We start from the raw sequence: 72089 nt of genomic DNA, 5'->3' as shown, positions 1-72089 counted from the left end.
TTGCTCCTTCCTCTTCATTGATCAACCAGGGAAGATCACCTGTCTCTTCCAACAATCTGCCTTTGCCATTCTCTTTTCCCTTGCAGTTTCCTCTGTGTTGGCAAAGACTGTCATTCTGGTTCTAGCCTCCATGGCCACCAAGCCAGGGAACAAGACAAGGAAACTCTTAGGAAAACCACTGTCCGACTCCATTATCATAGCCTGTCCCCTGGCCCAAGCCCTTCTTTGTGCCACTTGGCTGGGAACCTCTCCCCCATTTCTTAAATTGGACTTCCACTCCTTGTTTGGAGAGACCATCTTGGAATGTAAGCAAGGCTCAGCTGTAATGTTTTATGCTGTCCTCTCCTACCTAGGACTTTTGGCCCTTGTCAGTTTCACAGTGGCATTTCTAGTTCATTACTTTTAGCATCTTGGTCTTTTGCAGTGTTTGGATCTCCTTCCTCCCTACCTACCTGAGCACCAAATGGAAGTCCATGGTGGCTATGGAGATCTCTATTTTGGCCTCTGGAGCTGCTCTCTTGGTTTGTATCTTTTCCCCCAAATGCTACAATATTCTGCTGAGGCCTGATCTGAATTGTAGAGAAAATATAGTAAGAAATAAGAATTTGTAAGTAATGCTAGGATTAGCCTCATTTATATTTGTCTTTGTGGCATGTTTAGAATGTGATAGGATTTCTAATAAACGATGACCTGAAGGAGGGATTTGTCCATAAAAGAATTCTTTATCAAGTTCTGCAACTGCTTACAATATTCCTGTGGTCAATCTTTTGTTTTTCATATTTTCAAAGTGTCCTTAGTCAGGTTCAATGCCATGTATGGAAGAAAAACTTGTTATTAAAGCTGTGTTTATTATTTCACATATTTCTAAGTTTATATGGCAATGGAAAAAAACCAAGAATTAGATACAAATTACTACAAAATGTGAAGGAAAGAAGGAGATTTGGTTTACCAGACCTGAAATTGAATTTTGTGGCATGTTGTCTGGCCTGGTTAAAAGAGTGGGTGAACCTCCAGATTAAGAGGCTACTTGTATTAGAGGGCGACGAATTAAGGTTTGGATGGCAGAGTTATTTATGGTGTAATAAAGTTAAAGTTAATGTTGATTTTAACTAGAGGTGCCATACTAAGAGTTTGGAATAAATATAAAACAAGTTTCTAGATGAAGTTGCCTCTTCGGATGTCCCCCCCCAAGAAGCTTTTTTTAAAGAAAAGAAATGGCGGCAAAACCAGACTGATGGACTAACCTATCATATTTCAACTCTGGTGGACCTATAGGAAAGTTGAGGGAAGAACTTGAATTAGAAGGTTATGTTTACTTTTGCTTTACATATCAACAACTGAAAGAATTATTTAAACCACATAAAAAGAGTTGCAGGTTTGATTTTGCTAAAAATGAATTGGAAATATTACTGCGTGGTAGTGATGAATATATTATTACTAAGATTTATAAAAATGTTATTGAAATTGAATTTGTTAAGTGAACATGTAAAACATTGTATGATTCAGTGGGCAAGGAATTTTGGATATAATTGATGCTTCAGTAATATGTAGATGAAAGGTTTAAAATTTACACTACACTATAATTTAAAAGAATTTTTAATAAGATGTTATATTGCTGGCATTTAACACTGGATAACTTATCCAGAATGTATAAGGGTATTTCAAATGAATGTTGGAAGTGTAAAAGCTAAGAACAAACCTTTATTGTATGGTTACATGTATTGTATGTATCCAACATGTGTACTATGAGATTGGTTGAGCTTCCTTTCATGTAACCCCGCAACAGAATACAACTCACCATGAAAGTCATAAAATCCCTAAGCCTAAGAAAATTGTGCTAACAAACACACAATCCTGTTGCATCATGTGATCTTATTGCACATTGCACCAGCCATGCAAATCAATCATACTATGTTGTTTTAGAGTTATTTTCCAGTCACTAGTCTGACAGTGTGATGACCCAGATTGAAATACACAAGCAACAGAGTCACAAAAACAGGTGAAGTCTCTATAATTCCTTCAACTTGGCTTTAAAGCTCCAAATATCATTTACTGGAGACAAAAAAACTCCCCCACAAACAGTTGCAAAAAGGAAGAACATCCGTTCATACTCAAAATACATATAAATTATAAATAGAAAAAAACAACACAAACCTAACTGAAGCAATTACTGAGACAAGGCTGGATAAGAGCTTGAAGAGCTCTTAAGATAAGATAAGATATCCACAGATATCAAAATACACACACTGGGAAGGATGCCAAACTCAGATAAGAACGGACAGACTAGAAATATTTTCACGCTTTGTTTCCAGCACTGGCCCTTGTACAGTCCATCCTTTTAAACAGTCTTCACAGCTCCAGCCCATGAAAGGGATCAAGGCTATTAGAAATTGATAGTCACTTAACAATTAGGTTGGAAATATATAAACCAGGATAGACATTTAATACTGTCTCTTTAAGGGAATGCAGTAATTGTAATTGGGTGTGGTTCCTCAAACGGCCATAAGATGCAGCCAGAAATCAGGTTTCCTAGCTGTTCTGTTGTTGCTGTGAGTTGCTTGTTGCTAGATGTTCTGATGTACACTGTTTTTGATTCCTGCATTTTTCCTATTGACTGTTGCTGATCGTTGTTCTTCTTGGATTGCTGTGTGTCTATTTAGTGAATTGTTTATGATACTGGACATTGTTCTTTGGATTATCCCTGGACTGAAAACTGACTGCTTTAACCGTGTATGACGTGGACTGTTTGTTGGACTTTGCTTAACTGTTTACTGGAAGTAAAAACCTACATTTTACTATTCAGTGTATCTGTGTGCTGGTCCTGTGTTATGCAACATTACTCTCACTACGTCTCCCTGTGTGCACTCATTCTCCTAACAGGGAATTACCTCAACACTGGTTATGGACCCAGGCCATACCAAGCTCAGAAAACTGAGAGTTAGTGTGAATACACAGTACCGGTTGTTTTGCTGACATAATTGGTCCTAAAAAACCTAGTTTAGGAGGTGCCTGCTATATTTTGATTATTATGGATCATTACTCATGGTACGGTTTCTGCTATTTAATGAAAAATAAAACAGAAACATTCCAAAAAAATTTTAATTGGCTAAGGTTTGCAGAAAGAAAAATGAAACATAGGGTAATGACTTTAGTTACTGATAACGGGACTGAGTTTATTAATAATAGATTCCAAACGATGTTAAAATTGGCTGGTGTTGAGCATAAACGTTCCGCACCTTACAGACCAACAACATAACTTGTTTATAGAACGAAGGGGGCAAACATTACAAGCTATGGCTTGCACTAGGTTATCTGATTCAGGTTTGCCTGAAACACTGTGGGGTGAGGCCATAATGTGTAGCAACCATGTTTTAAACAATGTGGTGAACATAACAATTGGTGAATTACCATTCACTTGTTGGCATGGCAGAAAGCCAAAATTTAAGTTATCTATCCACATTTGGAGCTCCAGCATGGGTGCATATTACCTCACAAGTAAGACTGAAAGGGCAATATAGAGCTAGGAAATTATTTTTCATAGGTTACGAGGCCAACCATAGATCGTTTAGATTTTGGGATCAAGGCACATCTAATATTCAGTGCAGCACTAGTGCTAAATTTCTTGAGAAATTTGGGTGGCATAAACTGGAACAGGATTCCAACAATGATGTTAGTCCCTAATGATGAAATAGTTAAACCATCAATAGCCATTAAAGAAGTAAAAGAACAGGAGAGTCCACCAGTAAGCCCTGTATTACCGAGACATTCAACCCAAGTAACATGACCACCTGATAGATATCAGGCTCGTGTTGTATGCCAAGTGAATACAGTTCCCAGTAACTATAATGAACTGAAGCTGTATCCTGCTAAGGATCAGGCTGCTTGGCAGGAAGCAATGGATAAAGAACTGAAATACTTACAAAGGTTGGAGGTATACAAAAATGTCAGGTTACCACCAGGTAAACATACTATAGGGTGTAAGTGGATTTATAAACTTAAGACAAGTGTGGATGGGATTGTTACCCATAAAGCCAGGTTAGTAGCACAAGGGTTCAATCAGACAGCAAACGACTACGATGAGGTGTTTGCGCCTAGTCTGAAGGCTACTACATTATGAGCAGCATTAGTGTGGGCAGCTAAGGAGAAATACATTATAAATCATTTAGATGTAGGGATGGCATATCTGCATGCACTGTTGCAACACACTATATATTTAAAGAAACCTTTAGGTCTCAAAAATGACAATGCAACTGATTGCTGGAGATTGAAAAAGAGCCTTTATGGCTTAAAGCAATCAGGATATGAGTGGAATCAGTGTATAGTTAAGGAATTAACTATGATAGGTTTTGTAGCTGGCATGGCTGATCCATGTTTGTTCAAAAGGGAAAGTGATGGTATAATTTCATTGTTGCTATTGTTCACTGATGACATAGCATTAATCACCAAAACTGAGCAAGAAGCTACTGAGAATATTTCACTGTTAAAAAAGAAATTTAAAATAAAACAGTTAGGAGAAATTAAACAATATCTTGATTTAAAAATAGATAAAACTAGGGGAGGATACAAAATCTCACAGGCAGATAAAATTAACCAATTACTAAATAATTTTAAAATGGAACTTTGTAAACCAGCTAAAACACCGATGAGCCAGGAGTTTAGCAATAGTGATGTAGAAAGTCCTGTTTTTGATAAAGATATTTATCAGTCCTTGATTGGTAGCTTATCTTATCTCAGTAATTGGTCAAGGCCAGATATAGCATTCAGTATTAACCAATTAGCTAGGTTTAATGCTGAGGCAACTGAAAGGCACTGGCAAGCTGCTAAGCATGTGTTAAGATATCTGAAACAAATGGTACATTATGCATTATATTTGGAGCCTAAGCATGAACTAAGTTTAACTGCATATGCTGAGACAAGTTTCGCTACAGACGTAAATACAAGTAAATTTACATCGGGTACTGTAGTATTATTAGGAAAGGTGTTGATTGGATGGAGGTCTATTTGACAGAAACATTTAAGTTTATCAACAATGGAGGCTGAATTATCATGTTTGTCTCTATTATGTACAGATTTAGTTTGTTATTAGCAACTATTGATTGACATGGGAATTGATGTAACAGATTCTATTGTTTTTTATGAAGACAACCAATCAGCAATACAGATGGCTTCCAATCTTACTGTAAAGACAAGATCAAAACGCACAGATTTAAGATATTTAAATGTGAGACAATGTGTGCAAAGTAATGATTAAACTGGAGTACTGCATGTCAGAGAATAACATTGCAAATCATTTTACAAAAGCCCAAGGCTCTGTAAAGCATAAGGCTTGCTGTGAGGATTATGGACTTAAACTGTAAGGTTTTATATATTGTCCTACCCAAAGGGGAGAATGTTAGGAATTGATAGTCACCTAACAGTTGGGTTGGAAATATATAAACCAGGATAGACATTTAATACTGTCTCTTTAAGGGAATGCAGTAATTTTAATTGGGTGTGGTTCCTCAAATGGCCATAAGATGGAGCCAGAAACCTGGTTTCCTCGCTGTTCCATTGTTGCGGTGAGTTGCTTGTTGCTAGATGTTCTGATGTTCACTGTTTTTGATTCCTGCATTTTTCCTATTGACTGTTGCTGATTGTCATTCTTCTTATATTGCTGTGAGTCTATCTACTGAACTGTTTATGATACTGGACTTTGTTATTTGGATTATCCCTGGACTGAAAACTGCTTTAACCGTGTATGACTTGGACTGTTTGTTGGACTTTGCTTAACCGTTTACTGGAAGTAAAATCTACATTTTACTATTCAGTGTATCTGTGTGCTGGTCGTGTGTTATTCAACATTACTCTCACTACATCTCCCTGTGTGCACTCATTCTCCTAACGGGGAATTACCTTAACAAAGGCCCTTTCCTTCCCCATAGACCACGTCATTCATGTTTCTCCCTTATCCTCTCCTCCCTCCATGCCCTCGGATGAAGAGGGGATGGTCCTGGTTCTTCCTCTGACTGCCCAGCTGGCCTGTGCCCTTCCCCAGTTTCCTCCACAACTTCCAGAGCCACACTTCCACTCCCTGTCGGCTGTTCCTCCTCTCCCTCAAAGTCGGAGTCCAACAGGGGCATGACAGTAACCCTATGGAAAAAACTTTTCTTCAGTTTGTCTGTGCAGCTGCCTCTGCTTCTACACCTTTCTTCCCAATGGTAGGAGAAGAAAGAAGTGCTGACCAGGGTGCGAGTCATGTGAGTTGACATGTGATAAAGCAAAGAAATTTTGGAGTAAGATTCATATTAAAATACAGAAAATTCTTAAAACAAAAATAAAAATGGAACCAGAAACTTTTCTTTGGGGTTTAATGGAAGAGGACTTTGAGAGAAAACTTGGAACTTGGATCTTATATATACAGCAGCAAGACTGTTATACACACAAAAATAGAAGGACATTTTGATTCCCACTATGGATGAATGGCTACAGAAGTTGATGAAGTTGGCAGAAATGGCTCAATCAACTATTTTGGTTAAAGGAAAGAATAGAAGTACTTTTGTTTCCACATGGAGACTACTTGTGAGCTTGAAGTGGAAAAAATTGAAACTGTAATTTTGGGTTTTATCAATGAGATTGATATGTTTTTATAGAAATGGTTAATTTATATTATTATGGGAAAACAAAAAGTTGTGGTTTGACATTAATGCTTTATTTTATTGCAACAGAGGGAGATGGAAGATAATGTTTCTTCTTTTCTTTTCCCCAATTTCTCTCCCCCTTCCTCCCTACTGTGTTTTCTATTATTTTTGTATTTTGTATTTCATCTTATGACCTAATAAAAAAATGTTAAACTGGAAAAAAAACATTTGTTTATTATTTCAAGGAGGAAATTTTCTTATTTTGTTCCTTATTTTATTTAGTTTATTTTAAAGGTAGTGTTTTAAAGGATTGGGTCCAATATCAGTGTTTATTTGCAGCCCTGATTGTTAGGAATCTGTCCACCAATTAGTTGGTTTGGCAATATATAAGCCAACAATGTATGTTTTAGCATTAAGACAAAGTCCTGTGCTGATTTGTACTATATTCCGATTGGTTGGTTGTGTTGCAAATTTCCATAAGAGGGAGCTAAAGATCATAGCTTACTCTCTCTGACATTCTGTATCTCTGACATTCTGCCTCTCTGACATTCTGTATCTCTGACATTCTGTTGCTATCTAAGGTTCTCTGTTGTGCTTATATTTTGATATCTTTGTTTACTGTAAATGACAAAGGCAACCGGTAAGAAGCCTTTGTAATTGGATATTCTTTGGACTGTTAAATGTATATGACCTGGACTATTTATTGGACTGTGCTATTTCTTAAAGTAAACTTTAACTCAATTAAGGGTATCTGTGTGTGGCTGGATAATTATTCATAACTATTCTCATAAACATTTCCATGTGCATATCCTTGTTTCTCAAGGGTTATTCTGTACATATCATAACACTGATCATCTTCCTGAAGGGCTGTCAAGGCCTATAAGAGAGCCAATACTTTTGGAAACCAAGGTTGTGGTAGGTGATGACAAGGCTCAGCCCGATATAAGGGACAAATGCTCCATTCATCTCAAGTCTCCAAGACATCTAAGTTCAGCCCACCTTGAATTCTGCTGACTCTTATTTACTGCCAAATTTTCTTTCACTGCTAGTAGACCAGATTTTTCTGGAGATCATTGGCATACAATAACCCTATATTCATTTGGGTCACCTGATTTCCAGCATTTGACAGTTGATGACTTTAAAGACTACCAAGAGGCCACGTTGAGCTGGAATGGATGCACTGCCCTCATTCTGCTTCTTCCTAAGTTCATCTAAACGTGGAAACAATACCATTTCACCCCACACCTAATCCTGAAATCTCACTGAAAGGAAGATTCATCCAGCGTCCACCAAAATAGTCCAGTATGATGTGGTCCAGCCATTGTTCCTTGAGTAGGAGTCAAACTGAGTCCTCCTTCAGAGGTAGGGGAACAATCCTATCTCTCAAGGATGATTCATGCTGGCTTCATCTCAACTATATTTATTTATTTTATTTATTTATTTTGTCAAGCATGTATTAGATAACAGGTATAAGTATAAACATGAGTAAAAATACATGGCTAGGAATAAAAAGGGGACATTAGGACGGGGACAGTAGGCATATTGGTGCACTTATGCACACCCCCTTTCAGACCACTTAGGAAAGAAGTGAGGTCAACAGTAGACAGTCTAAAGTTTTTGAGGTTTGGGGAAGAAACCATAAAGTCTGGTAGAGTATTCCAGGCATTGACCACTCTTGCTGAAGTCGTATTTCCTGCAATCAAGTTTGATGCAATTTACCTTGAGAAGGGAGGGAGCGGGAGGAAGGAAGGAAGGAAGGAAAGAAGGAAGGAAGGAAGGAGGGAAGGAAGGAAGGAAGGAAAAGAATACCCATTCCCAAGAGGCCTGTAAGGGATGTGCAAGAGCACACCATTGTCCCTACCGTCCCTGTCCCACCGTCCCCATTCATCCGCACCTATTTCCTGCATTCCCACTCATGCCTACTCCCATACCCATTATCCTGTAAGTGATTGATAAACCAAATCAATAAAATAAAATAAATAAATGTTTGATAATTGGTTTAGCAAATGTTTTGTATACTCTAGTTAGTAGTGCAATATTACCAGAGAAAAAGCTACGATTATTTATTTTTTATTTATCTATTTTGATTTAATCACTTACAAAACAATAGGTATAAGTATATTTATTCCACCAGATAAAGACTGAATGCACCAATTATCACATTAAACAAGAGGAAAAACTTCTACGCACAAATTCCACCTGTGCTTTCTACAATTTTGTAAACAACAAACTAAAAGACTGAAGGTCCATCCCACCCCTGAAAGGACCTAATGGTAAAGACTACAATGATGACACTATTAAAGCCAACATCTTTAACACATTCTTTGGCTCAGAATTTGTAAAAAGCAATGGATCATGCCCAGTATTTCCTAGTCGAACCACAAACAACTACAATGATCTAATACATATCGATTTTACAGAAGAAAATGTTAAAAAAGCACTACGCAATCTAAAACCATCTCTATCTATTGGACCAGACGGAATATGTGCCTAATTCTTAAAAAATCTATCCACTGCCATAGCAGAACCTCTAAGCATAATCTTTGAAAAATCTTTCAGGACCAGCTCCTTGCCTAACCTATGGTTCCAAGCCACAGTCATCCCCATCTTCAAAAAGGGAGACCCCAGCCTAGCTGAAAATTACAGACCAATCTCCTAATGCTGCGTCACCTGTAAAGTCATGGAATCAATTATTAACCAATCCATCATCCTCCACTTTGAGACAAACAACCTACTCTCTAATAAACAAATTGGTTTCAGAAAAAAAACTGTCCTGTAATCTGCAACTCTTACACTGCAAAAACATATGGACTACACAACTCGATCAGGGCAAAACAATAGACGCAATCTACATAGACTTCTGTAAAGCCTTTGATTCAGTGGTACACGACAAACTACTCCTAAAACTAAAATCTTACTGTATCTCTGGACAACTGCATAACTGGATAGAAGCATTCCTGTCAAACAGACAACAAATGGTCAAAATCGGAAGCGTCCTATCAAATCCAGTACCTGTCAATAGTGGTGTCCCCCAAGGCAGTGTTCTAGGACCAACTCTCTTCATACTCTACATAAACGACCTCTGTGATCATATTAAGAGCAACTGCGTTCTCTTCGCTGATGATATCAAGCTATTCAATACCACAGAGAATACTGCTACCCTTCAAAAAGACCTTGACTATGTATCAGAATGGTCAAACAAATGGCAACTACAAATCTCAACAAATAAATGTTCTGTCCCACATATTGGCAAAAAAAATCAGAAAATAAAATACAAGCTGAATAGTCAAGACCTTGTTGATGATCCAAGCTCTGTAAAGGACCTTGGAGTTCTCATCTCTAATGATGTAAGTGCTAGAGCCTGTTAGGGATAACATTGTTTTACCCTAACTGTTTTGGGTAAAGATAATAAAATGATGAATCATGGTTTGTCAGATAAATTGTATGTGACTTTAAGCTAAAGGAATGTAATTAAGGGTGCAGCTGTAAAAGTACTATATAAGCAGCAAGGCACTCTCTGGCTCTCACTGGCTGGCTTATTGAAGACTGCGTTCTTGCTGGATCGGGGAGGAGAAGAAGTGTTGGATTACTTTGAAGATATTTCTCAACGGAGAGAAGATAAGTTTTGGACAGATTTATTATATGTGTACTGACACTGGCTATTCGACACGGACTTTGCAATTAGAGTATCCTCGACAAGACTTGACTGAAAATGATATATGACTAATGGACCGTTTATTTGACTATGCTATAATTCTTAAATGGAATAAACAATTATAATTTTTGATAGCACAAGCGTATCTGTATTTTTACTGCGTGTTAACTAGAAAACTTATCTCACACATTTACCTGTCTTCCTATCTGACTTCGCTGCACATTCTGTTTAGTTTGTTTTCCTTAACACCCGTTGGGAATCCAGGCTTAACACTGGTTATGGGCCCAGAGAGACTGCAAAGTCAGTTTAACTAGGATAAAAACAGGTTTATGTAAAAAGTGAGATTTTGTGTTGTTACACGTTACAGTAAACAGACAGCTGTGTTTTATCAATTATAGTTTTATATCCATATAGTGAAATATGGCACAAGACAGTCTACAAAGTTTGTCCCTTATGTCCAAGCAGGATGGCACAAACTATGTTTCATGGTCTATGAAATGTAGTCTACTTCTACGAAGAGAAGGTCTGTGGAACATAATTGAAAACCCACCAAACGTAGAAGAATGGGATCCTGAAGATGAGGAAGATAGTCAAAAGATAGAAGAATTTAAACACAAAAATGAACAAGCACTTTGCATCATAGGTCTAACTTTAACTGATCAACAACTTGTTCATATATGCGGAGAGCAAACTGCTGTTGGGTGTTGGCAAAAACTGAAGAGGATTTATGTCAGAGATAACGTTGGTGCTCACATAAATCTAACACGGAAGCTTTTTCGCACGTATCTCCAAAAGAATGGTGATATGCTGAGTCATTTGAACACTATGAAAAGCATTTTTCAAGAACTTCATGAGAAGGAGTTAATTTTCTCTGAGCTACACCAGGTCTACATAATTCTATCTTCATTAGACAAAAGTTTTGATGACTACGTAACTTCCCTTGAAATATTGCCTAAAGAAAGCCTAACTTTAACGGATATCACTGGCAGATTGATTGAAGAGGCCAGAAGAAGGCTTGAAAGAGATCAGTTAAGGAGGGAGCAACCTCAAAAGGAAAATAATGAATCTCCTACTGCATACGCAATTAAAAAGTGTTTTAATTGTGGAGGGAGAGGACATTTTGCAAGATTTTGTAAGAAACTAAAGCGCCAAAATGCAAGCCAGAATGCTGGAAGCCAACAAAGAAGAAATAAGAATTATGAGTTAGCAATGTATAGTAATGGAGTTGTAAAAAATAATTTATGGGTGGTTGACAGTGGAGCGTCCCACTGTATTACAAATGATAACAAAAAATTTGTAAAAATGTCCATTAGTTCACAACATATCTCACTAGCAAACTGATGGAAATTGAAGGCAAAAGGTGAAGGTATAGCTCATTGTTCTTATATAAATGAGAACGTAAAAATGTTATATGTACCTCAACTTAAATTTAATTTGCTTTCTGTTAGAATGTTGGTTAGATTAGGATACATAGTTACCTTTAAGGGAGATGCTTGTTTAATTGAAAAAGAAGGTAAGAAAATTACTGCATCTTTAAGAGGTGACTTATATGTGCTAAATGATAATGGTTTAGAAGTGGCTAACACGGTTTATGAAAATAAGAAACCTCATAATGAATGTATTCACTTGTTACACCGAAGGTTAGGTCATTTAAATTTTAAAATGATTAAGAGAACTGTTCAACTATCTAAAGGAATAAGTTTGAAACCTTGTAATAAGTATTTGCAATGTTCAGCTTGTAATCAAAACAAAAGCAAAGTTATACCGGCAAATAGAGTTGATGGATTTACTACAAAAGAGCCTTTAGAGGTAGTATTTGCCGATATAATAGGTCCTAAAAAGCCAAGTGTAGGTGGTGCTAGATACATTTTAAGCATAATGGACCACTATTCTAGGTATGGTTTCTGTTTTCTAATGAAGAGAAAAACTGAAACGTATACAAATTTCTTTAATTGGTTAAAATTTGCAGAGAGGAAAACTAAAAAGAAATTAGTAACTCTTATAACAGATAATGGTACGGAATTTACAAATAATAAATTCCAGAGTAGACATAGAATGGCAGGTATCCAACATAAAAAGTCTGCACCATATAGGCCTCAACATAATGCATTTATAGAGAGAAGAGGCCAAACACTGCAATCAATGGGAAGAACTATGTTATCTGATTCTGGATTACCTGACAATTTGTGGGGAGAAGCTATAATGTGTGGGAATCACATATTAAACAATGTTGTTAATTCAACAACAGGTGAATTACCATTCACTCTGTGGCATGATAGGAAACCTGATTTGAGTTATATTCACACATTTGGTGCACCAGCATGGTTGCATATCCCTACACAACTCAGGCACAAAGGACAACATAGAGCTAAAAGATTAGTTTTTGTTGGATATCAAGCAAACCATAGATCTTATAGATTCTGGGAACCAGGTACATCTAGAGTATACTGCAGTGCTAGTGCACAATTCCTAGAACATATAGGATGGAATAAAATAGAACAGGATTCAGATAATGATGTTATTATAGAACCCTACAAGAGGCAGAAAGAAAAGACTAGTTATAAGAAAAGTCCAATTAAAGAAGAAGTCCACGAAGAGCAAATAGAACCAGATCAAGAGGAAATAATTAATCAAGAAGAGATAGATAGTCAAGAACAAGAAATAAAGGAAAGTCCACCTGTAAGTCCTGTTATACCTAGACGCACAACGCGTACAACTAAACCACCTGAAAGATATCAGGCAAGTTTTGTTTGCCAAGTAAATAAAGTTCCTACTAGCATAGATGAACTTAAGATGTATCCTGCTAAGGATCAGGTGAATTGGCAAAAAGCAATGGAAAAAGAGTTAAATTCATTAAGGGAAATGAAGGTTTATGAAGAAACCAAATTACCTCCAGGAGAAAAATCCATTGGGTGCAAATGGATATTTAAAGTAAAGACTGGAAATAATGGGAAAGTATCTTATAAGGCTAGGTTAGTAGCACAATGATTTAACCAAAATGTATTTGATTATGATGAGGTATTTGCACCAAATCTTAAGGCTACAACTTTAAGAGCAGCTTTAGTGTGGGCAGCTAAGAATAATTATATTGTTAACCATTTAGACGTAGAAACTGCATATCTGCATGCACCATTGCAGCATACAATATATTTGAAAAAACCACTTGGTATAAATGATAATAAAGTAAGTAGCAATGATTGTTGGAAACTCAAGAAGAGTTTATATGGATTGAAACAATCTGGCTATGAATGGAACCAATATATTGTGAAAGAATTAAACAATATAGGGTTTAAATCTGGTTTAGCAGATCCATGTATGTTTAAAAGAGAAAATAATGGAACGGTGTCATTATTGTTATTATTTACAGATGATATTGCTTTGATAACTAAGACCAATAATAAAGCTACTGAGATTATTTCATTATTAGCCAAAAGGATAAAATTAAAGCATTTAGGTGAAATTAAAAAGTATCTAGGATTGACAATTAACAAAACCACAAAAGGATTTAAGATATCTCAAGAGGATAAAATTTGCCAATTAATTAAATTGTATAAAATGGAACTTTGTAAGCCTGCAAAGACTCCAATGAGTCAGGAAATTTGCAAAATTGATGCTCAAAGTCCCAAATTTGATAAGACCATATATCAATCTTTGATTGGTAGCTTATCATATATAAGCAATTGGTCAAGGCCAGATATAGCTTATAGTATTAATCAGCTGGCACGATATAATAATGATCCACGTCAATGTCATTGGCAAGCATTAAAGAGAATTTTAAGATATCTTAAAGGAACAATGCACCATGCATTGTATCTAGAGCCAAAAGGTGATTTGAATCTTAGTGCCTATGCAGATGCAAGTTTTGCAACTGACATAAACACTAGAAAATCAACATCTGGGATGGCTATATTATTTGGTAAGACTCTAATAGGGTGGAGGTCAATCAGACAACAGCATATTAGCTTGTCAACGATGGAAGCAGAATTTTCATGTCTGTCATTACTATGCACTGACTTAATTCTGTACAAACAGTTATTATTAGACATGGGTATAACTGTTAAAGATTCTATTATTGTGTACGAGGACAACCAGGCAGCTATACAATTAGCTACTAATATTGCTGTAAAGACTAGATCAAAGCATACTGATTTAAGATACTTAAATGTTAGAGAATCTGTTAAAAATGGTCTAATTAAACTTGAGTACTGCATGACGGAAGAAAATATTGCAGACCAGTTTACAAAAGCACAAGGTGTTGTAAAATTTAAAGAGAGTTGTGACAATTATGATTTGAAAGTGTAAATGGATATATTATTGTAATATTTATTATTATTACCCAAAAGGGGAGAATGTTAGGGATAACATTGTTTTACCCTAACTGTTTTGGGTAAAGATAATAAAATGATGAATCATGGTTTGTCAGATACATTGTATGTGACTTTAAGTTAAAGGAATGTAATTAAGGGTGCAGCTGTAAAAGTACTATATAAGCAGCAAGGCACTCTCTGGCTCTCACTGGCTGGCTTATTGAAGACTGCGTTCTTGCTGGATCGGGGAGGAGAAGAAGTGTTGGATTACTTTGAAGATATTTCTCAACGGAGAGAAGATAAGTTTTGGACAGATTTATTATATGTGTACTGACACTGGCTATTCGACACGGACTTTGCAATTAGAGTATCCTCGACAAGACTTGACTGAAAATGATATATGACTAATGGACCGTTTATTTGACTATGCTATAATTCTTAAATGGAATAAACAATTATAATTTTTGATAGCACAAGCGTATCTGTATTTTTACTGCGTGTTAACTAGAAAACTTATCTCACACATTTACCTGTCTTCCTATCTGACTTCGCTGCACATTCTGTTTAGTTTGTTTTCCTTAACACCCGTTGGGGAATCCAGGCTTAACAGAGCCCACTGTAACTACATAGCCAAAAAGGCGTTAAGAGTTGTTAACCTAATCTTACGTAGCTTTTTCTCTGATAATATTACACTAATAACTAGGGCATACAAAACATTTGCTAGACCAATACTCGAATACAGCTCATCAGTCTGGAACCCACATTAAGTATCTGATATTGGCACAGTTGAGAAAGTCCAGAAATATTTCATAAGAAGAGTTCTCCACTCCTCTACTCGTTGTAGATATTTTATGCCACCAGACTCAAAATTCCAGACCTAGAAAATCTCGAACTACGTCACCTTCGGTCCGATCTAAGTATAGTTTATAAAATCATACATTGCAATGTCCTACCTGTCAATGAATACTTCAGCTTCAACCATTAGAACACAAGAGCAAACAATAGATACAAACTCAAGGTTAATAGCACCAAACTTAATTGCACGAAATACAACTTCAACAACAGAGTGGTCAATGTCTGGAATACTCTACGTGACTCTGTGGTTTCTTCCCCAAACCCCAAAAATTTAACCTTAGACTGTCTACTATTGACCTCACCCCTTTCCTAAGAGGCCTGTAGGGGGCGTGCATAAGTGCACCAACGTGCCTACCATCCCTTTCCTATTGTTTATTTTTATTTTTCTTATAAGTAATTATCTCATGTATTCAAAACTATGTTTTTACTGATACCTATTATCTTGTAAGCAATTGACAAAAATAAACAAATAAACAAAAATAAACAAATAAATAAATAAATAAAATTGTCTCCTCTCCTCTCCTTTCTCTGTTCTATTCTATTCTATTCTATTCTATTCTATTCTATTCTATTCTATTCTATTCTATCAATTGTCCTGTCGGGAAATTTCTCCTTAGTTGTAGTTGGATCACTCCTTGATAAGGTTCAATCCATTCCTTCTCCTCCTGCCTTGAGGTGCTTTAGAGAAGAGGTTGACAGACTTTTCTCTGTGACAGCCCGTCAAATATTGGTTCATGGAGGTCAAATTCACAACTTCAGCATGACTCCATCTGCTCTGGACATGACAAGAAACACAAGAATGTTTTTTTTTCCAATTGGGTGTATGAGAAGCTATTGCTAAAAGGACAGAAACTTGCTTTTCCTTGCAATCATCAGAAGTACAGTAATTGTTAGTATATCCCCTGTAGATTTCTAGATACAAAAACTTCCAAGCTATAAAAACATGTCTGAGTTCTCCAGATGGGGGTAAAAGATGAGACCTTAGCCTGTCTTGCAAAAAGCTCACTTCTGGGTTTGAAGAGACTCACCTGTCTTTGTTTCCTTTATAATCACAGCCCAAACACAGGTAAGAGGAAGCCTCTTTGCTGTAAATTTGTTCTGTGGCCATCCAGGTGGTATAGGTGGTGTCTGATCTGCTAAAGCTCCAGTGAAATTTCAAGTTCAACCTTCAAATCAGTTTCTACCTAAACTTTTATTTCTGTCCTAGGAGGGAAGTTTACAAGAATGACCAGGTAGGAATGATGGTATGGTTGATGCTGATGCTCTTCTGGTTCCTGGCTCCAACTACAGCAAAGAGGCTACAAACCATGTGTGTGTTCAGGGATTATATCCCATTAGAGGAATGCTACTATAGGCCTGGTGATCATATTATTGGTGGGAATTTGCCTTTGGCAGCTAGTTTAAATTCTACTGTCCCACAGTTTAATACACCAAATCTTCTTTTTGATAATGAGTAAGTTTCAGCTGGACCTCTTTCAAAAATACTTCCTCTAGTATTCTGCACTGTCTTAGTGTAATATACATCTTCTCCTTTTCTCAGTAAAATAGCAAGCTCCTAAAATAAGCCGCAATTCTGAACTTCTGAAAGCTAGGTTCTTCAAAAGGAATTCTTTACTGAAAGGAGTAATCCAGATACTAGCCAAAGCAGAGTCTAAGATACCCCCAGGCATACAGGAACAGATAAATGAATGTGGATTTAGTCAACCAAAGAAACAACATGTTAATCCCCCTCCCCCTTTTCTGGGAACGTATCTTAGAAAAGTTTTTCAGGAAGTTCCTCTCAGAGCTGGAATTTTTCTGTTCACTTCTCCTCTTGCTATCTCTCCAAGAGGTGACAAGGTTCCAGGCATCTGGCTGCAGTCATATATCGTGTGCAAGTTATACAGATTCAATACAAGGCTTAAGATATTCAGGTTACATCAAAAGGGTTACTTGTACCAACTCTCCCCACCCTTCTTCTTCCATTATAGAATGGCAGCATTCAGGTTTAGCTGAGAAAGATCCTTAAAAAAAAACCCAAATCCAATTTGGATGTTGCTGCACCAAACCAAACACTGAAGCAAACTCTACAAGCAAGCAACCTTAACTGTAATATTCCCTGTATTTTTCACACTATAGACTCATCCCCAGTAACTACCAGCAGATCCTTGCATTGAGGTTTGCTGTCTCCCAGGTCAATAAGGATTTTCTTCTACTCCCCAACATCACCCTTGGCTTCCACATCTATGGCCATTGCCAGAGGGAGATATTTATTTCCTTAAACAGCCTCTCCATGCTCTCCTCACGAGGCCAAGTGGTTCCAGGTTACAAATGTGGCTGGAAGGGCACTCTGTTCTCCATCATTGGCGGCCTCAATCCCAAATCCTCAAGGCAGATGGATTCCATCTTCAGCATCTTTAAGGTCTCACAGGTAAGAGAGCTCTCTTGGATGCAGTATGGAGTAGACAGAGATCAGAAGGTTACTCAAGTTTTTTTGGGGGGAGGCATATCATGAGCATGTGACTCTTAGTTAATTCTTTATTAAAAAGTGCCCATCATTTTAGTGCCATTTATTCTCTGAATCTGATAGTTAGTTTTTTTTCTCTTGTCTTCCAACATACCTCAACCAATAAAAATGTGTAACTGGTGATCCCTAAAGTGAACATCAACTTTTACTTTGTTTATGAAAAATTAATTTCATTTTCTCCAGCTTGGTGTTGGCTTTGAGTTCTCTCAGGGAGAGATAAGAGTTTATCCTTCCTTCTTCCGGATTAATCCTAAAGAATCTTCTCAATATGTGGGTTTAGTCCAGCTGCTCCTACATTTCCGGTGGAACTGGGTTGGGCTTATGGCCCCTGAAGATGAGAGGGGAGAACATTTCATCTCAACTCTGACCCCAATGCTCCAGGAGAAGGAGATCTGCCTGGCCTTCTCTGAAAGGTTGAAATCACATGATTTTCCGATTATAGCGAAACAGTTAGTTCGAGATTTTGAGATTTGGTCAAAAACTGAAGTGATTCTTCTTTTTGGAGACTATGATTGTAGTTTAAGTGTACAGACAATTTTGTTTCTCCATTTAAAATCAAGCAAGACAACATTTCAGAATGTTTGGATCTTAACCTCCCATTGGAAACCTAGTGTGGAGGAATCTGAACACGCATTGTTATATGTAAAGTCTTTCCATGGAGTATTGCATTTCAGAGACCACACTGGGGATGTCTCAGAATTCAATCATTTTGTTCTGTCTTTAGACCCTTTGAACCCCCAAGGAGATGTCTTTCTCCCTCTATGGTGGGGATTCGTTTTTGGCTGCAAGATCCATAAATCAGGAGAGATCCCTCCAAAGGGGGAAAAACAATGTACAGGAAAGGAGAATGTGCACAATCTGCCCAATTACATTTTTGAAACAAGAATGACAGGTGAAAGTTACAATATCTACAATGCCATTTATGCTGTGGCACATGCATTAGATGCAATGTTTGGATCCAGAGCCTGTCCAACAGTGATGAGGTTTGCAAAGAGGACCCCAAATATCCAATCATGGCAGGTAATTTCTGTGGTTTCTCAGAGAGGAAGATTCCCATATGCATTTCTTCAGTTACTGATTCAATACCCGCATGTTATCATATCAATGCATATTAAAAGCAATTATTAGAAAAATATGAGTTAAGATTAATGTTTTGTTGGAAGAGGTTAGAGAGAGGGGAAAAGAGAAGTGGTTGGAGAGTAAGAATGGAATCTGTATTGTTAAGCAAATTAAATACCCAGAAAACACATTTATTAAGCACTATGAATGATAATTAATAGAAAATTAATAAAAGTTATTACACAAAAAAGAAAAAAGAAGAAAGACCTTCATAAAGTCCTGAAAGGCTTCAATGTTTACCTGGGTTTCAGGAGGTAACCATGACAGGGAGTAGAGGTCAACTGAGACCACAACAACAATCTGTCTATGTTTGAGAAAGAAGCTTCAAGAAGTCAGAAGAAATCCTAGTTGGCATATTTGCAGAACAACCTCCATTTCCCTCAGCATGTAACCTGAATCCAACTTGTAGAAAGACACTCAATTCATTTTAATCCTGGTTTATGTTTCTATAGTTTAACATCCTACTTGACCCTTCCCCCCCATTTGTTCAGCTTTATGCTTATTGCACTGCTCAGCTTGTGTGAATGCAGCCACCTGAGCACATAAAGAAGGACTCAAAATAGTCTTAATGGGTTGTTGGTCTCAAACCCATCAGACTTTTCTGCATTACTGGATAAACATTTAACTTCTCTGAACAGTGAAGAGACAAATCAGGGCAAGCACTTCCTTTTCCCTGACTCCATTTCATCAAACATGGTTCCTGCATTTTGCTCTGTTCGATTCTCAGATAGAAAAAAATCAAGGGAATTGTACTCTGTTGCCATACAAATCATTTAATTGTTGCTACAGTGAATTTATCAGTTAGAAGACCTTGGGATAATGTAAATATTTAAAACTACATGTAATCAAATATCGCAGGAGGAAAAGCACATGATTAATTTTGGAATGTGGCACTGAAATTTTTCATATGTTCTTATTCTAGTAAAGCTTTATTTGAAGAAACCATGATACAAAGGACCAATGATAAAGATTTTTTTTTGTAGTTTCAGAGCAAATACTTGGTGTTACTCCAGATTTCTCAATTCTCCACCAAGAGAATCCTCTAGCTCATCAGACATAAATTCATCTTCTCAAAATTGTCACCATGTTCTGATAGAAGCCATAACCGTAGCTCTAACCAAATACTCCTATTTCTAAAGATCACGTTTATTTCAGATTCTTCCCTATTTGGGCAATGTGCAGTTCAACAACAGTGCTGGAGATGAAGTCTCCTTCTCAGAAGATGGACTGAGATCTGCTCGTTATGACCTTCTCAATTGGCTTTTCCTACCCAATCAATCTTTTCTCCCCATGAAAATTGGGCAAGTGAATCCTGAGGCTCCCCCAGGCCAGGATTTCACCATTAAGTCTGATGGAATTGTCTGGGCCACAAAGGTGAGCTGCAAGGAAATGTTGTAAATTCTGGGAAAGATTCATTCTCTTCCTGAAATGCAGAACATCCTTCTAACTCAATTGAGTCAGAAATCATGGCAGTCATTTCGTGACAAATCTGCTTTTCATGTAACACATCTGAGGTCTGATTTTTGTGTCATTCCACAAAGGGAACAATTTCTGTTTGAAACGCAGAATGCAATTACAGCAAAAAAACAATGATTTCCATGTACCATTTCTGCTCAGTTGCATCCTCATAGTTCTTTCTTTTAGAAATGCTGTGGTTCAGTCACAAGCCTTCCTTTGCAGGATGAAACCCCAGTTCAAATCTCCAGCATCTGTTGGTCAATTGGGAGTTTCACTGGCCTGCATCCCCTAGTAGCTGTTCCTGGTTTTTGATAGACAATGGTGAACAATTTGTTTAGAAGAGATTCTGAGCATAGAAATAGGAATGTGGGAACCAATTAAATAATTCATTGGTATTTCTCTTTCAGACCATCCCCTTTGCCAGGTGTGGCAGGAAGAGGTGCCAGGCAGGAGAAAGGAGAAGAGTTCCTGAGGGCAAGCAAGTTTGCTGCTACCAGTGTGACGCTTGTCCAGAAGGAACCTTTTCTAATCAGACAGGTAGACCAGACTTTAAACCTTAACCCTCCAGAATCAAAGGAAGACATTCATTAAATCAATCCATTTTTGTTCTTGTTGTCATTTGTGATGAGATTGATGTCCATTCATAGTGCCGTACCACTGAGGACACTTTTCCTAATCCTCAGCAATTGCTATTAGGATAGATTGAGGGCAGAATTTGTGAATCCCCAACATGCATTTCCACTCTAACATCCAATTGGGAAAACCAACTTCCAATGTTTTCCTGAGGTAGTGTGGTGTGTGATCCAAAGGTTTAATTTTTATCATTTAGTGCATGCTTCTTCCATCAGCTCTATCAACCTTTGAGGAAATAGACCTGCCAGAGAAAAAAGACATCCATCTACCTATACCGCTTTGATAGAGGAGGATCAAAAAAGTCTGAATGAACAAATTTGAAGTACAAAGCAGAGAGGTTAAGGCAGGGATATTATACACAGAATTAAAATAGCATCATTCCTGGATAACAGATCTGTCATTCTTCTGTTGGTTCCAATATAAAGTGAGAGATAAAAGAGGCAGTAATCTCAACCTGAAAGCCTCATTACCCATGGAAGTGCACATTGAATGGATAGCTGGAATTGAACAAATCCTCATAACTGGTTAATCAGTATCATCATAAATGAAGTATATACTCTTTGAGATGCCCCATAAATTGGGTTCTTTATTTAATTCCTTTGTAGGTAAGTCAACAGCAGAAAGGAAATATGCATATCAAAAGACAAAGAATTTTGATTTCAGATGCAGTTCATTGTGAACCCTGCCCAGAAGACCAATATCCCAACAAGGACAAGGACCAATGCATTGCCAAGAAGATCCACTTCCTTGCTTACCAAGACACCCTGGGATACACATTAGTTTTTCTTTCTCTTTTTCTATCTGGGATCACTTCTGCAGTCCTGCTGATTTTCTATAAACATCATGACACACCGATTGTCAAAGCCAACAACCGAGGTCTCAGCTACATCCTCCTAGTCTCCCTTCTGCTCTGCTTCCTCTGCTCCTTCCTCTTCATTGGTCAACCAGGGAAGCTCACCTGTCTCTTCCAACAATCTGCCTTTGCTATTCTCTTTTCTCTTGCAGTTTCCTCTGTGTTGGCAAAGACTGTCATGGTGGTTCTGGCCTTCATGGCCATCAAGCCAGGGAACAAGACAAGGAAATTCTTAGGAAAACCACTGTCCAACTCCATTATCATAGCCTGTCCCCTGGTCCAAGCCCTTCTTTGTGCCACTTGGCTGGGAACCTCTCCCCCATTTCTTAACTTGGACTTCCATTCCTTGTTTGGAGAGATCATCTTGGAATGTAAGCAAGGCTCAACTGTAATGTTTTATGGTGTCCTCTCTTACCTAGGACTTTTGGCTCTTGTCAGTTTCACAGTGGCATTTCTAGCTAGGAAATTGCCGGATAGTTTTAATGAGGCCAAGTTAATTACTTTTAGCATGCTGGTCTTTTGCAGTGTTTGGATCACCTTCCTCCCTACCTACCTGAGCACCAAAGGGAAATCTATGGTAGCCGTGGAGATCTTCTCCATTTTTGCTTCTGGGGCTGGTCTCTTGGTTTGTATCTTTCTTCCCAAATGCTATGTTATAATACTGAGGCCCCATCTTAATTGTAAAGAAAATATAGTAAGAAACAAGAATTTGTAATTAATGCTAGGATTAGCCTCATTTGTATTTATCTTTGTGGCATATTTAAAATGTGATAATATTTCTAATAAATGATGACGTGAAGGAGGAATTTGTCCATAAAAGAATTCCTTATCAAGTTCTGCAACTGCTTACAATATTCCTGTGATCTGTCTTTTGTTTTTCATGTTTTCAAAGTGTCCTTAACGGGGTCCAATGCCCTGTATGTATGGAAAACTTGTTATTAAATATGTGTTTCTTATTTCAGATATTTCTAATTTTATATGGCAAAGGAAAAAAACAAGAATTACATACAAACTAGGACAAGATGCTAAGGAAAAGGAGGGTGGGTGGGTTTACCAGACCTGAAATTGTATTTTGAGCCATATTGTCTGGACTGGTTAAAAGAGTGGGTGAACCTCCAGAATAAGAGACTACCTGAATTTACTTTAACCTTAATTAAACTTTAAACTTAGACTTTAACTAAATATTAACTGAATTAAAACTGAATTAAACTTTAACCTTAGACTGTCTACTATTGACCTCACCCCTTTCCTAAGAGATCTGTAGGGGGCGTGCATAAGCGCACCAACGTGCCTACCGTCCCTGTCCTATTGTTTCTTTTATTTTTCTTATATGTACCCATTTCATGTATTCATAACTATGTATATACTTATACTTATTATCTTGTAAGCAATTGACAAATCAAATAAAATCAAATAAATAAATAAATTAGAGGGCCACAAATTAAGGTTTGGATGGAACAGTTATTTAATTTATGAATATTCTTAAGGTTGATTTTAATAATCACTTTGTTAGAAGTGCAATACTAAGAGTTTGGAATAAAAAATTAAATAAGGTTCTATACAAAGTTGCCTCTTTGGATGTCCCCACCCACTCAAGAAGCTTTAAAAAAAATTAGTAGTGAAGCCAGACAGATGGATGTACGGTAACAAATTATCTTTCAACTCTGGTGAAGTTACATTAAAGTTGAGGGAAGAATTCGAATTAGGCAGTTATGCTTGGTATTGCTTTACAGATCAACACCTGAAAGAACGATTTAAATTGGATGAAAAAGAGTTGTGGGTTTGGTTTTGATAAAAATGAATTGGAAATCTTACTGCATGGTAGTGATGATGGGTTTTCTGCTAAAATAAAGCAAGATCATACACACATGTGAAAGTAAATCAGGAACCCTGTAACTGTGGAGTCTGTCTGGCAAGAACAAATAATTCTTATCCACAGGAAATATGCATGTGTAAATCTTGTAACAATCCTGGCTAATTAGAAAGCTGATAAAAGTAACATGAGTTAGACAACTGGCAGACCTCAGCTAATAGTTAGGAATAGAGATAGCCTGCAGGAAATCAAATGTGTATTAGATAACTCCTAGGCCATTCATTAGCTAAGACTTGGGAATAGGGACAGCTAGAGACCAATGGAACAAATTGTAGGATTATTACTAAAATGTTTATTAGATGATATTTCTTATTATCTCGCTTTATGCCACCTTCTCCTTTAGTGAAAATGTATAAAAGTTACTCTATCCTTTGTTCTTGGCTCTTGGCATTTTGACCAGGAGCCCTTTTCCTTGAATAAAAAGCAATCCAATAAAAATCAATCAGAAAACCTGCACCTTGTTTCTGGCGTCCATCATTGGCTTCAGCACCAGGCTCAGACCCAAATTGGGGAGAACCGGGTCAATATTGCTAAGATTTATAAAATGTTATTGAAATTGAATTTGGAAAGTGAACATGTAAAACATTGTGTGATTCAGTGAACAAGGAATTTCTGATATAATGTGATGCTTGAACAATGGAAAAATATGTGGTTGAAAGGTTTTATATTTACACTAAACTATAATTTAAAAGAAAATTTTTATAAAATAATGTATCGCTGGTATTTAACACCGGATAAATTATCTAGAGTGTATAAGGGTATTTCAAATGAATTTTGGAAGTGTCAAAGAAAGAAGGAACTTTTTACCATTTATGGTGGACATGTGATAAAGCAAAGAAATTTTGTAGTAAGATATTATAATACAGAAAATTCTTTTTTTTTTTTTTGAAAAATTTTATTAATTTTTAAAGACATACAAAACATAAATACACAGGAACACAAAACATAAAAGCATAAAAAATCTCTTTTCTGAAAGTTGCTTAGTCCCGGGTTAAAACTCTTGGTACAGACACAAATTCAAATTCATATTCATTTTACATACCATTCCATATCTTATTAGCATTTTCAATTTTCTATATAACTTCTCCTCTCTTTTAAATTTTCTCAATTTTATTTTATTTATCTCCTCTCGATTCAAATCATAATATTTATTATTCTTTGTCTGTTCTATTTCCAGCTATCCATTTATCTTTCTTCTTTAAAGAAAACTTCTCCTGTACACTAATTGGAGTATGGTGCCTTTGTCTCTTTCCCCTATATTTATAATACTTAATATAGAATACATAGCTTACATTGGGATCCTGTCTGGTACGTTCTAAAATTATACAGTATTATCAAAACCAATACAAATCTATTCATTAATATTGATATTCATTTATATCTTAAACATTTAGCACATTACTTTTCAGTTAAATCACATACTTTTATGGGAGTACCTATTTTCCATAGTTATTCCCCCCCAACATCACATATTATAGATCATTATTTCATTACGATGTTCCCCCTCTCCTACTTCAAATCTCTCATTTCACAAAAAGTTTCACTAGGATAACATAGTCTAATCATTAATATTAACAATCATTTATATCTTAAACATTTTACCCATTTCAGTTAAATATCATGCCTTTGTGGGAATACTTATGCTTTCCAAAATTATTTTCCCCCACATCACATATCTTAAATCATTGTTTCATTGAAGTACTCCCCGTTTCTTAACAAAAAAATCACTAAATTATACTAAATATTTTATCACATTTTAAATTGCATATTATTTCCAATTTTCTATGGTTATTTCTAAGTACAAATGTAGAAATACAATCTTATGTACCTTTCTAGAATCCCTTTTTCAATAAAATTTATCCATTATCTCTAAAAAAAACTTTTGCTTCTTTGCATCTTGCTCCCCCCCCACCATTAAGGCTTCTCATCCCTTCCTTTCTCCCTTGCTTCTTCTTCTCCTTGTCCTCTTTACCCCCTTGTCGCTCCACCCCTCTTTTATTCTGCTTTCCTGCTTTCTGTTGTTTCCTAACATAATATCCCATTTTCACCTTATTCTTCTCTTTTTTGGATTGTTTTTCCAGGTCTTAAAGTCTTCTTCTCCTTCTTCTCTTTCTTTTTTCCTTCCCCGACCAAAGTCACTTGTTCATCAAAGATGGCTTCTTCTTTGTCCCAGTCATCCTGTTGCTCATTCAGCTTTACATAAGTACAAACCGCCATTTCTAAAAATTGAAAAAGAGTGCCAAGGACATCTTTCCCTTCTTGCTTTTCTTTTTCATATTTTTGGTATACAAGTTTCAGTCCATCCACAGGTGATGCCATTGTATAGAGAAAAAGTTTTTCCAAACAACCACCCAAGTGCTTTTAATCAGAAATAATTCTCAGAAGTTCCAAAATCACCAAACAATCAAAACAAGCTGTTTCTTTTAAATACTTTCTCCTTCTTCACTTTCTCTTTCTGGGGTTAAAGTTAGTCACAAAGTTCCCTTTAAAATATATCTTTTAGAAGTCTTATTGATGTTTAGTAACTCTTTAGAATTCTTGGCAATCTTCTCCTTATTTTCAAATTTTGCTCCAATTTTTTTTTCCTCTCCCTTCCCACTCACAGCCAAAAAGATTTTTTTCCCTTTAAATGTTCAGAAATCCTTATCCCTTCAGCATTCAATTACCTCCAATGCAGATTTTCGGATTTCTCTTATGATTCCATCCACTGTCACGTTAGGAAGGAGAGTGAAACAAAAAAAGAAAAAGAAAACTTTCCCTTTTAGGATGTTCGCCGCTTGTAACTCTCTCTGGAAACAATGTATCCTTAGCAGCCTTCAAGATTCCAGGGCACTTTCTCTTGCCTTGTCCCGGTCGAAAGCCACTTTCATAATTCTTCCAACTTTCTCCCTCCTGCACCAGCTTGTCCGGCTGCAGGTTTCTTCGTGGCGGCCATTGCTGACTGCCGCTCCTCCGCCTTGGGAAAAGTGGGTTCTGCCGGCTGGGGAGGGGGTCTGCAACACCCCCAAGCCCCTGTCCGGATCCCCCTGTCTTCAGCTGCCTCTACGGGGCAGCTATATCCCCCAGATCCAAACGGATCAGGGGAACCTTGGCGGCGAACGCAGCAGGGATTGCGCAGTATCGCGAATCCCTGCCGTTGCCGAAACCTTGCAAACCCTATAATACAGAATTTTTTTTAAAAAAAAAAATGAAAATGAAACCAGAAACTTTTCTTTTGGGTTTGGAAACTTGGAGAAAAAAATTGGAACTTTTATCTTATATATGTTGACACACAAAAATGGAAGGACACATTGATTCCCATTATATGAATGGCTATAGAAGCTGAAATGGCTGAATATAGTTGGCAGAAATGGCTAAATTGACCATTTTGGTTAAAGCAGAGAATATAAGTACTTGGTTTGCACATGGAGACCGCTTGTGAACTTTGTGCTTAAAGTTGAAAAAAATGAAAAGTTGATTTTGGGTTTTACCGATTAGGCTGACGTTTTTCTAGAAATGGCTAGTTTATATTATTATAAGAAAACAAATAGTTGTAGATTAATGTTAATGCTTTTTTTTACTGCAACAGAGGGAGTTGGAAGTCATTGTTTCTTCTTTTCTTTTCCCCAATTTCTTCTCACTTTCCTCTCACCCTTCCCCCCTTCTACTGTGTCTTCCTATTTACTTTTGTGTTTTATCTTATAACCTAGTAAAAAATGTTAAACTGAAAAAAAAAGGTGTGTTTATTATTTCAAGGAGGGAATTTTCTTATTTTGTTCCTTATTCTATTTAGTTTATTTTTAAGGTATTGTTTTAAAGGATTGGGTTCGATATCAGTGTTTCTATACATATACAATGTGTTTGTGTATGTATAGAAACTTGAGGCTTTATAAAATTTCTTTTTTTTTAAATAGCCATATTTAAATCCTCCCACCCATCAAGATCTAGAGTGCTGCCTCATCAATGTGAGGCTCAGAGTTTCCTTCAGAGGAATGAATGGGAACGCATAGGAGGTGCACACATAGGAGGTGGAGAGAGCATGGAAGACAATGGTGTCTTGCAGGAGCTGCAAACCAATGGACCCCACTGGGGCTCTGCAGCCCATGCTGTGCAGGTGGGTCCAAGCCCTGGAACTGGCAGGTCGTCCCTCCAAGCAGCAGGCAGAGATAGAGGCATGGGAGTGAGGCAGGTGATCAGGCCTGCTGAATGCACGAGGTGGCCGCCCACTCACCTGCCCACTCTGTCCCACCATCTGCTTTTTCTTGCCCATGGCCATCTCAGCTGGGACAGGGCAAGTGGCTGTGTGGCCCCCTTGCAGGCCAAATTTCATGCCACCCTCCATGCATCTGCTTCGACTTGTTACTGTTGCTGCCACCACAGGGCTCAGCCAGTGCTGTCCAAACCTCTTCCTCCAGCTCCATCAGACACGTGGGATGAGCCTCCCACCCACTGCCCCAACTGCAATGGCCCCACTTTATGGGAAAGGCAGGGAGACCCATCCCCAGGAGGCAGCCAGGACTCCCGTCCCTACTCTGCCTCGCCTGAGCCCAGCCCCAGAGCTGACCCACATGCCCTACACCAGCGTATCTCAGAACCCCACAGCCAGGCCACCCCCACCTCACCTCCTGCCTCATCTTCAAGCAGGGGCACCAACAGTAGCAGCCCCTCCAGTAGGAGTCCTGCTGTCCCCCAACCCTCCCCCCAACCCAGGATGCCCAGCCTGGGCAAGGAGAGTGACCCAGCAGCAGCAGCCAGGAGGACTTTTTTGTTTTATCTTATAACCTAGTAAAAAATGTTAAACTGAAAAAAAAGGTGTGTTTATTATTTCAAGGAGGGAATTTTCTTATTTGGTTCCTTATTTATTTAGTTTATTTTTAAGGTATTGTTTTAAAGGATTGGGTTCAATATCAGTGTTTCTATACATATACAATGTGTTTGTGTATGTATAGAAACTTGAGGCTTTATAAAATTTCTTTTTTTTTTAAATAGCCATGTTTAAATCCTCCCACCCATCAAGATCTGCAGTGCTGCCTCATCAATGTGAGGCTCAGAGTTTCCCTCAGAGGAATGAATGGGAACGCATAGGAGGTTCACACATAGGAGGTGGAGAGAGCATGGAAGACAATGGTGTCTTGCAGGAGCTGCAACCCAATGGACCCCACTGGGGCTCTGCAGCCCATGCTGTGCAGGTGGGTCCAAGCACTGGAACTGGCAGGTCGTCCCTCCAAGCAGCAGGCAGAGATAGAGGCATGGGAGTGAGGCAGGTGATCAGGCCTGCTGAATGCACGAGGTGGCCGCCCACTCACCTGCCCACTCTGTCCCACCATCTGCTTTTTCTTGCCCATGGCCATCTCAGCTGGGACAGGGCTAGTGGCTGTGTGGCCCCCTTGCAGGCCAAATTTCATGCCACCCTCCATGCATCTGCTTCGACTTGTTACTGTTGCTGCCACCACAGGGCTCAGCCAGTGCTGTCCAAACCTCTTCCTCCAGCTCCATCAGACACGTGGGATGAGCCTCCCACCCACTGCCCCAACCGCAATGGCCCCATTTTATGTGAAAGGCAGGGAGACCCATCCCCAGGAGGCAGCCAGGACTCCCGTCCCTACTCTGCCTCGCCTGAGCCCAGCCCCAGAGCTGACCCACATGCCCTACACCAGCGTATCTCAGAACCCCACAGCCAGGCCACTCCCACCTCACCTCCTGCCTCATCTTCAAGCAGGGGCACCAACAGTAGCAGCCCCTCCAGTAGGAGTCCTGCTGTCCCCCAACCCTCACCCCAACCCAGGATGGCCAGACTGGGCACGGAGAGTGACCCAGCAGCAGCAGCCAGGAGGAGGAGGAGGGGGCAAGTGGGCCCAGGCCCTCGGGGAAGTGGGGTTGGGATGTGGAGTCCATTGACACCCTGTGTGGCCTGAGAAGGTCAATGAGGCTCCTCCGGTGGATCAGCTGGTCCCACCCCACAACATGAGGGACCACATCCAACCTGGCCATGCTCACCCAGACACCCAGGCTCCCCCTGGCTCCCCTGTGGGCAACAACAATCTGGCCCTCAATGAAATGGAGTTTGTCAGCCCCGCTTTAGCTCATGTTGAGTCAGATTCATCCCTCATGTTCCTTCAGCAGAGCTCAAGAGGATTGCATCCCATCCAAGGCCTCAGTAGCTTTCCTATTCCAGGAAGTGGCTGAGGCCTAAGAAGGACCATGCAGCAGAGCCTGGGGTATAATCCCCAGTTCCCTTTGGAACCCCATCAGTCACTAAGAGTGGACTGGCCTCCCTGCATTGAGGGGCAGCATAAAAGTCACCAGGCCATGATCTGGTCAGGACAAAAGGGAACATGGTAGCTCCTCTTCAGATCATGTTGGAAGTGGTCTGTTTTGAGTTGAGCCAAGAAGGATGGAGGCCATGTTGAAATGCCTCTAAGGCCTTTCCCAGGGATGGCAAATGGACGTTGCTCAAGAACATAAGTCTGGAGAACCCCAGAGTCCACTGTGAAATGCCCTCCAGAAGCTCAGACACGGAGGTTGCCATGCAGCAAGAAAGTTTGTTCATTTGATTGTTTATTTATTTATTTATTTATTGGTCAAACATGTAGAAGATAACAAGTATAAGTGTGAACATAACCAAGAACAAAGGAAATAAATACAGATAAATGGGGACAGTAAGACAGGAACAGTAGATATGCTACTGCGTTTATGCATGCCCTCTTTAAGGACCTCTTAGGAATACTGATGCAGTACAATAGAAATGATCCCAACTGGTCCTGTGAATGAATCTTCAAGAAAAGAATTTCAGACCCGGCAATTTGGGGAGCAGCACCACAAAAGTCCAAAAGAAACACCCAGATGACAATTCCTACCCTCCAGCTGCAGCAACAGAAATTTGCAAGTCCTACAAAAAAAATTACAGTTAATATCCTGAGATTCTTCCTCAAATTCCATTTCTGCCTTGTGCTACCATTCCAAAATAGCACTCATGTTATCTGACCAAACTAGGGCATAAGCCAAAATCAATCTTGCGTGCAGGGGTCATTTCCATGCAGGTCAACTACACAACTTCCACCATGACTCCATCTGCTCTGTGAATTAGAAGAAGACACACAAACATGTTTTCCATTCTGTTGCATGAAGAGACGCTGTTGCCAAGGGGATAGGACAGTGGCTTTTCTCTGCAATTATCAGAACAATAGGCATTCTTCATGTATTCCCTGTGGATTTCTAGACACAAAGATCTTCCAGGATAAAACTTATTTTAAAAAATACACCTGAGTTCACCAGCTGGCGGACAGAATGTGACACCTTAGTCTGTCTTGAAAAGAGCTCCCTCCTGGGTTTGAAGAGACTCATATGCCTTTGTTTCCTCTATGGTCATGGCCCAAACACAGGTAAAGAGGAAGCATGGTTGCTATAAATTTGTCCTGGGGACATCCAGGTGGCACAGGTGGTGTCTGATCTGCTAAAGTAACAGTGAGATTTCAGGAGCAACCTTCAAATCAGTTTATGCATAAACCTTGGCTTTTGTTCTAGGAGGGAAGATGATAAGAATGACCAGGCTGGAGTCATGCTACTGTTAATGTTGTTGCTCTTCTGGATCCTGGCTCCAACTACAGCAAAGAGGCTCCAAACCATTTGTGTGTTCAGGGATTATGTCCACTTAAGCAAAGGCAACTATAGGCATGGTGATCTCATTATTGGTGGGAATTTTCCCCTGGGAACCATTGTAAAGTCTCCTGTCCTAGACTTTAATACATTGATTTGTCATCTACATAATACGTAAGTTTCAGCTGGAGTGGAAACATGCAGATATTTGTTTTTTGTTTCAAAATCAGGGAATTTTTTCAGAAATACTTCTTTTAGTATTTGCACTGTCCCGGTGTAGTACACATTTTGTGCTTTTCTCAATAAATTAGCAAGCTGTTAAAATGGGCTGGAATTCTCAAAATCTTCATCAGGAAGATGATGCTCCCGAACATCACCCTTGTCTTCCACATCTATGGCCATTTCCAGAGGGAGATATATATTTTCTTAAACAGCTTCTCCATACTCACCTCACGAGGCCAAGTGGTTCCAGGTTACAAATGTGATTTTCAGGACACTCTGCTCTCCATCATTGGTGGTCTTAGTGCCAAGTCCTCAAGGCAGATGGCCTCTATCTTCAGCATCTTTAAGGTCCCACAGGTAAGAGAACTTTCTTGGATACAGTATGGAGTGGACAAAGATCAAAAGCACACAGAAAAGCCAAAGTATGAACCTAAAAGCAGTTTTTTGTTGGGGTGGGGGATTTAATGAGCTTGTGATTCTTATTTTATTCTTTATTAAAGGGTAACCATCATTTTAGTGCCATTTATTCTCTATATTGGGTTGTTTGTTTCTTCTCTTTTCTTCCGATGTACCACAACCAATAAAAATGGCAAAAAAGGAAAGAAGATTAATCCTGATTAAGCCTGACTGCGAGGGCCATCAACCACACAGTGGTAACAACTAAAGTCAACAGAAAGCTTTTACTTTGTCTTTGAAAAAAGAAATTCTTTTTCTACAGCTCACTGTTGGCTTTGAGTTTTCTCCGGGAGAGAGAAGAGTTTATCCTTCCTTCTTCCAGATTAATCCCAAGGAATATACTCAGTATGTGGGTTTAGTCCAGCTGCTCCTGTATTTCCAGTGGAACTGGGTTGGGCTTTTGGCCCCTGAACATGACACGGGAGAACGTTTCATTTCAACTCTGACTCCAATGCTCAAGGAGAAGGAAATCCGCCTGGCCTTCACTCTAATGCTGGAATTGGATAATTTTGAAATCACTCAGAACAAGTTTATTTTCAATGTCCTTACCTGGCCTAAGGCAGAATTGTTTATCATGTTTGCAGACTCAACTGTTATTAGCACTGTAATATGGGTGGTACATTTTTTTTTGAAAAATTCAAAACATTATCCTTTAGAAAAGTTTGTATCTTCACTTCCCATTGGAAACTTGGTGTGGAGGAATCTGAATACACATTGCCATATATAAAACTTTTAATATGGGATCTTGCATTTTACGGACCACTCCGGGGATGTCTCAAAATTCAGCCACTTCCTCCTGTCTTTAGACCCCTTGAACTCTCAAGGAGACGTCTTTCTCCTTCCATGGTGGGAATATGTCTTTGGCTGCAAGATCCATAAATCAGGAAAGATCCCTCCAAAGGGAGAAAAACAATGTACAGGAAAGGAGAATGTGCAGAATCTGCCCAATTACATTTTTGAAAGGAGCATGAAAGGAGAAAGTTACAATATCTACAATGCTGTTTATGCTCTGGCACATGCTTTGCATGCAATGTATGGATCCAGAGTTCGACCGAGCATCATGAGGCTTGGAAAGAGGACCTCAAATGTCCAGTCATGGCAGGTAATTTCTGAGGCTTTTGACTCAGTCCACAGATGCTTAGAACGGAAATTCCCCATATGAATTTTTTCAGTTCCTGATTAAATGCCTGCTAAATCCCATACCAATTCATCTTAGACCCCATCTGAGATTCTTCCTTAAACATGGCCCAGTAGATCAAACATTGTCCCTGCATTCTGCAGCCTTTCGCAACAAGCTAGAGAAAATCAGCGGAATTTTCAATGGCTCTGGTAGAAATTATTTATTTATTTCAAACATTCATTTATCAGTTAACAAGATCTTGGGGCAAAGGAACTATTGGAAAGTATTACAAGTATTACAAGAGGAAAAGCCTAAAATTAAATTTAGATTGTGGAATTCAAATTCTTGTATTTTGATCAAATTGGAGTTGGAAAGCATGTCCAGCGATAAAGGGGAAACATTTAGTTTCAGAGTTAAATACACCTGATTCCTCAGTTCACCACTAGGAGATGAAACTATCTTCTCAAATATAAAGCCATCTTCTCAAGATGGCCATTATGTGATGGTAGAAGCTATGACATCTCATTTGTGGCTCTAGCCCAAATACTCCAATATCTGAAGGTCTCTTTTATTTCAGATTCTCTCCTATTTGAGGAACATGCAGTTCAATAACAGTGCTGGAGATGAAGTCACCTTCTCAGAAGATGGACAGGGATCTGCTTGTTATGATCTTCTCAACTGGGTTCTCTTCCCCAATCAATCTTTTGTCCCCATGAAGGTTGGGCAAGTAAATCCTGAGGCTCCTCCAGGCCAGGATTTCACCATTAAATCTGATGGAATCGTCTGGGCTACAAAGGTGGGCTTCAAAGAAATGTTACAAGTACAAAGAAAGATGCATTCTCTTACTGAGATGCAGAACAACTTTCTAACTTTAGCAATAATCAAGCCGGAAATTATGGCAGTCATTTAATGAAAAATCTGCTTTGCACATTTGAGGTCTGATTTGTGTCATTCCACAAAGAGTTAGGCTTGGGAACATTGTCTCCTTGAAATACAGGATGCAATTACAGGAAGCAACAGTGATTTCCATGGACCATTTCCACTCAGTTGTAATCTCACAGTTGTTTCTTTTAGAAAAATTGTCATCCTTCCTCTGCAGGCTGAGATTGCAGATCCAATCTCCCACATCTATGGGTTTGTCAGAAATGTCAAAGGGAAGATTACCTCAGGATTGTTCTTGATTTCTGATTGACAGTGGCAATATATTTCTTTAGAAGAGATTCTGAATGTAGAAGTAGGAATAGGGAAAGGAAATAGGAATGGGGGAAAGAATGAATGCAGCTTAGGTCATCTCAAGTATTTCTGTTTTCTGTTTCAGAAGGTGCCCTTTGCCAGGTGTGGCATGAAGAGGTGCCATGCAAGAGAGAGGAGGAGAGTTCCAGAGGGTGAAGAGGTTTGCTGCTACCAGTGTGGTGCTTGTCCAGAAGGGACCATTTCAAACAAGACAGGTAAGACTTCAAATGTTAATCTTTTAAGATCAAAGAAAACATTCATTAAGTCATTTTTCGTTATTGTCATTTTTTATGAGATAGACATGAAATCCTATCTTCCAGCAAAACCTTTCAGTTTACCAATCTAAATTGCCCTGGTCACAGAGTCTTTCCCGATCCTCAGCACTTCCAGGCAGGATAGCTTTAGGGCAGACTTTATGAATGTCCAACTTGGATTTCCACTCTAACAACAAATTGCAAAAACAGCCTTCCAATCTTTCCTGAGGAAGTTTGGTGTGCAGTCCAAGCTTTAATTTTTATTACACAGAATATGCCCAAGGGGAACCACTTCCTCCCTTATCAAGACACCCTGGGATATATTTTATTTTTCTTACTTTTTTCCTCTCAGTGATCACAATAGCAGTTCTGGCAATTTTTCCTAAACATTATTACACCTATCGTCAAGGCCAACAACCGAGATCTCACGTACATCCTCCTGGTCTCCCTTCCGCTCTGCTTCCTCTGCTCCTTCTTCTTCATTGGTGAACCAGGGAAGCTCTCCTGTCTCTTCCAACAATCTGCTTTTGCCATTCTCTTTTCCCTTGCAGTTTCCTCTGTGTTGGCAAAAACTGTCATGGTGGTTTTGGCCTTCATGGCCACCAAGCCAGGGAACAAGACAAGGAAACCCTTAGGAAAACCACTGACCAACTCCATTGTCATAGCCTCTCCCCTGATCCAAGCAGTCCTTTGTGCCACCTGGCTGGGAACCTCTCCCCATTTCTTAGTTTGGACTTCCACTCCTTGTTTGGAGAAATCATCTTGGAATGTAAGCAAAGCTCAGCTGTAATGTTTTACGGTGTCCTCTCCTACCTAGGACTTTTGGCCCTTGTCAGTTACACAGTGGCCTTTCTAGCTAGGAAATTGCCGGACAGCTTTAATGAAGCCAAGTTCATTACTTTTAGCATGCTGGTCTTTTGCAGTGTTTGGATCTCCTTCCTCCCCAACTACCTTAGCACCAAAGGGAAGTCCATGGTGGCTGTGGAGATCTTCTCTATTTTGGCCTCTGGAGCTGCTTGTATTTTTTCCCCCAAATACTACATTATTCTGCTGAGGCCAGATCTGAATTGTAGAGAAAATATAGTAAAAAACAAGAAATTACACATTATCAGCCTCATTTATTTTTATTATTATTAATATATTATATTATATTATATTGTATTGTATTGTATTGTATTGTATTGTATTGTATTGTATTGTATTGTATTGTATTGTATTGTATTTATTTATTATATTATATTATATTATATTATATTATATTATATTATATTATATTATATTATATTATATTATATTATATTATATTATATTATATTATATTATATTATTAATAATATTAATATATTATTATTAAAGAGAAGGAGTGAGGGGTGACAGAGGGGTATAAAATGATCTGGAATATGACAGATAGGCTTTTTTTTCCTTCTCAGGAAGCCATCCAAATTTAAGTCTTTCAAAATCTCAAACCCAATGACAGATTGACAGAAGTTGGAAAGGATATAGGTCATCTAGTCCAACTCTTCACCCAAGCAGGAGACACTACACCATTTCTGATAATCTCTTCTTGAAAGCCTCCAGTGAGGAAGCTCCCACAACTTCTGAAGGAAACTTCTGTTCCATTGTTTGGTTTTTCTCACTGTCAGAAAATTTCTCCTTATTTCCAGGTTGAATCTCTCCTTGTTCAGCTTCCCTCCATTATTCCTTGTCTGGTCTTCAGGTACCTTGGAAAATAGCTTGACCCCCTCCTCTCTGTGGCAGCCCCTGAAATATTGGAAGACAGTTGTCATATCTCCCCTGGTCCTTCTCTTCACCAGACTAGCCAGGCCCAGTTCCTGCAGCCGTTATTCATATGTTTCAGCCTCCAGTCCCCTAATCATCTTGGTTACTCTTCTCTGCACTTTTTCTAGAGTCTCAACCTCTTTCTTACAGTGTGGTGACCAAAACTGAATGCAGTGGTCTTATAGAGTGGTATTAGTAAATTGTTTTTGCTATTGTCATTTTTGGTAAGATTGGCATGAACTCATACTGCTCCGCAGACCCCATCAGTTTCAAGGAGTCAGATATGAAATTGAAGCATTAATTTTTATTATTTAGTGTGTGCTTCTTGTGTCAGCACTATCAATCTCTGAGGAAATTGACCTATCAGAAAAAGAGGAGACCAGGAGTGGGCTGCTACAGGTTCACCCAGGTTCGGGCAGACCCAGAGCTAATGTTATGGCTAGTTTGGCAAACCACCAAATTCCACCCCTGGCTGGCACCACCCACCCTGTCCACCCCACTTCTCCCGCCCTACCCCACCCCTCCCAGGAGTCTCCACATGGCCCATTTTGGATGTGAGGTAACTGCTGGGCCTGTGTGGAGGCTCAGGGAGGGGGAAAATGGGCCTCCCAGAGGCTCTGGAAGTCCAAAAACGGGTCCATTTCTTACTTCTGGGGGGCCTTCAAAGCTCAGGAGAGGCAGTTTTCACCCTCCCAGAGACACAAGAAAAGCCTCTGGAGCCTGGGGAAGGCAAAAAATGGGCCTCCCGGAAGTTCTGGAAGTCTGAAAACAGGCCTGTTTCCAGGGATGGGATTCTACAGGTTTGCTCCTATTCGCTAGAACCGGTTGTTAACATTCTAAGCAGTTCGGAGAACCGGTTGTTAGAAGAAATTACTGGCCTAATCCTGTAAAGAAGGCAGGAAGGATGCATTCTGGTGTTGCTTACAGAAAGTGCCTCTCCATTAACCCTTATTACATTCTTGGCAGGACTAGACTCCCTGTCTCAGGAACGTCTCTGGAATTTTTCTCCCTCCTTTGCTGGTACTTTGCTTGTGTGGAGTGACCATTCAAAGTTACAATGGCACTGAGAAAAGTGACTTATGACCATTTTTCACACGTATGACTGTTGCAGCATCCTCACAGTCATGAGAGGAGATGCATGCCTCGATGTGAGTGATACTGAGTTGGCCACACCCAACCAATAACATGACCACCCAGCCATGTCCACCCAGTCACATGACAACGAAGCCATGCCCACCACCTAAGCTACACCCACAGAACCAGTTGATAAAAATTTTGAATCCCACCCCTGCCCTTTTCCAGCCTCCAGAGAACCTCTGGTGCCCAGGGGATGCAGTTTTGGCCCTCCCAGAGGCTTGAGGAAAGTCCCTGGAGCCTGGGGAAGGTGAAAATGCCCCCAACAAGGCCATGCCCACCCAGCAACCTAGCAGAGAACCCGATGCTGAAATTTTTAAAGCCCACCCCTGGAGGAGACCCATCTTATCTATGTCTCTTAGATAAAGCAGGAGGGGCCACAGAAATGTCTGAATAATCAGATTTGAAGTGCACAGCAGAGAAGTTAAGGTAATGATAATAAACACATAATGTACAAATGAAGAATATAGCAGGATTCCTGGCTAACACATCTGAGTCTTCTGTGGGTCCTAATATAAAGTGTGTGGGGGTGGGGGGAAACAGGCTACAACGTCAAGCTGAAAGTTACAGTACTCATGGAAGTGGCTAGAGGGGGGACATCTGGAATTGAACAAAGGTTTTGGCTAATTTTCTCCCGGGACCATCATGAGTAAAGGATAATTTGTACTTTTTGATGTCCTAAAGTAAAATCCTCTTTGTGGGTAGGAGGACACAGAAAGGTGACAGATAATCTCTGGGTGAGGGATCATGGTCATGGTAGATGCCCCTGAAATCCTTAGATAAACATTCTTAATTTCAAATGCAGCTCACTGTGAACCATGCCCAGAAGACCAATATCCCAACAAGGACAACAACCAATGCATTGCCAAGAAGATCCACTTCCTTTCCTATCAAGAGACCGTGGGATATATATTAACATCTCTTGTTCTTTCTGTCTCTGTGATCACAGTGGCAGTTTTAATGGTTTTCTATAAACATCATGACACACCGATTGCCAAGGCCAACAATCAAGATCTCACCTACATCCTCTTGGTCTCCCTCCTGCTGTGCTTCCTCTGTTCCTTTCTTTTCATTGGTCGACCAGGGAAGCTCACCTGTCTCTTACGACAAGCTGCCTTTGCTATTCTCTTTGCCCTTGCAATTTCCTCTGTGTTGGCAAAAACTGTCATGGTGGTTCTGGCCTTCATGGCCATCAAACCAGGGAACAGGATGAGTAAACTCTTAGGGAAATCACTGACCAACTCCATTGTCTTAGCCTGTCCTCTGATCCAATCAGCTCTTTATGCCACCTGGCTGGGAACCTCTCCCCCATATCCCAACATGGATTTTCACTCCTTGGTTGGCGAGACCATCTTGGAATGTAATGAAGGCTCAGCTTCAATGTTTTATGCTGTCCTCACTTACCTGGGTTTCCTGGCCCTTATCAGTTTCACTGTGGCCTTTCTGGCCAGAAAATTGCCTGATAGTTTTAATGAAGCCAAGTTCATTACTTTTAGCATGCTGGTCTTTTGCAGTGTTTGGATCACTTTCCTCCCTACCTACCTGAGCACCAAAGGGAAGTCAATGGTGGCTATTGAGATCTTCTCCATTTTAGCCTCTGGAGCTGCTCTCTTAGCTTGTATCTTTTTTCCCAAATGCTACATTATTCTACTGAGGCCTGATCTGAATTGTAGAGAAAATATAAGAAACAAGAATCTACAACTGATGCAAGGATAGGCCTCATTTATATTTATCTTTGAGGCATATTTACAATGTGATGACTTTTATAAAAAAAAATGATGAAATGAAGGTGTATCCTCTTTTTTGGTGATGTCAAAGCTTTCAACTTTTGAGCAGGTAATAATCTTGTTGCAGTTGCTGTATATAAAAGTTCCAGGATTTTCTAGTTGCCTGTCTATTCACATGGGTAAAATCTTGAAACCTAAGCCTTTCTGCTGACAGAGTCTAGGGTAATTTTGATCAGAACATTCCCATAGGACTCCCTCAATCTCAAGATGCAAAGTTGCTTCCAACTAAGACCGTTGTTCTCTGTAGCTAACAGGAAGTCAGGAGAATTATTATAATAAATATGCAAACACACATCATCTTCCCCTCCTTTGTGTAGCCTCCCTTCTCCTTTTTTGAAATATTTTTTTTATTAAAAGCTTTAAAAGAACATAAAAAGTAACACTTTCCCTCCTTTTCAAAATCTGTAAATATGAGCCCATCTCTGTGTCTGCAATGATATGTCTCCAGTGGTAGGATTCAAATAATTTAACAACCGGTACTGTTCCTTAATGACCGGATGGGTGAGTGTGGTCAGGGGGTGTGACAGGCAGCACTCGGTCTCCTTCACCCCCCCGGGAGCAAAAACAGGCCACAGGAGGGGACGACCCCCCCGTGCTCCTTTTTGGGCCAAGTAAGCCTCCCTGCAGCCTTCTGGAAGCAAAATCAGACCGCGGGGGGAGGGCACACCACACCATCACCACCCCATGCCCCGTTTTGGGCCTAACAAGCTTCCCTGAACTTACCTGGGAGCCAAAATGGGGTGCGTGAGGACTCCTGGAAAGGGTGGGGGAGGGAGGGGAGGGGCCAGCCAGAGGTAGTATTTGCCCTTCTCCGAGCCAGTCAAAATTTCCACTACCAGTCTGCCAGAACTGGTCCAAACCAGCGGATTACCCATAACAATAAGGAAACTTCAATCCAAAAAGAGATCACTCTGGCGGAAAAACAAATCTGATCACGTTGCCAATTTCAAAAACTGATACAAAAATTTATGCCACCAGATAAAGACTGAATGCACCAATTATCACATTAAACAAGAGGAAAACCTTCTAAGCACCAATTCCACCCGTGCTTTTTACAATTTTGTAAACAACAAACTAAAAGACTCAAGGTCCATCCCTCCCTTGATAGGACCTGATGGTAAAGAGTGCAACGACGACACCATTAAAGCCAACATCTTTAACACATTCTTCGGCTCAGTATTTGTAAACAGCAATGGATCATGCCCAGTATTTCCTAGCCGTACCACAGATAACAACAATGATCTAATACATATCGATTTCACAGAAGACAATGTCGAAAAATCACTACGCAATCTAAAACCATCTCTATCTATTGGACCGGATGGAATATGTGCCTACTTCTTAAGAAAGCTATCCACTGCCATAGCCAAACCTCTAAGCATAATCTTTGAAAAATCTTTCAGGACCAGCTCCTTGCCTAACCTATGGTCACAAGCCACAGTCATCCCCATCTTCAAAAAGGGAGACCCAAGCCTAGTTGAAAATTATAGGCCAATCTCCTTATGCTGCGTCACCTGTAAAGTCATGGAATCAATTATTAACCAATCCATCATCCTCCACTTAGAGACAAACAACCTACTCTCCAATAAACAATTTGGTTTCAGAAAAAAACTATCCTGTAATCTGCAACTCTTACACTGCAAAAACATATGGACGACACAATTCGACCAGGGCAAAGCAATAGACTTAATCTACATAGACTTCTGTAAAGCCTTTGATTCAGTGGTACACCGACAAACTACTTCTAAAAATAAAATCCTATGGTATCTCTGGACAACTGAATAACTGGATAGAAGCATTCCTGTCAAACAGACAACAAATGGTCAAAATCGGGAGCGTCCTATCAAATCCAGTACCTGTCAATAGTGGTGTCCCCCAGGGCAGTGTTCTAGGACCAACTCTCTTCATACTCTACATAAATGACCTCTGTGATCATATTAAGAGCAATTGCGTTCTCTTCGCTGATGATGTAAAGCTGTTCAATACCACAGACAATACTGCTACCCTACAAAAAGATCTTGACTATGTATCTGAATGGTCAAACAAATGGCAACTTCAAATCTCAACAAATAAATGCTCTGTCTTACATATTGGCAAAAAAAATCAGAAAATAAAATACAAGCTGAATAGTCAAGATCTTGTTGATGACCCAAGCTCTGTAAAGGACCTTGGAATATTCACCTCTAATGATCTAAGTGCTAGAGCCCACTGCAACTACATAGCCAAAAAGGCATTAAGAGTTGTTAACCTAATCCTACGTAGTTTTTCTCTGGTAATATCACACTACTAACCAGAGCATACAAAACATTTGCTAGACCAATACTCGAATACAGTTCATCAGTCTGGAACCCTCATTACGTATCTGATATTAGCACAATTGAGAAAGTCCAGAAATATTTCACAAGAAGAGTTCTCCACTCTTCTACTCGTTGTAGAATACCTTATGCCACCAGACTTGAAATTCTAAAACTAGAAAACCTTGAATTACGCCGTCTTCGGTCTGACTTAAGCATGGTATATAAAATCATACATTGCAATGTCCTACCTGTCAATGAATACTTCAGCTTCAACCATAACAACACAAGAGCACACAATAGATACAAACTCAAAGTAAACCGCACCAAACTTGATTGCAGGAAATACGACTTCAGCAATAGAGTGGTCAATGTCTGGAATACTCTACCCCACTCTGTAGTCTCTTCCCCAAACCCCAAAAACTTTAACCTTAGACTGTCTACAATTTTTTCTAAAAACAAAGTTTTATTAATTTCAAAAACAAACAAATCATCATCAACCATTACATATTTGAACCTTTTTCCATTATAAATTTTACAAGTCAGATAAAACCTTATCTTATACAATACAATTCTATTTTAAACCATTTCTAAATAAACATAAAAAACATCTCTTGTCCTCTATTTCTTTCTGACTTGATTATCGTCATTTTCTTTCTATGCTTCTAAAAGGTTTCACCAATACTTCTCAAAAACATAAACAGACACAAACAAACATATAAAAAATCTTTTAGTAAAGTAACTTGGCCCCCGGTACCTCTCTTTATATGGGCTTTAATTATATTCATGCTCATCTTACAGATCATTACCTATTTTATTTACCATTCTGTATCTTCTATATATACTTCTCCACACATTTCACTCTTCATAATTCTATCTTATTCAATCCATCTTAATTTAAATCATTATATTTGTATCTTTTGCCCATCCTTTATTATCACTCTATCTCATTCCTTATACTGAAAAAAAAAGAATTTCTCCTGAAATCTCTAATCAGAGTATGATGCCTTTCTATCCCCTCCCTAAATATTAGATTAACATTTAAAATGACACCTAATATCCAATCTGATTCTGCTTGGTACATTCTATCAATTAATTTTTACTTTTAATAACAATAAAAAACAGAGTAATAAATCGGAAATGTTTAAATACATAGTATCCTCCTAAATACGTAGTTAAATAATAAATCTAAATAATAAATCTTATAACATTCTAATTGCCTTTCCCTTCAATATTTTATTACATTTTAAAAATCAATCATTATTAAACATTTCAACATTTTAACTTCTTATTAACTCTTAAACCATTCTAATTTTCTATTTCTAATACAAATATTACAATACCGTCTTATGTACCTTGCAAAATCTTTTTTAAGAAAATTTATACTTTACCCTTTATCCCTGAAAAAGATTCCTCTTTTCCCATCCAATTTTAAAACTTTGTGGCTTTTCTCCGCCTTTCCCCTTTCTTTCTTCCCCCACCCGATCTTCCTACCCCCCTTCTCCTAACCTCTGTCTTGCTGGCATCCCTTCTCTGTTGTATTCCCTTTTTCTCTTGTTTGCTATCATTATATTTATTTTGCATCATATTTTTCTCTTTCTTAAATGTTTTTTTAGATCTTAAGTCCTTCATTTTCCTCGCTTTCTTCCTTCCTTCTTCCTTAGGTAAATTTTGGGATTCATTAAAGATGGTGTCTTCGTCTTCTTCTTGTTGTAATTCCATCTGCCGCATTGTCTGTTCATAGTTAACCAGCGCCATTTCTAAAAATAGAAAGGCTTTTTCCATACCATCTTTACAGGCTGCTTTTGTTTGCTCATATTCATCCCTCAGACTGTCTACTATTGACCTCACCCCTTTCCTAAGAGGTCTGTAGGGGGCGTGCATAAGCGCACCATCGTGCCTACCGTCCCTGTCCTATTGTTTCTCTTATTCTTTTATTTTTCTTATATGTACCCATTTCATGTATTCACAACTATGTATACACTTATACTTATTATCTTGTAAACAATTGGCAAATCAAATAAATAAATAAATAAATAAATAAATAAATAAATAAATAAATAAATAAATAAATGTCACTTTATCTTTCCTGCAGTGTGCTACCTCCTGGGTGTGAATGAGACCCACATGCTTTGTTTTCTTCTTTGGTCATAGCCCAAGGACAGGTAAGAGAAAGCACAGTGGATATAAATTTGTCCTGTGGCCATCCAGGTGGCATTGGTGATGTTGTCCACTGTGCTAAAGCTTTGGTGAGATTTCCTGCAATTCAGCTTCTGCATGAATCTTGATTTCTGATTTAGGAAGGAAGATGATAAGAATGACTGGGCTGCCTCTCCTGCTACTGCTGAACCTCTGGCTCCTGCCTCCAACTTCTGCAAAGTGGATGCAAACCACTTTGTGTTGAGGAAATATTTCCAAACACAGAAAAGCTACTATAGGACTGGTGATCTCATTATTGGTGGGAATTTGCCTCTGGGAACCATCATTTCCTCCAAAGTTCCAGATTTTCAAAATGACCCATTCATGCTTTCTCTACCATTTGTGTAAGTTTCATCTGGAGAGGAAATATGTAGACATAGGTTCCCTTTGCCTTAAATTCAGGAACTCCTTTCAGAAATACTTCTTCCAGTATTTTGCAGTGTCCTAGTGTTGTTCACATTTTCTGCTTTTCTCAATAAAATACCGAGCTCTTAAAATGGGCTGGAATTCTCAATCTTTCCAGAACTGTTCATCAGGAAGATGACAAATAACAGCAAAAGAAAACAGGGACAACACATTAGAAATGGTGTTGGCCTAGTGAAGAAGTTGAATTATAATATTATTTCAAGTCATGGTGGAAAACTCAAATAAAAGCTCAATCTTTTTCCAGGGTTTAGGAGTTGTAAAAATCTCCCTTAATTTTGGAATCATCGTTGTTCATGAATAATGGCCTATGGTAAATCTTTGAGGAGACCCTCCCCCGCTGTAGTCCTGGTATCAGCAATGTTTACCACACCTGAAGAAGTTTCTCCAAGAGAGAACCTGAATTAGAAGGGTAAAAGAGGAGCAATTGGGAAGGCTTGCAAAGAGCAAAGTAAGCATGAGAGGGATGATAGGGAGTATAATACAACCCATGGTATGTATGGAAAGACATTTTTCCTTTCTAAGAAAACCATTGAAGTTTATTCAAAGAAGATCCTTTTTTAACAAAAAACTCAAGCCCAAATAAAACAAAGAAATTTTGGAGTAAGATTCATATTAAAATACAGAAAATTCTTAAAACAAAAATAAAAATGGAACCAGAAACTTTTCTTTTGGGTTTAATGGAAGAGGACGTTGAGAAAAAAACTTGGAACTTGGATCTTATATATACAGCAGCAAGACTATTATACACACAAAAATGGAAGGACATTTTGATTCCCACTATGGATGAATGGCTACAGAAGTTGATGAAGTTGGCAGAAATGGCTAAATCAACTATTTTGATTAAAGGAAAGAATTCAAGTACTTTTGTTTCCACATGGAGACTACTTGTGAGCTTGAAGTGGAAAAAAATTAAACTTTGATTTTGGGTTTTGTCAATGAGATTGATATGTTTTTATAGAAATGGCTAATTTATATTATTATGGGAAAACAAAAAGTTGTGGTTTGACGTTAATGCTATATTTTATTGCAACAGAGGGAGATGGAAGACAATGTTTCTTCTTTTCTTTTCCCCAATTTCTCTCCCCCTTCCTCCCTACTGTGTTTTCTATTTACTTTTGTATTTTGTATTTCATCTTATGACCTAATAAAAAAATGTTAAACTGGATAAAACCATGTGTTTATTATTTCAAGGAGGAAATTTTCTTATTTTGTTCCTTATTTTATTTAGTTTATTTTTAAGGTAGTGTTTTAAAGGATTGGGTTCAATATCAGTGTTTATCTGCAGCCTTGATTGTTAGGAATCTGTCCATCAATTAGTTGGGTTGGCAATATATAAGCCAACAATGTATATTTGTAGCATTAAGACAAAGTCCTGTGTTGATTTGTACTATATTCCGATTGGTTGGTTGTGTAGCAAATTTCCATAAGAGGGAGCTAGAGATCATAGCTTACTTTCTCTGACATTCTGTATCTCTGACATTCTGCCTCTCTGACATTCTGTATCTGTGACATTCTGTTGCTATCTAAGGTTCTCTGTTGTGCTTATATTTTGATATCTTTGTTTACTGTAAATGACAAAGGCAACCGGTAAGAAGACTTTGTAATTGGATATTCTTTGGACTGTTAAATGTATATGACCTGGACTATTTATTGGACTGTGCTATTTCTTAAAGTAAACTTTAACTCAATTAAGTGTATCTGTGTGTGGTCCAGTATGATGTGGTCCAGCCATTGTTCCTTGAGTAGGAGTCAAACTGAGTCCTCTTTCAGAGGTAGGTGAACAATCCTATCTCTCAAGGATGATTCATTCTGGCTTCATCTCAACTTTATTTATTTATTTATTTTATTTATTTTGTCAAGCATGTATTAGACAACAGGTATAAGTATAAACATGAGTAAAAATACATGAAATGGCTAGGAATAAAAAGGGGACATTAGGACAGGGACAGTAGGCACATTGGTGCACTTATGCACACCCCCTTTCAGAACTCTTAGGAAAGAAGTGAGGTCAACAGTAGACAGTCTAAAGTTTTTGGGGTTTGGGGAAGAAACCATAAAGTCTGGTAGAATATTCCAGGCATTGACCGCTCTGTCGCTGAAGTCGTATTTCCTGCAATCAAGTTTGAGGCAATTTACCTTGAGAAGGGAGGGAGCGGGAGGAAGGAAGGAAGGAAGGAAGGAAGGGAGGGAGGGAGGGAGGGAGGAAGGAAGGAAGGAAGGAAGGAAGGAAGGAAGGAAAGAAGGAAGGAAGGAAGGAAGGAAGAAAGGAAGGAAGGAAGGAAGGAAGGAAGGAAGGAAGGAAAAGAATACCCATTCCTAAGAGGCCTGTAAGGGATGTGCAAGAGCACACCATCATCCCTACCATCCCTGTCCCACCGTCCCCATTCATCCGCACCTACTTCCTGCATTCCCACTAATGCCTACACCCATACCCATTATCCTGTAAGTGATTGACAAATCAAATCAAATCAATAAAATAAATAAATGTTTAATAATTGGTCTAGCAAATGTTTTGTATACTCTAGTTAGTAGTGCAATATTACCAGAGAAAAAGCTACCATTATTTATTTGTTATTTATCTATTTTGATTTAATCACTTACAAAACAATAGGTATAAGTATATTTATTCCACCAGATAAAGACTGAATGCACCAATTATCACATTAAACAAGAGGAAAACCTTCTACACACAAATTCCACCTGTGCTTTCTACAATTTTGTAAACAACAAACTAAAAGACTGAAGGTCCATCCCACCCCTGAAAGGACCTAATGGTAAAGACTGTAATGATGACACCATTAAAGCCAACATCTTTAACCCATTCTTTGGCTCAGTATTTGTAAACAGCAATGGATCATGCCCAGTATTTCCTAGTCGAACCACAAACAACTACAGTGATCTAATACATATCGATTTCACAGAAGACAATGTTGAAAAAGCACTACAAAATCTAAAACCATCTCTATGGTTTTGGACCGGACAGAATACATGCGTACTTCTTAAAAAATGCTATCCACTGCCATAGCAGAACCTCTAAGCATAATCTTTGAAAAATCTTTCAGGACCAGCTCCTTGCCTAACCTATGGTCACAAGCCACAGTCATCCCCATCTTCAAAAAGGGAGACCCCAGCCTAGCTGAAAATTACAGACCAATCTTCTAATGCTGCGTCACCTGTAAAGTCATGGAATCAATTATTAACCAATCCATTATCCTCCACTTAGAGACAAACAACCTACTCTCTAATAAACAATTTGGTTTCAGAAAAAAACTATCCTGTAATCTGCAACTCTTACACTGCAAAAACATATGGACTACAGAACTCGATCAGGGCAAAACAATAGATGCAATCTACAGACTTCTGTAAAGCTTTTGATTCAGTGGTACATGACAAACTACTCCTAAAACTAAAATCTTATGGTATCTCTGGACAACTGCATAACTGGATAGAAGCATTCCTGTCAAACAGATAACAAATGGTCAAAATTGGCAGTGTCCTGTCAAATTCTTTACCTGTCAATAGTGGTGTCCCCCAAGGCAGTGTTCTAGGACCAACTCTATTCAAACTCTACAAAAATGACCTCTGTGATCGTATTAAGAGCAACTGCGTTCTCTTCGCTGATGATGTAAAGCTATTCAATACCACAGAGAATACTGCTACCCTTCAAAAAGACCTTGACTATGTATCAGAATGGTCAAACAAATGGCAACTTCAAATCTCAACAAATAAATGCTCTGTCCTACATATTGGCAAAAAAAATCAGAAAATAAAATACAGGATGAATAGTCAAGACCATATTGATGATTCAAACTCTGTCAAGGACCTTGGAGTTCTCATCTCTAATAATCTAAGTGCTAGAGCCCACTGTAACTACATAGCCAAAAAGGCGTTAAGAGTTGTTAACCTAATCTTACGTAGCTTTTTCTCTGGTAATATTACACTAATAACTAGAGCATACAAAACATTTGCTAGACCAATACTCGAATACAGCTCATCAGTCTGGAACCCACATTAAGTATCAGATATTGGCACAGTTGAGAAAGTCCAGAAATATTTCACAAGAAGAGTTCTCCACTCCTCTACTCGTTGTAGAATACCTTATGCCACCAGACTCAAATTCTAGACCTAGAAAATCTCGAACTATGCCACCTTCAGTCCTATCTAAGTATAGTATATAAAATCATACATTGCAATGTCCTACCTGTCAATGAATACTTCAGCTTCAACCATAACAACACAAGAGCAAACAATAGATACAAACTCAAGGTTAATAACACCAAACTTGATTGCACGAAATACGATTTCAGCAACAGAGTGCTCAATGTCTGGAATACTCTACGTGACTCTGTGGTTTCTTCCCCAAACCCCCCAAAAATTTAACCTTAGACTGTCTACTATTGACCTCACCTCTTTCCTAAGAGGCCTGTAGGGGGCGTGCATAAGTGCACCAACGTGCCTACCATCCTTTTTCTATTGTTTCTTTTTATTTTTCTTATAAGTATCTATCTCATGTATTCAAAACTATGTTTTTACTGATACCTATTATCTTGTAAGCAATTGACAAAAGTAAACAAATAAACAAATAAACAAAAAATAAACAAACAAATAAATAAATAAATAAAATTGTCTCCTCTCCTCTCCTCTCCTTCCTCTATTCTATTCTATTCTATTCTATTCTATTCTATTCTATTCTATTCTATTCTATTCTATTCTATTCTATTCTATCTATTGTCCTGTTGGGAAATTTCTCCTTAGTTCTAGTTGGATCGTTCATTGATATGGTTCAATCCATTACTTCTCCTCCTGCCTTCAGGTGCTTTAGAGAAGAGGTTGACAGACTTTTCTCTGTAACAGCCCATCAAATATTGGTTCATGGAGGTCAAATTCACAACTTCAGCATGACTCCATCTGCTCTGGACATAACAAGAAACACAAGAATGTTTTTTTTTTCCAGTTGGGTGTATGAGAAGCTATTGCTACAAGGACAGAAACTTGCTTTTCCTTGCAATCATCAGAAGTACAGTAATTGTTAGTGTATCCCCTGTAGATTTCTAGATACAAAACTTCCAAGCTATAAAAACATGTCTGAGTTCTCCAGATGGGGGTAAAGATGAGACCTTAGCCTGTCTTGCAAAAAGCTCACTTCTGGGTTTGAAGAAACTCACATGTCTTTGTTTCCTTTATAATCACAGCCCAAACACAGGTAAGAGGAAGCCTCTTTGCTGTAAATTTGTTCTGTGGCCATCCAGGTGGTATAGGTGGTGTCTGATCTGCTAAAGCTCCAGTGAAATTTCAAGTTCAACCTTCAAATCAGTTTCTACCTAAACTTTTATTTCTGTCCTAGGAGGGAAGTTTACAAGAATGACCAGGTAGGAATGATGGTATGGTTGATGCTGATGCTCTTCTGGTTCCTGGCTCCAACTACAGCAAAGAGGCTACAAACCATGTGTGTGTTCAGGGATTATATCCCATTAGAGGAATGCTACTATAGGCCTGGTGATCATATTATTGGTGGGAATTTGCCTTTGGCAGCTAGTTTAAATTCTACTGTCCCACAGTTTAATACACCAAATCTTCTTTTTGATAATGAGTAAGTTTCAGCTGGACCTCTTTCAAAAATACTTCCTCTAGTATTCTGCACTGTCTTAGTGTAATATACATCTTCTCCTTTTCTCAGTAAACTAGCAAGCTCCTAAAATAAGCCGCAATTCTGAACTTCTGAAAGCTAGGTACTTCAAAAGGAATTCTTTATTGAAAGGAGTAATCCAGATACTAGCCAAAGCAGAGTCTAAGATACCCCCAGGCATACAGGAACAGATAAATGTATGTGGATTTAATCAAGCAAAGAAACAACATGTTAATCCCCCTCCCCCTTTTCTGGAAATGTATCTTAGAAAAGTTTTTCAGGAAGTTTCTCTCAGAGCTGGATTTTTTCTGGTCACTTCTCCTCTTGCTATCTCTCCAAGAGGTGACATGGTTCCAGACATCTGGCTGCAGTCATATATTGTATGCAAGTTATACAGATTCAATACAAGGCTTAAGATATTCAGGTTACATCAAAAGGGTTACTTGTACCAACTCTCCCCACCCTTCTTCTTCCATTATAGAATGGCAGCATTCAGGTTTAGCTGAGAAAGATCCTTAAAAAAAACCCAAACCAATTTGGATGTTGCTGCACCAAACCAAACACTGAAGCAAACTCTACAAGCAAACAACCTTAACTGTAATATTCCCTGTATTTTTTGCACTATAGACTCATCCCTAGTAACTACCAGCAGATCCTTGCATTAAGGTTTGCTGTCTCCCAGGTCAATAAGGATTTTCTTCTACTCCCAACATCACCCTTGGCTTCCACATCTATGGCCATTGCCAGAGGGAGATAGTTATTTCCTTAAACAGCCTTTCCATGCTCTCCTCACAAGGCCAAGTGGTTCCGGGTTACAAGTGTGGCTCGAAGGGCACTCTGTTCTCCATCATTGGTGGCCTCAATCCCAAATCCTCAAGGCAGATGGATTCCATCTTCAGCATCTTTAAGGTCTCACAGGTAAGAGAGCTCTCTTGGATACAGTATGGAGTAGACAGAGATCAGAAGGTTACTCAAAAGCAGAGAGGAAGGGTTTTTTGGGGGAGGCATATCATGAGCATGTGACTGTTAGTTAATTCTTTATTAAAAAGTGGCCATCATTTTAGTGCCATTTATTCTCTGAATCCGATTGTTAGTTTTTTTTCTCTTGTCTTCCAACATACCTCAACCAATTAAAATGTGTAACTAGTGATCCCTAAAGTGAACGTCAACTTTTACTTTGTTTTTGAAAAATAATTTCATTTTCTCCAGCTTGGTGTTGGCTTTGAGTTCTCTCAGGGAGAGAGAAGAGTTTATCCTTCCTTCTTCCGGATTAATCCTAAAGAATCTTCTCAATATGTGGGTTTAGTCCAGCTGCTCCTGCATTTCCGGTGGAACTGGGTTGGGCTTATGGCCCCTGAAGATGAGAGGGGAGAACGTTTCATCTCAACTCTGACCCCAATGCTCCAGGAGAAGGAGATCTGCCTGGCTTTCTCTGAAAGGTTGAAATCACATGATTTTGAGACTATAATGGAAAAATTAGTTCTCAGTTTCAAGATTTGGTCAAAAACTGAAGTGATTCTTCTTTTTGGAGACTATGGTTGTAGTTTAAGTGTACAGACAATTTTGTTTCTCCATGTAAAATCAACCAAGAGAACATTTCAGAATGTTTGGATCTTAACCTCCCATTGGAAACTTAGTGTGGAGGAATCTGAGGACATATTGCTCCTGGTAAAGGCTTTTCATGGAGCCTTGCATTTCAGAGACGACACCGGGGATGTCTCAGAATTCAATCATTTTGTTCTGTCTTTAGACCCTTTGAACCCTCAAGGAGATGTCTTTCTCCCTCTATGGTGGGAATTGGTTTTTGGCTGCAAGATCCATATATCAGGAGAGATCCCTCCAAATGGGGAAAAACAATGTACAGGAAAGGAGAATGTGCAGAATCTGCCCAATTACATTTTTGAAACAAGAATGACAGGTGAAAGTTACAATATCTACAATGCCATTTATGCTGTGGCACATGCATTACATGCAATGTTTGGATCCGGAGCCCGACCAACTGTGATGAGGTTTGGAAAGAGGATCTCAAATATCCAGACATGGCAGGTAATATCTGTGGCTGCTCAAAGAGGACGTTTCCCATAGGCATTTCTTCAGTTACTGATTCAATATCCGCATGTTATCATATCAATGCATATTAAAAGCAATTATTAGAAAAATATGAGTTAAGAATAATGTTTTGTTGGAAGAGGTTAGAGAGAGAGGAAAAGAGAAGTGAAGGTTCATTAAAATGTTTAAAAGTATGTCTAGCTAATGTTGGAAATGTAGTCAAAAGATGGGCTTATTTTATTATGTGTGGTGGCCTTGTGATAAAATAAAAAAAAATTATGGGCAAAAATACAAAGATGGCTAGAAAAGATAATAGGGAAACATGTAGATTTTATAGCTGAACTATTTTTATTAGGGATGATACCAGAAAAATTTGATCAGAAAAGTATGTATTTAGTATCACATGTCTTAACAGCTGTGAGGATTATTTTTTTACAACATTGGAAAGATGAAGAAAGACCGCAAAAGGAAGAGATAGTTAAGAAGATACTAGACTCTGCAGGAATGGATAGACTTACATTGAAAATTAAACAGAAAGAAGACACAGAATATGATCAGACATGGAACTTATTTTACCAGTGGTTGGAAAGTAAGAATGGAATCTGCATTATTAAGCAAATCAAATACCGAGAAAACTCATTTATTAAGCACTATGAAATGTAATTAATAGAAATTAATTAATAAAAGTTATTACAAAAATAAGAAAAAAGAAGAAAGACCTTCATAAAGTCCTGAAAGGCTTCAAAGTTTTCCTGGGTTTGAGGAGGTAGCCATGACAGGGAGTAGAAGTCAACTGAGACCACAACAACAATTTGTCTATGTTTGAGAAAGAAGCTTCAAGAAGTCAGAAGAAATCCTAGTTGGCATATTTGCAGAACAACCTCCATTTCCCTCAGCATGTAACCTGAATCCAACTTGTAGAAAGACACTCAATTCATTTTAATCCTGGTTTATGTTTCTATAGTTTAACATCCTACGTGACCCTTCCCCCCATTTGTTCAGCTTTATGCTTATTGCACTTCTCAGCTTGTGTGAATGCAGCCACCTGAGCACATAAAGAAGGACTCAAAATAGTCTTAATGGGTTGCTTGTCTCAAACCCATCAGACTTTTCTGCATTACTAGATAAACATTGACCTTCTCTGAATAGTGAAGAGACAAATCAGGGCAAGCACTTCCTTTTCCATGACTCCATTTCATCAAACATGGTTCCTGCATTGTGCTCTGTTCGATTATCAGATAGAAAAAATCAAAGGAATTGTACTTTGTTGCCATACAAATCATTTAATCGTTCCTACAGTGAATCTATCAGTTATAAGACCTTGGGATAAAGTAAATATTTAAAACTACATGTAATCAAATATCTCAGGAGGAAAAGCACATGATTAATTTTGGAATGTGGCACTGAAATTTTTCATATGTGCTTATTCTGGTAAAGCTTTATTTGAAGAAACCATGATACAAAGGACCAATGATAAAGATTTTTTTTTTTGTAGTTTCAGAGTAAATACTTGGTGTTACTCCAGCTTCCACAATTCTCCACCAAGAGAATTCTCTCCCTAGTGATCCCCAACCTTTTTACACCTCATGTCCGGTATCCCCAACCTTTTATGGCATGCCCGGCACGCACACCGATAGCCCGCCGCCATCTTAATGGATGGAAAAATAGATTCCAGTGAGTTTTCTACCCGGAAAAGCGCGCACCGGAAGCACCTCTTTTCATCAAAAAACGATGGCGGCGCATTAGCAAGCCAGCGGCCCAGTAGGACTTGTTCCAGATTCCTGCACCGGTCCACGGACCGGTGGTTGGGGACCCCCTGCTCTAGCTTTTCAGAAATAAATTCATCTTCTCAAAATTGTCACCATGTTCTGATAGAAGCCATAACCATAGCTCTAACCAAATACTCCTATTTCTAAAGATCACGTTTATTTCAGATTCTTCCCTATTTGGGCAATGTGCAGTTCAACAACAGTGCTGGAGATGAAGTCTCCTTCTCAGAAGATGGACTGGGATCTGCTCGTTATGACCTTCTCAATTGGCTTTTCCTCCCCAATCAATCTTTTGTCCCCATGAAAGTTGGGCAAGTGAATCCTGAGGCTCCCCCAGGCCAGGATTTCACCATTAAGTCTGATGGAATTGTCTGGGCCACAAAGGTGAGCTGCAAGGAAATGTTGTAAATTCTGGGAAAGATTCATTCTCTTCCTGAAATGCAGAACATCCTTCTAACTCAATTGAGTCAGAAATCATGGCAGTCATTTCATGACAAATCTGCTTTTCATGTAACACATTTGAGGTCTGATTTGTGTCATTCCACAAAGGGAACAATTTCTGTTTGAAACGCAGAATGCAATTACAGCAAAAAACAGTGATTTCCATGGACCATTTCTGCTCAGTTGCATCCTCATAGTTCTTTCTTTTAGAAATGCTGTGGTTCAGTCACAAGCCTTCCTTTGCAGGATGAAACCCCAGTTCCAATCTCCAGCATCTGTTGGTCGATTGGGAGTTTCACTGGCCTGCATCCCCTAGCAGCTGTTCCTGGTTTTTGATAGACAATAGTGAACAATTTGTTTAGAAGAGATTTGTTAAGAGAGAGCATAGAAATAGGAATGTGGGAACCAATTAAATAATTCATTGGTATTTCTCTTTCAGACCATCCCCTTTGCCAGGTGTGGCAGGAAGAGGTGCCAGGCAGGAGAAAGGAGAAGAGTTCCTGAGGGCAAGCAAGTTTGCTGCTACCAGTGTGACGCTTGTCCAGAAGGGGCCTTTTCTAATCAGACAGGTAGACCAGACTTTAAACCTTAAACCTCCAGAATCAAAGGAAGACATTCATTAAATCAATCTATTTTTGTCCTTGTTGTCATTTGTGATGAGATTGACATCCACTCATACTGCCCTACCACAGAGGACATTTTTCTAATCCTCAGCAATTGCTATTAGGATAGATTGAGGGCAGAATTTGTGAATCCCCAACATGCATTTCCACTCTAACATCCAATTGGGAAAACCAACTTCCAATGTTTTCCTGAGGTAGTGTGGTGTGTGATCCAAAGGTTTAATTTTTATCATTTAGTGCATGCTTCTTCCATCAGCTCTATCAACCTCTGAGGAAATAGACCTGCCAGAGAAAAAGGAGATCCATCTATCTATACCGCTTTGATAGAGGAGGATCAAAAAAGTCTGAATGAACAAATTTGAAGTACAAAGCAGAGAGGTTAAGGCAGGGATATTATACCAAGAATTAAAATAGCAGCATTCCTGGATAACAGATCTGTCATTCTTCTGTTGGTTCCAATATAAAGTGAGAGATAAAAGAGGAAGTAATTACCCATGGAAGTGCACATTGAATGGATAGCTGGAATGGAACAAATCCTCATCGCTGGTTAATCAGTATCATCATAAATGAAGGATATGCTCTTTTAGATGCCCCATAAATTGCACAGTGGGTTCTTTATTTAATCCCTTTGTAGGTAAGTCAATAGCAGAAAGGAAATATGCATATCAAAAAACAAAGAATTTTGATTTCAGATGCAGTTCATTGTGAATCCTGCCCAGAAGACCAATTTCCCAACAAGGACAAGGACAAATGCATTGCCAGGAAGATCCACTTCCTTGCCTATCAAGACACCCTGGGATACATATTAGTTTTTCTTGCTCTTTTTCTATCTGGGATCACTTCTGCAGTCCTGCTGATTTTCTATAAACATCATGACACACCGATTGTCAAAGCCAACAACCGAGGTCTCAGCTACACCCTCCTAGTCTCCCTTCTGCTCTGCTTCCTCTGCTCCTTCCTCTTCATTGGTCAACCAGGGAAGGTCACCTGTCTCTTCCAACAATCTGCCTTTGCCATTCTCTTTTCTCTTGCAGTTTCCTCTGTGTTGGCAAAGACTGTCATGGTGGTTCTGGCCTTCATGGCCACCAATCCAGGGAACAAGACAAGGAAACTCTTAGGAAAACCACTGTCCAACTCCATTATCATAGCCTGTCCCCTGGTCCAAGCCCTTCTTTGTGCCACTTGGCTGGGAACCTCTCCCCCATTTCTTAACTTGGACTTCCACTCCTTGTTTGGAGAGATCATCTTGGAATGTAAGCAAGGCTCAACTGTAATGTTTTATGGTGTCCTCTCTTACCTAGGACTTTTGGCTCTTGTCAGTTTCACAGTGGCATTTCTAGCTAGGAAATTGCCTGATAGTTTTAATGAAGCCAAGTTGATTACTTTTAGCATGCTGGTCTTTTGCAGTGTTTGGATCACCTTCCTCCCTACCTACCTGAGCACCAAAGGGAAGTCCATGGTGGTAGTGGAGATCTTCTCCATCTTGGCCTCTGGGGCTGGTCTCTTGGTTTGTATCTTTCTTCCCAAATGCTATGTTATAATACTGAGGCCCCATCTTAATTGTAAAGAAAATATAGTAAGAAACAAGAATTTCTAATTAATGTTAGGATTAGCCTCATTTGTATTTATCTTTGTGGCATATTTAAAATATGATAATATTTCTAATAAATGATGTCGTGAAGGAGGAATTTGTCCACAAAAGAATTCCTTATCAAGTTCTGCAACTGCTTACAATACTCCTGTGATCAGTCTTTTGTTTTTCATGTTTTCGAAGTGTCCTTAGCAAGGTCCCATGCCCTGTATGTACGGAAAACTTGTTATTAAAGATGTGTTTCTTATTTCAGATATTTCTAAGTTTATATGGCAAAGGAAAAAACCATGAATTACATACAAACTAGGACAAGATCCTAAGGAAAAGCGGGGTGGGTTTACCAGACCTGAAATTGTATTTTGAGCCATATTGTCTGGCCTGGTTAAAAGAGTGGGTGAACCTCCAGAATAAGAGACTACCTGAATTAGAGGACCACGAATTAAGGTTTGGATGGACCAGTTATTTATGGTATGAATATAGTTAAGGTTGATTTTAATAATCACTTTGCTAAAGTGCAATACTAAGAGTTTGGAACAAATATAAAAGAAGGTTTTATACAAAGTTGCCTCTTTGGATGTCCCCACCCACTCAAGAAGCTTTTTTTTTTTAACAAAAAGAATTGGTAGTGAAGCCAGACAGATGGACGTACGGTAACATATTATCTTTCAACTCTGGTGAAGTTACATTAAAGTTGAGGGGAGAATTTGAATTAGACAGTTATGCTTGGCATTGCTTTACAGATCAACACCTGAAAGAACGATTTAAATTGGATAAAAAAGAGTTGTGGGTTTGGTTTTGATAAAAATGAATTGGAAATCTTACTGCATGGTAGTGATGATGGGTTTTCTTCTAAAATAAAGCAAGATCATACACACATGTGAAAGTAAATCAGGAACCCTGTAACTGTGGAGTCTGTCTGGCAAGAACTGATGAAAAAAGTAAGATGAGTTAGACAACTGGCAGACCTCAGCTAATAGTTAGGAATAGAGATGGCCTGCAGCAAATCAAATGTGTATTAGATAACTCCTAGGCCAGTCATTTGCTAAGACTTGGGAACATGGACAGCTAGAGACCAATGGAACAAATTGTAGAATTATTACTAAAATGTTTATTAGATGATATTTCTTATTATCTCACTTTGCCTCACCTTCTCCTTTAGTGAAAATGTATAAAAGTTACTCTATTCTTTGTTCTTGCTCTTGGCATTTTGACCAGGAGCCCTTTTCCTTGAATAAAAAGCAATCCAATAAAAATCAATCAGAAAACCTGCACCTTGTGTCTGGCATCCATCATTGGCTTCAGCAACAGGCTCAGACCCAAATTGGGGAGAACAGGGTCAATATTGCTAAAATTTATAAAATGTTATTGAAATTGAATTTGGAAAGTGAACATGTAAAACATTGTGTGATTCAATGAACAAGGAATTTTCGATATAATGTGATGCTTGAACAATGGAAAAATATGTGGTTGAAAGCTTTTATATTTACACTAAACTATAATTTAAAAGAAAAAGTTTATAAAATAATGTATTGCTGGTATTTAACACTGGATAAATTATCTAGAGTGTATAAGGGTATTTCAAATGAATTTTGGAAGTGTCAAAGAAAGAAGGAACTTTTTACCATTTATGGTGGACATGTGATAAAGCAAAGAAATTTTGGAGTAAGATATTATAATACAGAAAATTCTTAAAACAAAAATAAAAATGAAACGAGAAACTTTTCTTTTGGGTTTGGAAACTTGGACAAAAAATTTGGAACTTTTATCTTATTTTGTGTTGACACACAAAAATGGAAGGACATTTTGATTCCCATTATATGAATGGCTATAGAAGCTGATGAAGTTGGCCGAAATGGCTAAATTGACCATTTTGGTTAAAGCAGAGAATATAAGTACTTGGTTTGCACATGGAGACCGCTTGTGAACTTTGTGCTTAAAGAGGAAAAAATGAAAAGTTGATTTTGGGTTTTAACGATTAGGCTGACGTTTTTCTAGAAATGGCTAGTTTATATTATTATAAGAAAACAAATAGTTGTAGTTTAATATTAATGCTTCTTTTTACTGCAACAGAGGGAGTTGGAAGTCATTGTTTCTTCTTTTCTTTTCCCCAATTTCTCTTCACTTTCCTTTCCCCCTTCCCCCCTTCTACTGTGTCTTCCTATTTACTTTGGTGTTTTATCTTATAACCTAGTAAAAAATGTTAAACTGAAAAAAAAAGGTGTGTTTATTATTTCAAGGAGGGAATTTTCTTATTTTGTTCCTTATTTTATTTAGTTTATTTTTAAAGGATTGGGTTCGATTTCAGTGTTTCTATACATATACAATGTATTTGTGTATGTATAGAAACTTGAGGCTTTATAAAATTTCTTTTTTTAAAAAATAGCCATGTTTAAATCCTCCCACCCATCAAGATCTACAGTGCTGCCTCATCAATGTGAGGCTCAGAGTTTCCCTCAGAGGAATGAATGGGAACGCATAGGAGGTGCACACATAGGAGGTGGAGAGAGCATGGAAGACAATGGTGTCTTGCAGGAGCTGCAACCCAATGGACCCCACTGGGGCTCTGCAGCCCATGCTGTGCAGGTGGGTCCAAGCACTGGGACTGCCAGGTCAGCCCTCCAAGCAGCAGGCAGAGATAGAGGCATGGGAGTGAGGCAGGTGATCAGGCCTGCTGAATGCACCGGATGGCCGCCCACTCACCTGCCCACTCTGTCTCACCATCTGCTTTTTCTTGCCCATGGCCATCTCAGCTGTCACAGGGCAAATGGCTGTGTGGCCCCTTGCAGGCCAAATTTCATGCCACCCTCCATGCATCTGCTTCCACTTGTTACTGTTGCTGCCACCACAGGGCTCAGCCAGTGCTGTCCAAACCTCTTCCTCCAGCTCCATCAGACACATGGGATGAGCCTCTCACCCACTGCCGCAACCGCAATGGCCCCACTTTATGGGAAAGGCAGGGAGACCCATCCCCAGGAGGCAGCCAGGACTCCCGTCCCTACTCTGCCTCGCCTGAGCCCAGCCCCAGAGCTGACCCACATGCCCTACACCAGCGTACCTCGGAACCCCACAGCCAGGCCACCCCCACCTCACCTCCTGCCTCATCTTCAAGCAGGGGCACCAACAGTAGCAGCCCCTCCAGCAGGAGCCCTGCTGTCCCCCAACCCTCCCCCCAACCCAGGATGCCCAGACTGGGCAAGGAGAGTGACCCAGCAGCAGCAGCCAGGAGGAGGAAGAGGAGGCAAGTGGACCCAGGCATCCCCTCAGGGAAGTGGGGTTGGGCTTTGGAGTCCGTTGACACCCTGTGTGGCCTGAGAAGGTCAATGAGGCTTCTCCAGTGGATCAGCGGGTCCCACCCCACAACATGAGCGACCACATCCACCCTGGCCATGCTCACCCAGACACCCATGCTCCCCCTGGCTCCCCTGTGGGCAACAACAATCTGGCCCTCAATGAAATGGAGTTTGTCAGCCCCGCTTTAGCTCATGTTGAGTCAGATTCATCCCTCATGTTCCTTCAGCAGAGCTCAAGAGGATTGCATCCCATCCAAGGCCTCAGTAGCTTTCCTATTCCAGGAAGTGGCTGAGGCCTCAGAAGGACCATGCAGCAGAGCCTGGGATATAATCCCCAGTTCCCTTTGGAACCCCATCAGTCATTAAGAGTTGACTGGCCTCCCTGCGTTGAGGGGCAGCATAAAATCACCAGGCCATGATCTGGCCAGGACTAAAGGGACCAGGTTAGCTCCTCCTCAGATCACATTGGAAGTGGTCTGTTTTGAGTTGAGCCAAGAAGGATCGAGGCCATGTTGACATGCCCCTAAGGCCTGTCCCAGGGATGGCAAATGGACATTGCTCAAGAGCATAAGTCTGGAGAACCCCAGAGTCAACTATGAAATGCCCTCCAGAAGCTCAGACACGGAGGTTGCCATGCAGCAAGAAAGTTTGTTTGTTTGTTTGTTTATTAATTTATTTATTGGTCAAACATATAGAAGATAACAAGTATAAGTGTGAACATAACCAAGAACAAAGGAAATAAATACAGATAAATGGGGACAGTAAGACAGGAACAGTAGGTACGCTACTGCGTTTTTGCATGCCCTTATTTAAGGACCTCTTAGGAATACTGATGAAGTACAATAGAAATGATCCCAACTGGTCCTGTGAATGAATCTTCAAGAAAAGAATTTCAGACCTGGCAATTTGGGGAGCAGCACCACAAAAGAACAAAAGAAACACCCAGATGACAATTCCTACCCTTCAGCTGCAGCAACAGAAATTTGCAAGTCCTACAAAAAAAAATTGCAGTTAATATCCTGAGATTCTTCTTCAAATTCCATTTCTGCCTTGTGCTACCATTGCAAAATAGCACTCATGTTATCTGACCAAACTAGGGCATAAGACAAAATCAATCTTGTGTGCAGGGGTCATTTCCATGCAGGTCAACAACACAACTTCCACCATGACTCCATCTGCTCTGTGAATTAGAAGAAGAGACACAAACATGTTTTCCATTCTGTTGCATGAAGAGAAGCTGTTGCCAAGGGGATAGGACAGTGGCTTTTCCCTGCAATTATCAGAACAACAGGCATTCTTCATGTATTCCCTGTGGATTTCTAGGCACAAAGATCTTCTAGGATAAAACTTACTTTAAAATATACACCTGAGTTCACCAACTGGTGGATAGAATGTGACACCTTAGTCTGTCTTGAAAAGAGCTCCCTCCTGGGTTTGAAGAGACTCATACGCCTTTGTTTCCTCTATGGTCATGGCCCAAACACAGGTAAAGAGGAAGCATGGTTGCTATAAATTTGTCCTGGGGAGCTTCAGGTGGCACAGGTGGTGTCTGATCTGCTAAAGTTCCAGTGAGATTTCAGGAGCAACCTTCAAATCAGTTTATGCATAAACCTTGCCTTTTGTTTTAGGAGGGAAGGTGATAAGAAGGACCAGGCTGGAGTCATGCTACTGTTGATGCTGTTGCTCTTCTGGCTCCTGGCTCCAACTACAGCAAAGAGGCTCCAAACCATTTGTGTGTTCAGGGATTATGTCCACTTAAGGAAAAGCAACTATAGGCCTGGTGATCTCATTATTGGTGGGAATTTTCCCCTGGGAACCATTATAAAGTCTCCTGTCCTAGACCTTAATACATTGATTCATCATCTACATAATACATAAGTTTCAGCTGGAGGGGAAACATGCAGATTTTTTTTTTTGTTTCAAAATCGGGGACTTTTTTCAGAAATGCTTCTTTTAGTATTTGCACTGTCCCGGTGTAGTACACATTTTGTGCTTTTCTCAATAAATTAGCAAGCTGTTAAAATGGGCTGGAATTCTCAAAATCTTCATCAGGAAGATGATGCTCCCCAACATCACCCTTGGCTTCCACATCTATGGCCATTTCCAGAGGGAGAGATATATTTTCTTAAACATCTTCTCCATGCTCACCTCACGAGGCCAAGTGGTTCCAGGTTACAAATGTGATATTCAGGACACTCTGCTCTCCATCATTGGTGGTCTTAGTGCCAAGTCCTCAAGGCAGATGGCCTCCATCTTCAGCATCTTTAAGGTCCCACAGGCAAGAGAACTTTCTTGGATACAGTATGGAGTGGACAAAGATCAAAAGCACACAGAAAAGCCAAAGATGAAGCTAAAAGTAGTTTTTTGTTGGGGTGGGGGATATAATGAGCTTGTGATTCTTATTTTATTCTTTATTAAAGGGTAACCATCATTTTAGTGCCATTTATTCTCTATATTGGGTTGTTCGTTTCTTCTCTTTTCTTCCGATGTACCTCAACCAATCAAAATGGCAAAAAAGGGAAGAAGATTAATCCTGATTAAGCCTGACTGTGAGGGCCATCAACCACACAGTGGTAACAACTAAAGTCAACAGAAAGCTTTTACTTTGTCTTTGAAAAAAGAATCTCTTTTTCTACAGCTCAGTGTTGGCTTTGAGTTTTCTCAGGGAGAGAGAAGAGTTTATCCTTCCTTCTTCCAGATTAATCCCAAGGAATATACTCAGTATGTGGGTTTAGTCCAGCTGCTCCTGTATTTCCAGTGGAACTGGGTTGGGCTTTTGGCCCCAGAACATGACAAGGGAGAATGTTTCATTTCAACTCTGACTCCAATGCTGCCTGGCCTTCACTCTAATGCTGGAATTGGATAATTTTGAAATCACTCAGAACAAGTTTATTTTCAATGTCCTTACCTGGTCTAAGGCAGAATTGTTTATCATGTTTGCAGACTCAACTGTTATTAGCACTGTAATATGGGTGGTACATTTTTTTGAAAAATTCAAAACATTATCCTTTAGAAAAGTTTGTATCTTCACTTCCCATTGGAAACTTGGTGTGGAGGAATCTGAATACACATTGCCATATATAAAACTTTTATATGGGGTCTTGCATTTTAGGGACCACTCCAGGGATGTCTCAAAATTCAGCCACTTCCTCCTGTCTCTAGACCCCTTGAACCCTCAAGGCAAGGAGATGTCTTTCTCCTTCCATGGTGGGAATATGTCTTTGGCTGCAAGATCCATAAATCAGGAAAGATCCCTCCAAAGGAAAAAAACAATGTACAGGAAAGGAAAATGTGCAGAATCTGCCCAATTACATTTTTGAAAGGAGCATGAAAGGAGAAAGTTACAATATCTACAATGCTGTTTATGCTCCGGCACATGCTTTGCATGCAATGTATGGATCCAGAGTTCGACCGAGCATCATGAGGCTTGGAAAGAGGACCTCAAATGTCGAATCATGGCAGGTAATTTCTGAGGCTTTTGACTCAGTCCACAGATGCTTAGAACAAAAATTCCCCATATGAATTTTTTCAGTTCCTGATTAAATGCCTGCAAAATCCCATACCAATTCATCTGAGACCCCATTTGAGATGCTTCCTTAAACATGGCCCAGTAGATCAAACATTGTCCCTGCATTCTGCATCCTTTCGCAACAAGCTAGAGAAAATCAGTGGAATTTTCGATGGCTCTTATAGAAATTATTTATTTATTTCAAACATTCATTTATCAGTTAACAAGATCTTGGGCCAAAGGAGCTATTGGAAAGTATTACAAGTATTACAAGAGGAAAAGCCTAAAATTAAATTTAGATTGTGGAATTCAAATTCTTGTATTTTGATCAAATTGGAGTTGGAAAGCATGTCCAGCAATAAAGGGGAAACTTTTAGTTTCAGAGTTAAATACACCTGATTCCTCAGTTCACCACTAGGAGATGGAACTATCTTCTTTTTTCTTTTTCTTTTTTTGTAAATTTTTATTGGTTTTTAAAGACAAACAAAAACAAACAAAACATAAAAACATCCAACTTTCTTCCATAAGTGTACAAGCAGTGTGTCGGTTGGTTTAAAAAAAAATTGTGCATCCATTTCATAGTCTCAATTACAGTTATATTGCATAATAACTCATATTATCAATCAAAAGTTGAATATCATTATTAATAAATCATTTGACTATAATTTTGTTCAATCAAACTTTGCGAGATAACTGTAATTTACTTAGCTTATTTTATAACAATTCATATAATCTCCCAAATCTATCTAGAAACATTTTATAGATATAATAATAATAAAAAGAAAAGAAATACATCTTTATATATTCATTGTTTTCTAAAATTCTACATATTTTAATATTATATTTTATTGTCTAACCATTGATAGAAAAGGTCCCAAATTTTGTAAAATTGTTTATCCTCTTGTTCTCTAATTTCAAATGTCAATCTACTCATTTCAACACATTCCAATATTTTTTAATGGTTTCCTCCTGCAATGGTATTTTCTCATTTTTCCAATTTTTAGCAAATACAATCCTAGCCGCAGTTAATACATTTACAATCAAATATTTTCAATCTTTACTGTATGTATCAGGTAGAATTCCCAATAAAAATATCTCTGGTTTCAAATCTTTGTGTTTTTTTGTCATTTTTTCCAACCACGTGTGGATTTTAGTCCAGTATTTTCTCGCATCCGCACAAGTCCACCACATATGGTAGTATGAGCCAGGTATCTGATGACATTTCCAACATTTTTCGGATTTATTCTTGAACATTCTTGCTATTCTTGTCGGGGGGAAAAGCCACCTGTAAAACATCTTATACAAATTTTCTTTAAATGCTGTTGACATTGTCATGTTATAATTTTGAGACCACAGTTTTTGCCATTTCTCTAAATCAATCCCATATCCAAAATTCTTCCCCCAAGCAATCATAGTTTCTTTAACTTGTTCTTCTTCTAGTTTAATTTCTAATAGATATCCATACAGTTTTTTAATCATCTTTTCACAGGTACCTGTCAAAATCTTATCTAAGTCAGTCAATTTATAATAAAAACCTTCTGTTTTAAAATCCTTATCATACCTTGAGTGTATTTGCGCATATGAAAACCAATTCATCTCTATACCTTGTTCCTCTAGTTTTTGCATAGATTTAAGTTCACCCTTTTCATTCAAAATTTCCCCATATCTAACTGTTTGTTCCTTCTTATATATTATAGGATAGGAAAATGCTTCAATAGTCGATAACCAGACTGGAATTTTCAAATAGCATTGCTTTTTAATCTTCTCCCAATTTAACCACAAAGACTCCCGTATATGATGTCTTCTAAAATAGCCCTGTGTTTTGGTTCCCTTATACCATAAAAAAGCATGGCAGCCCAACAACAAATCATGTCCTTCTAATGTCAACAATCTAGTATTTCTTAATGTTATCCATTCCTTAGCCCACATCAAGTTTGTAGCTTGATAGTACAACTCCCAATTAGGCAAACCAAATTCTCCTCTAATTCTAGCATCTTGCAAGAGTTTATTCTTGCTTTCTTACCTTGCCATATATATTTCAACACAATTTTATTTAAATCTTCAAAGTAGTCCTTTCCAAGCCTAATTGGTATTGTTTGAAACAAGCATAAAATTCTGGGTAAAATATTCATCTTGATTGTTGAAATTCTCCCTATTAATGACAATTGTAGATTTTCCCATTTTGTCAAGTCTAACGCTATCTGCTGTTTAAGTTTAATGTAATTGTTCTCTTTTAATGTACTACATCTTGCTGTCAAATGTATCCCCAAATACTTAACCTTGTTCGTGACTTGAATTTTCAATAGGTCTGCCAATTCTTCTTTTTGTCTTACTAGCATATTCTTTGTCAAGATCTTTGTTTTATCTTTATTTATTTTCAAACCAGCCACCTTACCATATGCCTCTATCTTTTCCAATAATTTTGGTGCTGTTTCTAAAGGGTCTTCTAAAATAAAGGCCAAGTCGTCTGCAAAGGCTTGCAATTTAAATTCTTCCTTTTTAATTTTCATTCCTTTTATACTCTTTTCATCTCTGATATTTCTATTTAACACTTCCAAAGTTAATACAAATAGCAAGGGTGATAGTGGGCATCCTTGTCTTGTACCTTTTCTTATATTGATGGAATCTGTCAATTCTCCCTCTATCATAACCTTTGCCGTTTGGTTATGGTATATGGCTTCTATTGCTTGAATGAATTTTCTGGCAAAACCCATCTGTTCCAATAATAATAGCATGAGTCTCCAATTCACATTATCAAATGCCTTTTGTGCATCTAAAAATATCAAAGCCATTACCTTTTCAGGGTGTGCCTCATAATATTTCAAAGTGTCCAAAATTACTCTCATATTATCTTTGATTTGTCTCTTTGGCAGAAATCCATTTTGATCAGGATGAATAAAGTTATTTAAGTATTTTTTAAGTCTTTCTGCCAATAATGAAGCGAAAATTTTATAATCTGCATTTAGTAAAGAAATAGGTCTATAATTCTTAATTTGCAGTGGATCAGCCTCTTCTTTTGGAATAAGTGTAATATAGGCTTCTGACCATGTTTTAGGTATCTTCTTCTTTGACATAACTTCATTCATGACTTCTAGCAATGGAAGGCTCAGCGATTCTTGTAATGTTTTATAAAATTCTGCTGGAAGTCCATCTGGGCCTTTCCATTATTTTGCTTCTTAAGTGCTTCATTTAACTCCATCATTGTTATATTGCTTTCTAACATTTTTTCAGTCTCTTTAGATATCTTAGGTAAATTAGCATTCTGTAAATACTGTTTGACTCTTTCCTCATCAATATTCTCTTGCTTATATAGATGCCCGTAGAAGTCTCGAATAATTTCCTTTTTCTCTTTATTGCCGTAGCAAACTTGACCTTGATCATCTATTAACTGCAATATTTTCCTTGATTCTTTCTCCTTTCTCAATTTGTATGCTAACCATCTACCTGGTTTGTTTGCATCTTCAAAGTAATTCTGTTTAGCACTTCTAATTTTCTTTGCTAATTCTTCTTTCTCTATTTGACCCATTTTGTGTTTTTTGTAATACAGTGGGACGCACCACTGTCAACCACCCATAAATTATTTTTTACAACTCCATTACTATACATTGCTAACTCATAATTCTTATTTCTTCTTTGATGGCTTACAACATTCTGGCTTGCATTCTGGCGCTTTGGTTTCTTACAAAATCTTGCCAAATGTCCTCTCCCTCCACAATTAAAACACTTTTTAATTGCGAATGCAGTAGGAGATTCATTATTTTCCTTTTGAGGTTGCTCCCTCCTTAACTGATCTCTTTCAAGCCTTCTTCTGGCCTCTTCAATCAATCTGCCAGTGATATCAGTTAAATTTAGGCTTTCTTTAGGCAATATTTCAAGGGAAGTTACGTAGTCATCAAAACTTTCGTCTAATGAAGATAGAATTATGTAGACCTGGTGTAGCTCAGAGAAAATTAACTCCTTCTCATGAAGTTCTTGAAAAATGCTTTTCATAGTATTCAAATGACTCAGCATATCACCATTCTTTTGGAGATACGTGCGGAAAAGCTTCCGTGTTAGATTTATGTGAGCACCAACGTTATCTCGGACATAAATCCTCTTCAGTTTTTGCCAACAACCAACTGCAGTTTGCTCTCCGCGTATATGAACAAGTTGCTGATCAGATAGTGTTAGTCCTATGATGCAAAGAGCTTGTTCATTTTTCTGTTTAAAGTCTTCTATCTTTTGACTATCTTCCTCATCTTCAGGATCCCATTCTTCTACGTTTGGTGGGTTTTCAATTATGTTCCACAGACCTTCTCTTCGTAGAAGTAGACTACATTTCATAGACCATGAAACATAGTTTGTTCCATCCAGCTTGGATATAAGGGACAAACTTTGTAGACTGTCTTGTGCCATGTTTCACTATATGGATATAAAACTATAATTGATAAAACACAGCTGTCTGTTTACTGTAACGTGTAACAACAGAAAATCTCACTTTTTACATAAACCTGTTTTTTATCCTAGTTAAACTGACTTTGCAGTCTCTCTGGGCCCATAACCAGTGTTATTCTAGTTAACATGCAGTAAAAATATAGATACGCTTGTGCTATCAAAAATATAGTTTATTCCATTTAAGAATTATAGCATAGTCAAAATAACGGTCCATTAGTCATATATCAATTTCAGTCAAGTCTTGTCGGGGATACTCTATTTGCAAAGTCCGTGTTGTATAGCCAATGTCAGTTCGCTTACAATAAATCAGTCCAATCTTTATATTCTCTCCGTTGAGAAAAATCAACACTCCTTCTCTCCCCGTTCCAGCAAGAACGCAGTCATCAATCCATCCAGTAATTAGGGATCAGTAAGCCAGAGAGAGCGAGCTGCAATTGCCTCGCATCTTATATTGTGCTTTTACAACCACACCCTTAATTACATTCTTGCAGTTAAAGTTACACACACTTTAACTAACAATCCATGATACCATATTTATTATTTTTACCCAAACCAGTTAGGGTAAACAATGTTATCCCTAACAATACCCATTCCTAAGAGGCCTGTAAGGGATGTGCAAGAGTACACCATCGTCCCTACCGTCCCTGTCCCACCGTCCTCATTCATTAGCACCTACTTCCTGCATTCCCACTCATGCCTACACCCATACCCATTATCCTTTAAGTGATTGACAAATCAAATCAATAAAATAAAATAAATAAATGTTTGATAATTGGTCTAGCAAATGTTTTGTATACTCTAATTAGTAGTGAAATATTACCAGAGAAAAAGCTACAATTATTTATTTTTTATTTATCTATTTTGATTTAATCACTTACAAAACTATAGGTATAAGTACATTTATTCCACCAGATAAAGACTGAACGCACCAATTATCGCATTAAACAAGAGGAAAACCTTCTACGCACGAATTCCACCTGTGCTTTCTACAATTTTGTAAACAACAAACTAAAAGACTCAAGGTCCATCCCACCCTGAAAGGACCTAATGGTAAAGACTGCAATGATGACACCATTAAAGCCAACCTCTTTAACACATTCTTTGGCCCAGTATTTGTAAACAGCAATGGATCATGCCCAGTAGTCGAACCACAAACAACTACAATGATCAAATACATATCGATTTTACAGAAGACAATGTTGAAAAAGCACTACGCAATCTAAAACCATCTCTATGGTTTTGGACCTGACAGAATATGTGCCTACTTCTTAAAAAATCTATCCACTGCCATAGCAGAACCTCTAAGCATAATCTTTGAAAAATCTTTCAGGACCAGCTCCAAGCTACAGTCATCCCCATCTTCAAAAGGGGAGACCCCAGCCTAGCTGAAAATTACAGACCAATCTCCTAATGCTGCGTCACCTGTAAAGTCATGGAATCAATTATTAACCAATCCATTATCCTCCACTTAGAGACAAACAACCTACTCTCTAATAAACAATTTGGTTTCAGAAAAAAACTACCCTGTAATCTGCAACTCTTACATTGCAAAAACATATGGACTACACAACTCGATCAGGGCAAAACAATAGATGCAATCTACAGACTTCCGGTTTGTCGGCTTTGCGAGCGGCAGGGATTTGCGATTCTCTGCGATCCCTGCCGCGTAACTGCCATTTTTGGTGCTCCGATCTGGACGGGTTCGAGCTAGGCTACCCTGCAGGGGTAGCTGAAGTTAGGGGGGATCCGGAGAGGGGTTTGGGGGTGTTGCAGACCCCCTCCCCAGCCGGCAGAACCCCCTTTTCCCAAGACGGTGCAGCGGCAGTCTGCAATGGCCGCCACAAAGAAGCCGGCAGCTGGGTAAGAATGCGCAGGAGGAAGAGGAGAAAGCCTTTGAGAGTGAAAGTTTTCTTGGTTGATCCAGGACTCTAAGATACATTTAATATAATTCCTGGAAATTATGGCTTTTTGGATGATTCTTTCCACAAGAGAAAATAAGCGGCAATTTTGAGGTGCTGAAAGGAAAGTTTATTCTTCCTCCCGAAGGAATTAATAAATGGATATTGAGAAACCTGTTTTTTTTTCAGGTAAAACTAGCTTTATGTGATAAGTCGGAAGGGAGAGGACAAAAAAGATATTCATTTGATCTGATGTTGTTGGAGGAGATGCCTTAAGGATTTGAAGACAGAAATATAATTTCAATAAGGCTTTAAAATACAGATTTGGATTTTCTTTTGTCTGATACTACCCCTGGAAGAGAAAGGGAGAACTTTGTCTTGGCTTGCATTGATTGAGGACTTTGGTATTGTTCTATCTTTTTCTTGAAATATCTTGGTTGGTGTAAGAAGAAAGAGGGAAAAAAGAAAAGAAAAGAAAAGATTTATAACGGCTTTTCCTTTTGAGGATCTGAGGGAAGAATATAAGCAAACAAAAACAGACGATAAAGATGGTATGGAAAAAGCCTTCCTTTTTTTAGAAATGGCGCTGGTTAACTATCAACAGACAATACAACAGATCGAGGCAGAAGAACAACAAGAAGAAGAAGACGAAGAAGCCATCTTTAATGAATTTCAAAATTTAACTAAGAAAGAAGGAAGGAAGAAAGCGAGGAAAATGAAGGACTTAAGATTTAAAAAACATTCAAGGAAGAGAAAAATAAGATGCAAAATAAATATAATGATAGTAAACAAAAGAAAAAGGGAACACAACAGAGAAGGGATGCTAGCAAGGCAGAGGCTAGAAGGGGGGGCAGGAAGATTTGGTGGGGGAAGAAAGAAAGGGGAAAGGCGGAGAAAAGCCACAAAGTTTTGAAATTAGAGGGGAAAAGAGGAATTTTTTTAGGGACAAAGGGTAAAGTACAATTTCTTTAAAAAGATTTTGCAAGGTACATAAGATGGTATTGTAATACTTGTATTAGAAATAGAAAATTAGAATGGCGTAAGAGTTAATAAGAAATTAAAATGTTGAAATATTTAATAATGATTGATTTTAAAATTTAATAAAATATTAAAGGGAATGTTTAGAATATTGAGTTTTAATTAAAGAGTTTAATATGACTATGGTATTGATGTTATTATAAAACTATTATAGTAGCATTTGTTTTTTGAAAAGTCAATGGGAAAGCTATAAGATTTAATATTTAGATTTATTATTTAACTATGTATTCAATCATTTTGGATTTATTACTCTGTTTTTATTATTATTAAAAAATAATAATTAGTAGATAGAATGTGCCAAGCAGAATCAGATTGGGTATTAGGTGTTATTTTAAATGTTAATCTAATTAATTTAGGGGGAGGATAGAAAGGCATCATACTCTGAGTAGTGATTTCAGGATAAATTCTTTTTTTATTATTATTATAAGGAATGAGATAGAGGGATAATAAAGAATGGGCAAAAGATACAAATATAATGATTTAAATTAAGATGGATTAAATAAGATAGAATTAAGAAGAGTGAAATGTGTGGAGAAGTTTTTATAGAAGATATAGAATGGTAAATAAAATAGGTAATGATATGTAAGATGAGCATGAATATAATTGAAGCCCATGTAAAGAGAGGTACCTGGAGCCAAGTTACTTTCCTAAAAGATTTTTTATATGTTTGTTTGTTGTGTGTTTATGTTGTTGGAAGAATTAATAAAACCTTGTAGAAATACAGAATGAGAATAATGGTAACCAAGTCAGAAAGAAATAGATGAAATAATAATAGTGAAATTGAATAAGAGTAAAGAGAAGTAAAGAGAAATTGGATAAGAGGTATTTTTATGCTCATATGGAAATGGCTTAAAATAGAATTATATTGTATAAAATAAGGTTTTATCTGACTTGTAAAACTTATAATGGAAAAAGGTTCAAGTATGTAATGGTTGATGATGATTTGTTTGTTTTTGAAATTAATAAAATTTGTTTAAAAAAAAATAGATGCAATCTACATAGACTTCTGTAAAGCCTTTGATTCAGTGGTACACGACAAACTACTCCTAAAACTAAAATCTTATGGTTTCTCTGGACAACTGCATAACTGGATAGAAGCATTCCTGTCAAATGGTCAAAATTGGGAGTGTCCTGTCAAATTCTGTACCTGTCAATAGTGGTGTCCCCCAAGTCAGTGTTCTAGGACCAACTCTAATACAGGGTGAATAGTCAAGAACTTGTTGATGATTCAAACTCTGTCAAGGACCTTGGAGTTCTCATCTCTAATGATCTAAGTGCTAGAGCCCACTGTAACTACATAGCCAAAAAAACGTTAAGAGTTGTTAACCTAATCTTACGTAGCTTTTTCTCTGGTAATATTACACTAATAACTAGAGCATACAAAACATTTGCTAGACCAATACTCGAATACAGCTCATCAGTCTGGAACCCATATTAAGTATCAGATATTGGCACAGTTGAGAAAGT

General features: G+C 38.5%; 1 protein-coding gene across 1 annotated transcript; it reads left to right on the top strand.

Annotated features, from left to right (window-relative positions):
- The first annotated feature begins 29393 nt into the window (after window positions 1–29393).
- On the top strand, window positions 29394–56460 carry LOC148133605 (vomeronasal type-2 receptor 26-like). The gene is made up of 12 exons (XM_087951682.1): window positions 29394–29731; window positions 31886–32030; window positions 32512–32745; window positions 33827–34045; window positions 43885–43895; window positions 44031–44273; window positions 49700–49945; window positions 50755–50899; window positions 51191–52027; window positions 53965–54183; window positions 54680–54809; window positions 55556–56460. The coding sequence occupies exons 1-12, from the start codon at window positions 29394–29396 to the stop codon at window positions 56458–56460; spliced, it is 3672 nt and encodes a 1223-aa protein (XP_087807808.1).
- Window positions 56461–72089: the final 15629 nt, after the last annotated feature.

The sequence above is a fragment of the Notechis scutatus genome, chromosome 1, assembly GCF_049901735.1.
Source record: "Notechis scutatus isolate UNSWTSFEM ecotype Mainland chromosome 1, rNotScu1.2, whole genome shotgun sequence".
NCBI lineage: Eukaryota > Metazoa > Chordata > Lepidosauria > Squamata > Elapidae > Notechis > Notechis scutatus.
Note: the sequence above shows the minus strand (reverse complement) of the source record. Positions and strands in the feature narration are given on the sequence as shown.

Bases quoted from the DNA above. Each gene is read 5' to 3' on its own strand.
- LOC148133605 (XM_087951682.1), top strand. From the start codon at position 29,394: ATGGCCCCATTTTATGTGAAAGGCAGGGAGACCCATCCCCAGGAGGCA. The intron at 32,746-33,826 runs GTACATTTTTTT...CTTTTATTTCAG, and splicing joins TTAGCACTGTAATATGGGTG to ATTCTCTCCTATTTGAGGAA. The intron at 54,184-54,679 runs GTGAGCTGCAAG...TTTCTCTTTCAG, and splicing joins GAATTGTCTGGGCCACAAAG to ACCATCCCCTTTGCCAGGTG.